Genomic DNA, 72,089 nt, shown 5'->3' on the forward strand with positions numbered 1-72,089 from the left:
GTTAATACCAAGTTGTAATTGTTATCAATTCCAAACTTAAACCAATAACAGATAATAAATTGGACAAAATTACTTGTGTTTGAAGTATAAACTCTAACAAGAAAGTCCCATGGTGTAAATAAACAATGCACTGTTAAAAATAATAAATGAGGTATGTCACATTAAGAAGAGAAAGTTTAGGGAGGCTATTGAGATTGAGAAAAGATCAAGTAATTTAAACAGAGAGTTAAATGAGGTATGTCACATTAAGAAGAGAAAGTTTAGGGAGGCTATTGAGATTGAGAAAAGATCAAGTACTTTAAACAAAGAGGATGGGTGGAAAATGATTTGCGCCCTTTCTTTTTAAGGGTCTTCTTTTTCCTTCCCTCTTCTCCTTGGTTCTTCTTTTATTCTCCTTTTTTGTTTAGGTTCCTTTTGCTTTATCCTTCCTATTTATTTTGTTCCATTTTTCTCTTATCCTCTTAATTTAAATGGCTGGTCCTTTCTTCTTGTATTATATAACTATTTGTGTATATTAATCCCCTTTTTATTTCTTCTTCTTCCCTTTTTTTATGTTATACATTTTCAAAGTATATGTTCTTTATCTTCTTGCTAATTTATTATTTGTTAGTTTCTAATTTTTATCTTTTTAACTTTGAGTTATTTAATAAGTTTTATTCATTTTCCTTTTTATATTATTATTATTATTATTATATATAATTTAAAATAAATAAAAAGTAAAATTAGAATCTATCTAGTTATCTATCTATCTAAAATTAATAATAAACAAAAAGTCAAATTAGAATATATATATATTCTAATTTGAGTTTTTAGATTTTATGATTAAATTATAACTTTCTTATTTCTTTAATGAATTTTCAAATTTTGATCATCTGTTTTGATATTAATTTATTTTTACAGGCTTATGATATTCTTTTATTTCATTATATATATATATATATGGTTTGACTTTTTATATATATATATATATATAAATTTATTTTATACTTATTTTTTAATTTGATTTCTTAGATTTTATGATTAAATTATAACTTTCTTATTTAATTTCCAAAATTTTGATATGTATTTTGATATTAATTTATTTTTACACATTTATGATATTCTTTATTTGATTTTTTTAGTTTCTAATTTTTATATTTCTTTATCTTTTACATTTTTCTCACAATATTTTTTAATTGTTTCTTAATTAAAACAAAAATAAATAATAATTAACAAAGTATTAGATATAAGAGATGCTCTTTTTGACTTTAATTTACTTGTATTAGTTTTATTCATTTCCTTAAAAAAATTGTTATATATATATATATTTATATATATATATATATATATATCTTTGACTTTTTTACTCAAATAGATTTTATAATTAATTTTCTGTAATTATAATTCTTTTATTTTTTGGAATGAACTTTCAAAAAATTAGATCTTGTTTTTTTTTAATTTTTATATTAAATTTTTTTACATAGTTTTAATGATATTACTTATTTGACTTTTCTTGGTTCTTAATTTTTATATTTTTTAGATCCTTTTCTTTTTTCATGCAATCTCATTTTAATTGGTTTCTTAATTAACAAAATATTAATAATTAACAAAATATGATATTACTTATTTGACTTTTCTTGGTTCTTAATTTTTATATTTTGTAGATCTTTTTCTTTTTTCATGCAATCTCATTTTAATTGGTTTCTTAATTAACAAAATATTAATAATTAAAAAATATTTGACATAAAAGATGCTAGTTTTGACTTTAAATTATTTGTATTAGTTGTATAGATTTCTTTAAAAAAATGTTTTCTTTATTTATATTTATATGTATATTCTGATTTAACTTTTTGTTTATTAATAATTTATAAATATTTTTTCGGAAGAAGTTACATTGAAGATTTTGGTTGATGGGTTTCAAACCAACAGTATGGTTCAGGACACGATGAAGATGAAGCACACTTATTGGTTGGAAATGCGTCAACCAAAATCTTCAATGTAACTTCTTCTGAAAAAATATTTATATGTTATTAATAATTGTTTATATATATATATATATATATATATATATAATTTGATTTTTTACTCTTTAAATAAATTTTATGATTAATTTTCCATAATTACGACTTTTTCATTTCTTTAAATGAATTATCATTTGTTTTTTTTGATGATGATGATGATGTTTAACGTCCACTGAGACCAAACAATGGTCTATCGGACCTAAAGAAACAAATTATTTATTTTGATTTAAGATTTTATTCCTATGCTCAAAAAGCTTGGAGAGAAGCCTCCCGAGCTCACTATAATTTTGACATTGTAAAAGGCTAGGAAGGTCAGTATTGTAACAAAGATTGTGAAACTGAGATCTAATGTGATTGTATGCGGGGCACTCTAAGAGGAAGTGGTTTTCATCCTTGATGTTCCTATTCTCACATATATGGCAGATCCTTTCCATCCATGGCGTTTTAGGAACTGCCCAACGACCTGTTTCACTATGGAGCTCATGAGAATTCGTTCTAATCTTTGCTATATTAATTTTCTTCTTTGAGCTAGTTAAAATAGAGAGATACTTTTGATCTTCTAGGGTAGGGTTGATGACCTTCTTATAATAACTTAATTTTCTTTTAGCCGCTAAATCTTTCTCACACCACATTTTTTCTTTGAACTTAGAAGTAACAATATATTCTTGGCATATATTCTTACTCTATATATTCTTCGTGAAAGAGTTCTGAGGCTCGGTGAAAAGGTTAAAAACATACTCTATATATTCTTCGCATATATTCTTCGGTGAAAGAGTTCTGAGGCTCGGTGAAAAGGTTAAAAGCATACTCTATATATTCTTCGCATATATTTTTTGGTGAAAGAGTTCCGAGGCTCGGTGAAAAGGTTAAACACGTACTCTATATATACTTTGGTGAAAGAGTTAAACACGTACTTTATATATTCTTCACATATATTCTTTGGTGAAAGAGTTTTGAGGTTCGGTGAAAGAGTTTAAAACATAGTCTATATATTCTTCGGTGAAAGAGTTCTGAGGCTCGGTGAAAGAGTTAAAAACATACTCTATATATTCTTGGCATATATTCTTACTCTATATATTCTTCGCATATATTCTTCGGTGAAAGAGTTCTGAGGCTCGGTGAAAGAGTTAAACACGTAATTTATATATTCTTCAATTAAAGAGTTTTGAGGCTCGGTGAAAGAATTAAAAACGTACTCTATATATTCTTCAGTCTACGGGTTGCAGTGGGCACGGGCGATCTGCAGTCAGCTAAGATTACCAAGGGCAGAAGGGCGATTTGCAATCAAGTTTGTTGATATTAGGTGCACACATTCCTTATCTTTTTCTTTTTCTAATACATATTTGCTCATATAATCTCAAGTATGAATATTTCACCACAGTTACCAAAGATTACCAAGGGAAGACCTAGCACAATTACTCTACAAGGCCTGCCTTTATGAGTATATAGACTCTTTAGAGAAACGTAGAGAAGAAAGAGAAGCCAAGCTACAAAAAGAGTTAGAAGCCATGCTAGAAAACAAATTTGCATCTCTTGAAGACACGATCCAAAAACAAATAGAAAATAAAATAGAACTTCTAGAGAATAAAATGGAGTCAATGGAGACTAGATTGTAGGTTATAGAAAAACAAAACCAAGATACTAACCAACCATCCCAACAAGGAGATGTTGATACTTTAGAGAGTCTTAAAATGAATGACATGATTAAAGATCTAGAAGAAAAAGTTAATAGCCGCCTCACCCTAAATAATGTCAAATAGAAAATAAAATAGAACTTCTAGAGAATAAAATGGAGTCAATGGAGACTAGATTGTAGGTTATAGAAAAACAAAACCAAGATACTAACCAACCATCCCAACAAGGAGATGTTGATACTTTAGAGAGTCTTAAAATGAATGACATGATTAAAGATCTAGAAGAAAAAGTTAATAGCCGCCTCACCCTAAATAATGTGGTAGATAAGTTAAATATCAAACCAATTAAAGATGAAATAAAAAAATTAATAGAATTAGACCATGAACGTAACAAAAGGGCCTTGAACCTTATGGAAAGAGCTATCCAGCCATATATTGGGTATTTAATGTCGAAAGAGGAGCACGCAACTTAACGCGATAACACGGGAGCGGGCAATTTCGGCATTAAATAATATTTGCCCGCTCCCGTGTTATCGGGCTAAGTTGCGTGCTCCTCTTTCGGCATTAAATACCCAATATATGGTTGGTTAGCTCTTTCCTGAACCTTATAATCTTTGGTTTAAAAGAGGAAGTAGATGAGGATACTTTAGCCTTAGCCCAGACAGAACTACATAACAGATTACAAATTGAAACAGTGTCTCTCACAGAGGCAACATGGTTGGGGAAATTAACCGAGAATAAAGGAAGACTAATCCGCATAAAGGTGAGCTCCACTGATCATAAGCACGACATACTTAGTAAAACCTCAAGTAAGGAATAGGAATATTCATAAATGAAGATCTCATTCGAGAAGATTAAGCAGAATTAATATAAAAATAAATTATTTTTATATTAATTTATTTTTACACATTTATGATGATATTCCTTGTTTGACTTTTCTTGGTTCCTAATTTTTAATTTTTGATCTCTTTTTTTTTTTTTTTGCAATATTTTCTTTTTTAAAATTGTTTCTTAATTAATTTTTTTTTATTTAATATTTAACAAGTTTCTAGAAGTTATAAGAATTTAATAAATATTGATATTTTATTATTAACTTACGGTTGGGTTTTAACTATTGGATATTAATTATTTGATTTTTTATTTCTTCTCTACAATGTTTATTTGCATGGCTAGATCTGAATTTTTATCTCAATCCTGATGATGAACCACAATCGAAAGTTCAAAACTGGTTGAGGAAGTTCTTTTGTATATGCTCTTACCAAAAATCTTTCTTGAAAAAATATTTAAAATGTTAAAAGTCAACTCCATATTAAAAATTAAAAGAAATACAAATCTTTTTAATAAAAATCATTTCCTTTAGCATTTTATATTACAATGCTAATACATGTTGTAATTATATTTGTAAGAGAAAACATAAGAAGTTCTTTTGTATATGATCTTACCAAAAATATTTCATGAAAAATTATTTAAAATATTAAAAGTCAACTCCATATTAAAAATTAAATGAATTACAAATCTTTTAAATAAAAATAAAATTGCTTAGCATTTTATATTAAAATACTAATACATGTCCTAATTATATTTGGAATCGAAAACATATATTAATAAGATTCTATATATACAATTATTCATGATTCATATTTCATACATTTAAATATTAATACATGCCAAACCATATTTAATATATAATTAAAATATTGATACATATTTCAATTATATTTAATATATAATCTCATGAGACAGTTTTATATTTATATTTAATTTCTACAATTCTAACTCATCCCTATTTATATTTTCACTTTACTAATTCTCTTCACCATCTCATTTCATTTCTGCTTTATTTCTTTATTTCTGCCTATCTTATTTCTGCTTTATTTCTTAAAAAAAAATTAAGTAGATATCAATGGCTGCTTCCAAGCTCATATTAGTGTTGGGTATTTGCATGTTCACCCTCTTCCTGCTATCTCATGTGACAGCTACTATAAACAATGATGGTAAAATACCAACTCACTTATAGCTCTTTTGCTTTTCTCAAACTGCAACATGCCAAGTAGAGTCTCTTGATTAAGCGAGGTTCAAAAGCTTGGAATTGCTTAATTATGACAATAGTGTTGTGTAATCTTAATTTCCTCTTAATCATTTTTTAACTATTCATTATTTTATGTTATATAACACATAAATTATATTATAGAATAATCTTAATATCTTTTAAGCGTTGTTGGGAATATTACTTAATCATGTGTAGCTTTTTTGTTTTTCTAAAAAATTCACTCATATATAATTAATAGAACTTGGAAAATGGTTAGTTTAATAGTTTTTTACTGATTGTAAAATGGTTTGATGTGTGGGTATCGTACATGTCCCAAGGACGTACATGCCCGGTAGGTTATCAACAGTGCTGCTATTTTGATCATGGAGTATGCATCGGATGCTGCCCCGGAAAACGCTAGTTATATGTCAGGTTGTAGGGTTTCAGCCATAAGACCTGCAATAATGCTACAGCGCTTTAATCATGACCTGCCTCCCTTGGCTCGGCTACATTGATGACTGATTTGTTAAATGTTTTAATGTTTATTTTTATGTGTTTATAGAAAGTCTAGACCACTTTGATGACTGGTTTATGAAACGTTTTGTGTTTAAAATAAATTTTGGTTATTTTAATGATGAGTTTGTTAATTGTTTGAATGTTTAATTTGTGATTTATTAATTATTTGAATGTTTATTTGTGTGTTTTTTACACAATTTCGCATAATTCACGCTTATTTAGATTTAGGGGTATTTAGTGCAAGAATGCCAAGCGAGATTAAAAAATGGTATAAATTCTTATTATAAAAGAGATATAGATGTCATGATTTCAAAAATCCTTTATTTTTGGTTTGCAGGATATTGAAACATTTGTTATATTTTTCATACAATTATATTTGTTTGAAATATTTGTTCAGTGGCCTTAATTTTGACATGCTTTGCTTACTTTGATCACAGGATTGTTAAATGTTTTAATATTTAATTTTATGTCATTATGTCAAGCCTAGGTCATTTTGATGACTAGTTTATTAAATGTTTCAACGTGTTTGTGTATTTGTGTTCTCTCCCAATAATTCTAAATACTTTATTCTAGTTATCGTTACCTTGGAAAGAATATCAAGTGATATTAAAAAATGGTATAAATTCTCATTATAAAAGATAGAGATATATAATTCATAATTTGAAAATTCTTCTTTTTTATTTGCAATTATTTTGTTGATATATATATATATATATATATATATACTTGTACAATATATAAAGAATTAGAAAGTAATATTATTTTGTTATAAAAGATATATAATTGATATAAAATTATTTTATTTAGGATAAACATTGAATATTTTATTTAGTGTCAACATTGAAATATTTTATTTTTATATTTAAAGATATATATGAAGTCATATTGAAATTTCTTAAATAACATAAGTATTCAAATCTTTTATTTAAAGTCGATATTGAAATATTTTTAAACAATAAAAAAGTATATATTTGTCTTATAATAAAAAATGAAAATATAAGAATTTTTTTACTTCCAATTGATATAAAATTATGTTACTATGGACACTAAAATAATTTATTTATGGCTAACACTTTTTGTTTATTAATATTTCTTTTTAAATATTACATGTCAACTCTATGTTTAGCATGGAATGAATTACACATTTCCTTCATATTATTGTGTAAGATTGAGCATGTCAACTGTATATTGAGTAGTGGAGGAATTACACATCTCCCTCATACTAAAAAGGAGGGAAAAGGAGGAGGAAATTAGAACTCTAAATTACTTTATGTTTATTTATAAATATGATGTAAACTTAAGGCTGGCATTGAAGCTCCCTAGATGGGGTGGTGGAAAGGGCATAATGCCACCACCTCAACATGCATTAATAGATGGGACGTGGCATTATGCCCCACCAATATTATTTAACATGATCCAACCTTACTATGAGTAGGTGTTGGAGATAGCACACAACAATTTCATTTCAAGGTATTGGGTTAAATGCTTGTTTCGTGGAGGTAAGGCTCATCCATGGCCTATAATATTCAGGATCCATGGTTATTGAATGGCCCTATTATCATTGCATAGTGAATGATCTAATTTCACTTCAGACGATGAATAGGAGAAATTTGGTTTCATGATCTCACATGACACCATAAAGGCGATCTCCTAACAATCAATACTTCTTGCTTGACCGCATTATCATTCTTGATGGTGCAAGAGTTCTCTAAAAAGAATGACTATGAACAGGTATTTTCTCCCATTGTATATTTAGTGTGGTTTCTCAATTTTTTCACTCACCTATTGTTTGTCTTAGCATGGAGGCTTTGTATTAGTAGATTTATCTTTGGTTCTCCTCCTCAAATGGTTTTGTCTCTCCTAGCCTTTTCTTCTTATGTTCCTTTTTTTTCTTCTTACTAATTTAAATATTATAGATGTGTATGCAGATTCCCTCATTTTCTCAATTTTCCACTCTCACCCCTACATATCATTTGCCATCATTTATTGTTCGTCCATCACTTTTCCATAATTATTATCACATCAAATTTCCATAATGTTTGGCATCTAGCTTACCTCAACTAGGGAACTTCCATCATCAGTATAACCCATGGGTGTTGATCATCAATTGCCTCCACCATCTTTGAGATTCCATCCACCTACAAAGGCTGCATCCATATACCATTAGGTAGCCCCCTCCCCACCCCCCACAACCTTTTTGACTACCATTGTTCCATCTCAAGTGGTTTATCCAGATAGCCCCCATGTAATCCCTTGATCATCAACCTACAATGGTAGCTTAGTGGATGCAACAATAGATGTTTCCTTTGAGAAAGTTGTGTAGTGAACTACTCCACTCATCAATGAATCCCCATCATTGGGTGAGACATTCAAGATGAGATCATCCATTGATGATTTCTTTTCTTTATGATGAATTGAAGTGATTCTAGGCATTTTTTTTTTAATTATATGCTCTAAGTCTTGTAACTATTGAAGAGTGGTATAGTAGAGTGATTAAGGGCATGGAGGAGGGAAACACCCTCATGATTGATTAGAGCATCTTCGATAAGTTTTATGGGCTTGAATTATAATGTATTAATTTGTAAGTGTGTAATTTATTGTGGAAAAATTCTAATGATATTGTCGATTCTTTGTGCAGTCATGAGAAAGAAGAAGCATGCCCCAAAAGAAGAAAAAAAGGTTGAGATCCTTCTTCTAGTAAAAGGAAAAAGGTTGGCTTCTAATATGCAAATGATGGTGGTGACGGTGGAAGTGGTCAAGAGACCCATTTTGTATATGCAACATCATATACGAAATGACCATGTTTGGGCATGAGATTTTGTTCATATATTATAATAATTTTCTATATAGGTCACCACATGCCATAATTCCATGTTTAGCATGAGGTGTTGTTTTGCATATTGAACACATTATGTCATTTCATTAAATATGTACATTTGAGACAATTTTGAGTGTGTGTGTGTGTGTGTATATATGTATATGTTTATTTATATATGTATGAATTGAAGTGTTTTTTTTACTTGATATTGAAGTTTAATATTGTTTGGTTGAATTTGCATCTATGTCATGATGATGTGATATTACTTATTGTGAATTGAACACTCTGATATAATGTATTGTTAACGGTGTTTGGATTGGGTTTTTAACGACATGATAGTTAGGCATATTCCTAGTGATATAGTAGTTGATGATCCCAAACAAATTGCAGCAAGTTTTATCACTTATGGCATACTTATCCAAGCGCATACCAAATCTAAAAATCACTTTATTACAATAATTTATGTAATAGAAATATATTTTTTATCTTCAATTTCTATATTAAATCACTTAAAAATTTCAACCCTATGTTATATCAAATCAACATGAATGATAAATCTTGAAAATTACTTAATCATGAAGATAATGCAAGAAGAAAAATCAAATTTGAAATCACACAATTTTGGATAGCAAGATACTTTATACATATAAAAGAAATTAAATACATGTGAGCAAATTTATCACAAAATTTCTACAACATCTATCTCTCCAAACCATAGCATGGTAAAATCAAGGAAATGCCAGCCACCACAAAAGAACCACAACAAGCTAGCATCAACAACAAAAAGTCCTCCCTTGGCTTCAACAAGCTTTTATCACATTTTTTCTTCACACTAACATTATTTTCTTCCTTAGGGTTTATGAACCCTACTCATGTTGCATCACATAAAGTGCATGGAAAGATAGATATATTCCTAAGGCTCCATTTATACCTTCCCATCCTATGGTTTGTGTACTCAAATCCTTGGCCTTAAACTCTTACATTGACATAAACAACAACACTTACATGGAACATACTGAAAGATATAGTAGCCAACTTGTCTTCTAAGAAAGGAATCACACCATGCTCAAGAGTCAACAATTTCATCTCATGATGAGTTTTTCCTAATTTCACATCCCATAAGAACGGGGTTTTATAATCATTCAAGGTGTTAGCTCCATTGTCCATGTCTTCTACTAGGTAAGGAAAAATAGTAGTACAACAAGATCCACCTTAGTCATCATCATGGATCACATCAACTCCATGTTATTCTCTAGGGTCTATGCATAGCATAAATTCTAGCATGAAATTAGAAAATCTAAAATTCATAAAAAGAAAATCTCTCCATGAAACATACAAAACATCTCACTCTCCAATTTTCTTATTCTAGGGAACTTTTTTCATGCACCTTAAGGTCATGCTACTATGGCTTCCCCATGAGCCTACTCTCTTTCTTCCTATAAGCTCTAAGACAATACAATGAATATAATACAATGGTGACAAAAGATACAATAGTTCTATTTCCCTTATATAAATAAGTGAGGGAGGCTAACATAATAAGGACATAATTCGACACAAGTGAAACATCGTCCAACCATCATTATTCCGAAGCTTAATCTTCCATGTTTTACTATCAAAGTTTCCTCATGAACTATGATTATCCTCTAACTATGTGCCACATGTCCCAAATATTATGTTGATTTGAATAATAGACTTAGAACCACACTTTGGGCACAATAAGAAGACCCCCATTGTATTGGGCAGCTAAGTTATTTTACTAGATGCTTATATTTTCACATTACATTGTCATCCAAATCATAAAAATCTATTTTCATGCATTAGCTATATTTGTCAATAGTTACCCAAATAAATGTAAAATAAATACTTAGTGTCAGGGATGGGGAGGTTTACACTAGTCATCTCTCCCATCTAATAGTGGATTTCTTATTATTCTTTCTCAAATATGATCATTAATGTACCACCATAAATCATGTAATAAGAAGTTACAAAAAAATACACCATTTTATGCATTTGAAAAAAGGATCCTATTATTGTTATCTTATGTGTGTAATAAATTTCCAACTATTTATTAATGGTATTTATACCATATAAGACTTGCACTTGGGTACTCACATATTCATACCTATGCAAGGTATCTTCTACAATTCACCCCTATGTCATGTTAATATATGACCCATCTAATGATGATACCATATAACTCAAATACTATAGTAATGTCATCGAGTATCTCCCTCGAGCAACTTTCACTTTAACCTAGATTTGGGACCTCACTTGGATGTCTAGTACTTTGGTGGATTCCTTAGGCACTGTCTCCCACTAGTCTCTAGTCCTTGGCACTTTTTGTTCTTTTATGGCCAATTGCATCTCACTTTCTTGATACATTCAAACACATAATGTGAATTTTTTCATTGGGTATAGTAACCAAACCAAGTAGCAAAATTGAGTTCCCTAAGTTATGGAAATTTTGTTTTTCCAAACCCATGCAAGAACACTACTCACAATTTCTTGAGTGAGTGTTTTGTAAAATCCACCCCTTCGTGAAAAAATTATATTGGCCTTTACTAAACAAAGTAATAGCTTCAAATATCCTCAATAAATCATTTTATGGCCTATGAAATCCTAGGAGATGGGTGCCCCTCGCTATAACCTTGTGTCAAGATTCCAACAAAATCGAGGGCTTTCCCATCTAAGTCTCGACTTGTATTTTATATCCAGTTGCATCTCACTTGCTAGAGTCATTTAGGGATATATTGTGAATTTTTTCTATGTGTATAAAAGCAAGCTACAAAAATGACTTCTATAAGTTTTGTAAATGTGTTTATCAAAGGCCCATGTGAGCACACTACCCACAACACTCTAGAGCATTTTTCAAAATCCAACCCCTTATGCAAAATTTGCATTGATCATTACTGGAAAAAATGATAGCTCTAAATTTCCTCAAATAAATCAATTTTTGACCTATGGATTCATAATAGGGGGATTTCCCTAGTTGTAACTCGATGCTAGGAATCCAAGGAACCAACAGTTGCCCCATACGAATCTTGGTTTGGATTTTATGGCGAGTTACAAATTTCTTCCAAGAGCCATTTAAGGACATGCAAATTTTATCCATGGGCATAAATATCAAACCAAGAAGTAGAAACAACTTTCATAAGCTTAATAATTTGTGTTTGGTCAAGGCCCATGCAAGCACAGTAGCCATGATTGCTAAAGAAATTATTTTTCAAATTCCATCCCCTTGTGCAAATTTTGCATTAATCTTTACTGGACAAAACCCTATGACTAAAGATCCTCAAATAAATCAATTTTCAGCCTATGGTTTCATTGCGGTGTCTATAGTTGTAACTTGGTTCCACGAGTATAATGAAGCTAGCGATTTTCCCATTTGAGTCTCAGTTTGAATTCTATGGTAAGTTGCAACTCTCTTCCAAGAGCCATTTAGGAACATATTATGATTTTTTTCTAGGGGTATAAAAACCTATCCAAGCAACATAAACAATTTTTGTAAGCTCAAGTATTTGTGTTTGGTTGAGGCCCATGCAAGAAAACTACCCATGATTTCTCAAGAAAGAATTTTGAAAATTCCAACCCCTTATTAAAATTTTTCATTGATCTTTACTAAAAAAACCATAGATCTAAAGATCCTCAAAAAAATCAAATTTTTGATCCAAGCAGTCATGGGGGGAGGGGTCTTGATAGTTGTAACTCAATGCTAAGAGTCCAACGAAACCAATAGTTTTCCATCTAAGTTGCAGTTTGAATTTTATGGCAAGTTAAAGCCTACTTCCAAGAGTCGTTTAGGTACATATTATGAATTTTATTTGGGGGTATAAAAACCAAACTAAGTAGGAAAAATGAGTTTCATAAGTTCAAGCATTTGTGTTCGGATAAGGCCCATTAAAGTACACTACTCATGATTGTTTGAGTAAGAATTTTTAAAACTATAACTGATCCAAATTGGATCAATATATTATTTTTCATCATTCTTGTTGCTTTTACAGTGGAAATATTGGAGGAAACTACTTGCAAGGTCATTTTTAGTGGCAGTCTATGTTTGGAAAATTTTGGGTGAAAAAGTTTAGGAGCCATTTTGAGGCCTTAAATAACAACTTTTATGGTACATATCATACTATGGATGTAGATTCCATAATTTATACATTGATACCTCATAAAGGGTGAAACAATCGCCTTAATCAATTTTTTTATGAGAAAGTTACTCCTCCTGGAAGTTGACATATCAAAATTGAAAACCATAATTCGAGAGGATGCCACATCTACCCTTGTTACTCATGGAAAATGGGATAGCCAAATGGGAACTATGAAGAATACTGTAGAAGGTTCAACTCGTATTGAGGGTTGAATGGGTCAAATTTAAATCCTTGTTGGGTATTGGGCTATTTTATAATCGAGCCACTAGGAGGAAAACATGTTTCATTCTATTCGAGTGCATTTTGTTCCATGGAAGAGAAGAGAAGTTGAGAGTAGATAAACAGAGATCAAACATAGAGGGTTTGTGAATTTTAGTATACAATGGGCCATAAGTCTCACTTCTTTTTACTTGCATCCATTTACATTCAAAGAAAGAGAGAGCAGATCAACCCCACCTTCCAAATGGGTTTTTTCCCGTAAGGGTTTCCAAAATCAAATATTATGTCATTATGGTTGTGAATGATTTTATTTGTGTATGTTCTCTATTTCTCTATTACATATATTTCATGCATAAGCATAAAACAATAATTAAAAAATCCATAAATCTAAGGAAAACTTAACCCTCATAGTGTAGATTTTATATTTTTACATATATTTTAGTAGATTTGTTGTGATGAACTGTCTAGTGGAATGTCCACACTAGGTTATGGATCATGTTAGTAACATAACATGTTTATTTGGGTATATTATGGGGAGTTTCAAGGGATCTATATATGTTAATTTGAAAGTCATAAAACCCCAACCATGACCAATGAATATATTAATAACGCTCAAGGTCTTACAGAGGAGAGGTTTGTGTGGCTAGAAGCATAAGTTTTAGATATAAACCATAATGTGAGCCTCCTAATGGTGACCATAACTAATAAAATTGGGATATTTATAGAAAATGGAGGTTCTAGTGCAAATTTCAAATAAGAGGGGAGATCAAGAGACTAGGAAGAACTAGAGAGGAAGTCTAAGAAAGAACCTAAAAAAGATAAACCTAGTTCAGGTGTCGTGAACCACTCAAAGACTTTGTTCAAGATAGAAATAAAGGTTTACATCAAGGCATATCAAGGTGAAATTTATTCTTTGAAGTTAACTCACTAGTTGTTATATTTAGAGGTTTATTTTAATGTTCAGCATATAGAGGAAGAGAAAAAAAAAATTGGTTGCTCAGTTGATATTAGAGGGTCATGTCCCAACCTGGTGGGAAAGACACACAAAAACCCTGAGGTTGGAGGGAGATGTCTTAGTGACTAAGGGGAAGGATTTCAAAGCTATTATAAAGTCATAATTTTACCATATCATTTATGTGGACGACTACTAGATCTGGGGGGATTACTTTAGGAAGAAGTAGGAGAAAAATACATAATACACTACATAATTTAGAAAATAGCGATAATGTTGGGTATTTCCCCATAGAACCCAAACGTACTCCTCAAGTATCTATGGGGTCTACATAGACAACTATAGAAGTAAGTGATGTTGTTCAAACCCATTATGTGGATGAGGATTGTGTACAAGCACAATACCTGGAGGACATAGGCTAGAAGAAAATTAAATCAAGTGGGTCAAAGAAAAAGGAGCACCAAGAAGCTTCCAAGGAGGGGAAGAAGAAGTGAAAAGGGGAAACATAAAAATAAAATACCCACAACACACCAATGCAAAGATCACGACAATCACTACAACATTGATGGTCGTACAAGGGAGAAGTGCTCAAAGTTGCATCCAAAGCTCAACCTAAAGAACAAAAATAAAAATACTAAGGAAAAAATATCATGGCCATTGATTCAAGTATTCAGGTGAAAATCAACCAAGATGTGGATGAGAATATGTTTTATGCATTAGTGAAGAAGGGGTTGTAGTTGAGTATCCTTCAATCACATGAAGAGAAGGAAATGAATAGACTCTTCCATATAAAGATAAAGGTCAAAAAGATAAAAAATGATGCTCCTTTCAACTGAGAATCATAGGTGAATCTCATAGCAACATATGTGGTCAAGGAACTAGAGACTCATAAAAATCCTAGCCCATATCCATTGGGATGGTTCAACAAGGAGGTAGATATGAAGGTTAAAAATAGTACAAAATCAATAGTGTTGTTGGCTATTGACAATAGTGTTGTGTAATCTTAATGTCCTCTAATCGTTTTCTAACTATTTATTATTTTCTGTTATATAACACATAAATTATGTTATAGAATAATCTTAATATCATTTAAGTGTTTTTGGGAAATATTACTTAATCATTTGTAGCTCTTTTTTTCTAACAAAATACACTCACTAAAAAAAATAAAAATTTAATAGAACTTGTAAAATGGTTAGTGTAATAGTTTGTTACTAATTGTAAAATGGTTTGATGTGTGGGTATAGTACATGTCCCAAAGGCGTATATGCCTCGTAGGTTTTCAACAGTGCTGCTAATTTGATCATGGACTGTGCATCCGGAAGACGCTAGTTATATGTCAAGTTGCAGGGTTACAACCATAAGACATGGAATAACGTTGCATGGCTTTAATTATGACTTGTATGCTTTAGCCACATTGCAGGGCTTTAATCATGACTGGTCTCCCTTGGCTACATTGTTGACTGATTTATTAAATGCTTCAATGTCTATTTTTATGTGTTTATAGAAAGCCTTGGCCACTTTGATGACTAGTTTATCAAATGTTTTTGTGTTTAAAATAAGACGTGGCCACTTTAATGATTGGTTTATTAATTGTTTGAATGTTTAAGTTGTGATTTATTAATTATTTGATGTTTATTTGTGTGTTTTCCACACAACTTTGCATAATTAGTTTTCATTTAGATTCAAGGGTATCTAGTGGAAGAATGCCAAGTGAGATTAAAAAATGGTATAAATTCTTATTATGAAGGAGAGGTATAGAGGTCATGATTTCAAACATCTTATTTTTGGTTTGCAATTGTTTGATATTGAAATATTTTATATATTTGGTACTGAATTATATTTGTTTGAAATATTTGTTTTATGGCCTTAATTTTGATATGCCTTGCTTAATTTTATGAAAGGATTGTTAAATGTTTTAGTATTTAATTTTATGTCATTATCTCAAGCTTTTGCCATTTTGATGACTAATGTGTTTGTGTGTGTGTGTTTTCTCCAAATAATTCTAAATATTTTATTCTAGTTATGGTTACTTGTATCCAGTGGAAAGGATGTCAAGTGATATTAAAAATGGTATGAATTCTCATTATAAAGGAGAGATATATAACTCATAATTTGAAAATTCTTATTTTTAATTTTCAAACATTTGATGTTGAAAAAAAAAATTATATATATATATATATATATATATTACTTAATATTTTTTAAATGCCATATATCAATTCTATATTAAGAACTAAATAAATTATACTTGTACAACATATTAAGAATTAGAAAGTAATATCTTGTTCTCTATATAAGATATATAATTGATATAAAATTATTTTATTTAAAATAAACATTGAATATTTCATTTAGGGCCAACATTGAAATATTTTATATTTATATTTAAATATATATATGAAGTTGATATTGAAATTTCTTAAATAACATAAGTATTCAAATATTTATTTAAAGTTGATATTGAAATATTTTTAAACAATGGAGCCATCTACAGAGGCGGAGGAATTGCCCGGATGGCCAAAAGTGGTCGGAATCCAGGGAAAAAAATTTCAAAAAATCTTGTAGATGCAATGTTTTAATCATGTTTTTGATGGTCGAAATCGATTTAGCACCATCAAAAACCTTTAGGGCACCTAAAATTATGAAGTTTAACAACTTTTACTTGGATTTACAAAACTCCTTGCCAAATTTTTTCAAATATGGCCGGAATTTCCATAACTTTCAGGAGAAAAAAGAATAATCGTTAGACTATGGATTAAACAATAAAGAAATTATGTATTTGTCTTATAATAAAAAAATGAAAATATAAGAATTTTTTTATTTTCAATTGCTTTATTTTCAGTTGATATAAAATTATGTTACTATGGACATTGAAATAAATTTTTTATGGCTAACACTTTTTTGTTATTAATATCAACTCTATATTTAGCATGGAGTGAATTACACATTTACTTCATACTATGGTGTAAGATTGTGCATGCCAACTCAAGACACCACATGCCCAAAAGGGTCTTCCATACATGACAATGACTCAATTGACTTGTTGACTCAATGAAAGCCCTAGAAGCACTCAATGGGTGCTTGAACTATAAATAAATTTACCTTGAGCATGAAATCCATGCATCAAGAATGATAATAATAAATTTATTTTTCTCTTTACATCATATACATAAAATCCTTATTACATATGTCATTATGAAGACCAGACATAGTTACACATTTCAACACTCCCTCTTAACTAGGGAGGTATTCATAATCTATACAAGGTACTTGGACATTCTCATACTGAAGAATTCTCATAAGAAGAGTCAAATTGGTAAGTCATCTCATAAGTTATTGTTTCATCTTATCTCATTGAATCTCACCATATCAACCTACATTGTCACATATCAAGGCCTTGACTAACAACTCTATCTCTCCACAAGATTAGAACACAATGTTGGTGAGACAATGACTGATAGACACCATCATCAGTATCTCTTAAGGCACATACCCCACCTGGATGTTCACAAGGTATGTCCTTCTTGGATAATTCTTGTCTTGGAATAACAGATCCTTGAGGAATTTCATCTTCGACTACTCTTACCTATTGGATGCCCTACCACATCCTCAAAGAGTATTAGAAACTATATGCTTACCCAATCCTCCATTCTTTCTTGATAACATGAAGACAAGAATAATGTGTTTGTATCTCCCTCTCAACTAGATAGGATCAACTCATTCCTATTAAAGGAGTATACCCAGGCTCCCTTTTAACAAGGGACTTTCCCAAGCTCCTTCTCAACTAGGGAATTATTTCCAACAACAGCTCTCTGCTCTTTGGTGGAGATCACGGTACTATCAACTGCTCATAGAGATCGCCTTTCTGCATCATGTCATGAACTTCATCTTCTTCATTATGGAGCCTTATTCATCCTAACTTCTTCATAGGGCATAGACCATCTTCTACATCACTTTATTTTCAACGATACCAATAGTCATGTCATTCTTCTCTTCATAGAAAAGTGATCTTCTAGTCCACAATTGGTTATCCTTCATACAACTACTTCTAAGTCATGTTTCTCTTAGGATCTTCCATTCAATATCATGATTACTCATTGTAGGTGAATTCTACAACCCTCTTTCATTAGCCCTAAATTAACCTAACTAGAAGTTAAAAAAAATAAATCAAAATGAACATTAAAAAAAGTTACCTTTTTATGATGGTCTTTCATCATGACATCATCTTCTTGCAACATCAACATCCTGCACATGTATGAACCCATCTCCAAGACATTCATTACCAAGATTATTCTTTTGTAGTATACATATTAGGGTCTTCATACCTTCTTCTTCCATAGAGATGTCATAGCTAATTCTTCTAGTTATCATATGTTGATCACTTATCTTATCTTACATTACTATAGTTGCATCTTTCAAGAACTCTTCTTCCTTTTTTCACATATTGCTTCCTTGGAAACTTTTATGCATAGTTCCTTCGTTATAAGAAACATAATTGTCAACCACCTCATCTTCCATGTGAGGTCATATTATGTTGATTTCATCTTAAAATAATTCAAGGCACATTGTTTACATGCCTTCATGTATCATTGTAATGGAAGAGATCCTTTGATCCGAACTTAGATAGGAACGCAACAACTTACAGCTATAATCATAAATATAGAGATGCAGCAGAAAAACACTTCATTTCATTAATAGAAAAATATTGAATTATGCTTACAAACAGAATGGAAATAAGATAGCTCAAGTGATGTTAGCTTATCTCTAAGAAGAGATGTGGCGGCTACATGCCTTTGAACTATGTTACAATGAGACTCAAAGGCCTATTTATTATTGAGAAACTATGGAAAACCCTAAACATCCAAAAATCTAACCCTAGGAGATGAAGCACCAAAACTCTAGGCCCCGTTTGGGTAAATTGGTACATCAACTTCTCAGGGTCATAACTTTGGCATACGATCTCTGTTTGGCTATCATAATACCTCCTTTCTAAGATCTCAAAGAGAAGGCCGAAAAAAAACTTGAATGCTAGGTTGGGATGTTTTTAGTTTCACCGTTTTCCCAAAAACTGTCATTTAAGGCCTCAACAGGTCCAAAAGTTCAGAACCCGAAGTTCAAGACCTCAAAATAGTAAATTGTGCTACAATTAAGGAAACCAAAAAAATGAAAGAGACAGTGTTGGGGGTCCAAGTGGAATAGGCGGGTGGCCACCAATATCCACCTAGATCATTCCTCCCCCCTTAGGAAGCAATGGCCCCCATTGCGTTGAGTGCCTCCATGAGATGGGGAAACTTCTGTTGAACTTGGTCCCTGGTGAGCTACTTGCCTTGGTGAACGAGTTGGCCAGCTTTTAAAACCCGATATAGTTGGATCGTCTACTGGTGAGTTTTCTTCATCTATGTTTCCATGATCTGATCAGTGGTGGCATGTTCCATGAAGTCTGGGTTTAGCTTTGTTGATGTGAGTTGTTCTACAACGTCGGATGTGTCCAACAATGGTGGAAAGTATGGCTGAAGGAGGTCTACATTGAATAGTGGGTGCAGACCAAGGAATGGTGGAATTCTAAGATCAAAGGCATTATCCCCTACAGCCTTAGTGTTGGTGTATGGCCCATATCTGAGCGGGTGAAGCTTGCACTGGGGTCCAGCAAGGTTCTCCTTCTGCAAATGTAGCCAAATTTTGTCGCCCACCTAGAACTTGTGTAGCACCCAATGCTGATCATGGCGCTACTTGTGTACTTACCATTGGATTTTTCCAATATATCATGGACCTACTGCCATGTGTATTTAATGTGCTCAATGAAGTTGTTAGCCCTGTCAGCTTCGGACTGGACATGATCCGAATCTGCCTAAGTAGCTGCAAATGGTATGGCCACATCAATGGACCATAATGGATGAAATCCCAACCCTACCTGAAAGGGGTTGTGGCCCATTGAGTTGTGGAGAGCTTTTTTGTAGTTGTGTTGGACATAGGGTAGGATTTCGTCCCATGTGCGTGGATTCTTCGAGTTGTACATGCGTAGAATATGTGCGATCATATTGTTGACAACCTATGTATGGCCATAAGTTTGGGGATGTAAAGCCATGGACTTAGTAATTTTTGTATCCAACATCGACTAGATACTTGACCAAAATACACTTAGGAATCTATTGTCCCGATCTGAGACAATGGACCGCAAGATCCCAAAGTGTACCCACACTCGCTTAAGGGAGAGCTTATCAGTGGCCTATGTTGTGATACTCTTCTTGTGGGCCACCATGATGGTCATCTTAGAGAATCTGTCGACGACCACAAAAACACAATTGTTTTCGTGATTAGTAGAAGGAAGGCCCAACATGTACTCCATGGAGACAGATTCCCAAGGCAGACTAGGAGTAAGTAGAGGAGTATATAGGCCTTGCTTCTTTATGGTTGGTTTGGAAATGGTGTAGGCGGTGCAAGATCTAATGTACTTCCCAACATCTTGACGAATTTTCAGCCAATAAAAATACTTCTGCAATATTGGCACTATTTTCTCCACTCTGAAATGTCAAGCGACCCGACTATAGTGCGCCTCCCAAATCATTTTGGCACGCTCGCTTGAAGGAACACAAATGTGTCCCAAGTGGCATAACAGTGCATCTTAAATGTGAAAATTTGGAACTTGCTTCCCTTCCAGGAGTGCCTAGTATGTGTTGCCGAATTCTGGATCATTCTTGTAAAGATGTGGCCACCCCGATGTCTCGTGCCCACAGGAGTTGAGCAGAGTGATTAGCACCATGACCGGTGATCGGCTAAGGCAATCGGCCAATAAAAATACTTCTGCAATATTGGCACTATTTTCTCCACTCTGAAATGTCAAGCGACCCGACTATAGTGCGCCTCCCAAATCATTTTGGCACGCTCGCTTGAAGGAACACAAATGTGTCCCAAGTGGCATAACAGTGCATCCTAAATGTGAAAATTTGGAACTTGCTTCCCTTCCAGGAGTGCCTAGTATGTGTTGCCGAATTCTGGATCGTTCTTGTAAAGATGTGGCCACCCCGATGTCTCGTGCCCACAGGATTTGAGCATAGTGATCAGCACCATGACCGGTGATCGGCTAAGGCAATCAGCGAAATTATTGGTTATTCCCTTCTTATACTTAATGTTCAAATGGAGCTGTTGTAGGTAGGTGGACCATTTCTGATGGAAATTGTTCTGTAAATTCCCTTGTGTCTATATGAACTGTAGAGGTTAGTGGTCTTGACGACAAACCTACACAATGGAATACATTTCTTTGTCATAAGTGGGGTTCTTTCGGACTGTGTCTAAAAGTGTCTCACTGTGGTAAGCCACTAGATGTCCATGTTGAGTAAGAACTGCACCAATAGCATAGTCGGAGGCATCTATCTCAATATCAAATGGTTGTTGCAGGTCTGGTAATGTGATCACTGGTGCAGAACAAAGGCAATTCTTCTACTCAGAGAACACTTGTTGTTTGGTTTCAGACCAAAAAAACTTTTCTTTTGCTCTGCCCTTGGTGACTTGACTTAAAGGCCAAGCGATATGAGAGAACCCCAACACGAACCTACGATAGAAGTTGGCAAGACCCAAAATGTTTCGGAGCTCTGTTAGAGTGGTTGGGGCGAGCTAATCCCAAATGACTTGTATCTTGGATGGGTCCACATGTACACCTTGATCATCAATTATGTACCCCAGATATTGAACCTAGGTTAGGCCAAAGCTACATTTCTCCAAGTTAGCACACAACTTGTGTTTTCGCAGGGTTTGAAGGACCTGTCGAATATGGTGGAGGTGTTCATCCCAAATTTGGTTGAAGATCAAGATTTCATCTAAATATACCATCATGAATGCATTGGTGAAGGGTCACAAGGTGTCATCCATAAGTATCATGAAGGTTGCAGGGGCATTCTTCAATCCGAACAGCATGACCAACCATTCAAAAATTCCCTCCTTGGATTTGAAAGAAGTCTTCCACACATTAGAGGGTTTGATAGGCACCTGGTGATAACCTGACTTCAAGACTTACTGAAATATTTGGCCCCCTTGAGTTGGTCAAGAAGGTAATCAATCCACGGGATTGGGTGCCTATTCCAAATAGTGATCTTATTCACTTCTTGGTAGTCAATACATAGCCTCTAGGTCCCATCCTTCTTCTATACTAATACAATCAGTCTCCCATATGGTGATGAGCTTGGCATAATGTGCCCTTTCTGCAATATTGCTTGAATCTGCCTCACAATCTCATCTTTCTCTAGAACAGAGCACCGATATATCGTCCCATTGGGCAGCATGTGCGTAGGGTCAAATCGATGGAGTGCTTGACCTAACAGTGTAGAGGTACCCCTGTAGGTGAGGAAAAAATATCCTTGTACTCCATAACCTTGTCCATATGTTGTTGTTGTTCAGAGGAGCCCTGCCTAGAAGCCATGGCCACAACCTTTTCTTTCCTTGAGGGCAAATCATAAGGAAAAAAAATTCTTGGTCTGGGAAATGATCTTACTGCATTGCTTTATAGTAAGAGATGGTAGTAGGAGGGGCTACCTCTAGTATCATGTACAGCTTGTTGGCCAAGGTAATAATCATAGAGCGAGGTCTAGACTGATATACATCATGTCGCTTCCACAAGTATGGTTGTCCTAACAATACATCACAAACTTCAAGAGGAGTGACATCACACAGTACCTCATCCGTGAAGAGCTTGATGTTGTAGGGAAGGCAACATTGTTGGCTAGTGCGAAGATATCGTCCTTGGTGAAGCCACCTGATGGTGTACGACTCTGGATTTGTTGTAGTCTTTAGGCTCAACCACTTCAGGACCTCTGCTAAAATGAGGTTCTTTTGGCTCCCACTGCTGACAATGAACTACATCAGAGAATCCTTCACCCACATCTGTGAGTGGAAGAAGAATTCCAACTCCTCTGGATCTTCAGGCTCAATCTTCTGGATATTGGTGGTGGCCATGGTGGAATTGGGCTCTGCATCAATGATCTGCTTCCCTTTTTCAGTTCCCTTATTAGGTTCTAATTCAGAGTTGAAACATGCATCTAATTCAGAAGCCTTTAGCTCATCCACCAGTCACTGCTTGGCCTGACACTCACTCATATAGTGAGTGGAGCTCTTATGGAACTCACACCATTTTCCCGTGTCCTTCTTTGTCTTCGTGGTGTTGTTATTTTCTTGCGGCTTCGGCAAGTTGTCCTAGGTATCCCACCTTAGCTTGGTCCTTTTTTCTATGGTTTGGGGCGCATTTTCCTTGCTTTAGATTCGCAGATCCAAATTCCTACTTATTCTATTTAAATTTTTGGCTCAATCTTGACAGCATACCAGTATGTCGTGCCAAGCAAGGAAATGTCCAGGAACTCCATCTCATCCTGGATTTACTTGTGTAGACAAACGCAGTACTTAAGCACCAAATTCCGCTCAGTATCCTTGATACTCAGCTTCGTTCGAAGGGTATGGAAAATATTTGTGAACTCCGGCACATCTTGCTCCCTTCCCTGTCGTAGTGTGGTCCACTTTATGTATTTGTCTTCATAGCTCCTGAGAGGGTAATATTGTTCCTTGATGGCATCTCAAAAAGAATCCCAATTGGGTGCAACTGAAAACAGCAAGGGTTCACTCTCATCCTTTTGTTCACAGTAGGTTTCCCACCAGTCCTTGACATGTGGGGTGGCTTTGAGAAGTGAAAAAGTAATCTTTTCCCGATTGGAAAAGTCATGAAATAAATAATATCCTTCCAAAAGATTTAACCATTTGTCTACGACTTCTACATCTATCAGGCCTTCAAATATGGGAATATCGAAGTTAACTTGTACCTTCAAAGGAGTGGCACCTCCAGAGTGGTTGTTGGATGAAGTTGCATCACATGTGGGTAGTCTCGAAGGATCTAGGCAAGGTTATTCATCATTGTGTCCCTCTGTCGCTCGAGGGCTTCCTCAAGCAACATTTTGAAAGGATCTCCTACCCCCTCATCTTTCTTTTCTTCTGCCATTGGAGGTCTTCAGGTTTTGCGAGGTTAATCTTGCAACAGTTCAACCAGATTGAGCCCTAACTCCTTATACCCCGACCTCGTTAGGGACATGCAAAGAAAAACAGAGAAATAGCATACTGCTTTGATACAACTGATTCAAACTTAAACAGGAACGCAACAACTTATAGATATAATCATAAATACAGATATGCAATAGAAAAACACTTCATTTCAGTAATAGAAAAATATAGAAATATGCTTACAAATAGAATGGAAATAAGATAGCTTGGGCGATGGTAGCTTATCTCTAAGAAAAGAGATGTGGTGGCTACATGCCTATGAATTGTTTTACAATGAGGCTCAAAGGCCTATTTATTATTGAGAAACAATGGAAAACACTAAACATCCAAGAACCTAACCTAAGGAGATGAAGCGCCAAAATTGTGGACCCCGTTTGGGTAAATTGGTACACCAACTTCCCAGGGTTGTAACTTTGGCGTACGATCTCTGTTTTGCTATCATAATACTTCATTTCGAAGATCTCGAAGAAAAGGCCAAAAAAAAGCTTGCAAGCTACTTTGTAATGATTTTGGTCTCTTCGTTTTCCCTAAAAGCGTCGTTTAAGGCCTCAAAAAAGCTTCGGAAGTTCGGGACCCGAAAAACTACCAAAATTAGTAAATTGTGCTATAATTGAGGAAACAAAAAAAATGAAATAGACAGTGTTGGGGATCCAAGTGGAATAGGCAAGTGGCCACCAATATCCACCTGGATCATCCTTCTTCTTTGATCGTGCTCATGAGATAAAGCATTCAACCATGTTATCTGCAACTATATGATGACATGACTTTATCTATCAAATATATACATACATTTTCCTTCTTTTGGTCATCTAGACTTCCTTTGAGAGGATTTCTTTCTTTGTTCGAAGATGAAAGTACTTCAACCAACTCAACATCTTGCTAATATTTGTCATCATACTTTACTAGCGGATCCCACACAAGGTGGAATGTGGACTATCTGCGAGACACTTGCTTCTTCTTAGTAGAGGTGAACCTTCTAGTGAAGATTCCAATGGAGGATCATGATGATCCTTATTCTGAAAATTCTCCTTCCCAATGATGATGATTTACGATGATTTATTTATCTTCTATCTTTATAGATGACTTTCCTCCAAACATATATATTGCTACTTAGGTTGTCCTTATATGCTTGCAATGGAGATGTCATTTCTATCATGATGCCTACTATAACCATGTAGACTTTCTACTTCCCATACTTCTATGATGATTTCATCTCTATCTTTCTATAATGCATCCTATCATATTTGTGATTCTTCCTATCATCTTCTATAACTGAAAAGAACTAAATCAAGGAGATTATCTTAGTCATAGTAGAGATCTTTCACTTCCTCCTTTGACTTCTTCTTTTCTGATTCTTCCACTTTTTCAATAACGTGGGATTCATTTATTTCCTTGATCTTCTTGTTGTCCTTTTTTAGTTTGGGATAATTCCTTTTAAAGTTCCCATATTGATTACACTCATAGCATTGTATCTTTCACATATAGATCTTCTTTTTTCAAGGACCAAGCTTTCCAAACTTTCCTTTTATCTTGGTCATGGCAGTGTATGCTTGAACTTGTTCATTTGATTTAGCACCACTCTTTGCCTTCATCCTATTTTCTTCAATATTACATAATTACCAAATTTCACTAAATGGAGTGGTTTCCTTCCTTCCATAGATACTTGATACAAAATTTCCCCATTCATCAAGTAGTCCATTGAGGACAACTGTGGTCATTTATTTATCAAACATTATTTCTCTTAGTTCTTGAATTTGATCTCTTATTTGTGACACCCTCATAAGGTATGAGGCTATCCCTTCTTCCTTTGATATCTTCATTTTGTATAATTTGGTTCTCAATGATATAAATTCTCTTGTAGTGCTTATGGGAAAAAGTTCTACCAACTTTTTAGATATCTTTTGATTTCTCCAATTTTTCTATGTAAAGGATGAGGGGATCCTTGATTGATTCTGTGAGGATTCTTTGAGCCCTTATTCCCCTTTCATATATTATAATAGTTCTTGAGCTTTCTCTTTAGATGGTTTGGAGATTTAACCCTTTACATATTCAATAACTTCAGTCTCTATGAGGATCAAGTCTATCCTCTTCTTCCATGCAAGGAAATTTGATGACCCAACCAGTTTGTTGCTTTTCTTGTAGAATGAAGTCATTTTTATAGTAGATTCATACATAAATATAAAATACTTACTTGTTAAGTAAATATGCTTCTAGATGATGATATATTCAACTTGATACCTTCTTGATGATGTTACTTCCTTGATGATATTCTTTAAGGATGTTTGAGATGTGATATTTGATATTTACTTCAATGTGAGGGAGTGTTACACAACATTTTGTTACTTTCCATGTACTCCCCATTCCTTGATCCTAGAGGACCTCTAAAGCGAACCCTGTATGCTTTGCCTTCATGGAGAAACTCCCATTATGTCCCTCTTCATGAGCAGATCATTTCCATTTTGCACCATTTCCCCTGAAACTTCTGTTTTTCCCAGCTTACAATGCTAGCGCTAATGACCTTTGTCTGCCTCGCGCTGATGTGCAAAGATTAGCACTATTCCCTGGGTTGACCGGTGTGACTGAGCTGTGTTCTAGTCGAGTAAGTCCTGTTATGGAAATTTTTTTAAATTAGAGTTCAATCTTCTAGATGTAGAAGCTCCATAACGAAAGTTTGGTAAATGGTTTGGCTAGATGGGGTTGAGGATGACAGTTTGGGCTCCTTTCCCCGATAATAATGGAACTACCTCAAGGGATAAGTATTTCTCCCATTAGAAGAGGATCCATCTCCCATCCATATGTCCTATATAAACCTACCTTCTTCCCAAGCACAAGCTAGTTAGAGTTTTGGCTGAGTGTGAGTATACTATTTTGATTAGACAAGCAAGTTATTACTAGTTGTAGCCATCTAGTTGTGTGAAGGAGAAGTGTGTTTAGTTTGGAGCGAAACCTAAAGGGAAGAGCCTTTAAACTATTGTTGTTTGAAGCCATCATGGAGTGCTAGCAGAAGTGTGTGGGAACCTGGTCTTGTTAAAGGAAGACTACAATGTTAAGATGAATCGTTGTAATCTCCCTTTGAAATTAATATATTCAACTATCGATTGATTTCCTACATGTTTTGTAATATTACATATTCATGTCTTAATGCTTCTTGACTCATTAAGTAGGTTGAATTGCAATTTCTCCATTATTATGTTTGTGTGTTGTTGTTGTTTACTTGTTTCAGAAGCTTGAAGAAGGAAGCGAGAGATTGCTGGAGCAATCAAGCAAGGACATCATTAAGCAGGATAAGAGACCAATAGGTAGGCCCTCTTGATTGATTCTAACCTAAGGAAATCTTCCATATAATGTATATGTTATGGCTAGACCCATTATCGGGCTAGAGGAATTCGTTCATGTCCACACTTATAATTTTACTTCATCACAAATTGGCGACTCCGCTAGGGAGATCCCATCTTTTGTTTGTTTTGGATTTCATGATTTCATGAGAACTTTTCTAGTTCCACATTTTCCCTTTAGTTCGGTTCCTTTTCTCCTAATTACTGGCCTAAGTATAAAATTCATAGTAGCAGATCTAGTCCCTATTTTGAATTTTTTATTTTTATTTTTCCTTAGTTACCTTGGCCAACGCGCTTAATCCACTAACAGTCGCACCGACCAGCGCGAATTGTTGAGGAACAATCACGCCAGCCAACCTCTGGCGCTTGTTTTCAGTTAGGCAGTCGCGCCGATGCCTGTAAGTAAAGATTAGGGCTTAACCCCAATCTTGGACAGTGTGTTCTGCTCTTATGATTTTGACCCTGTAAGCCTTTTAGACCGTTTTCTCCCTGACATGAGGGCTTCATTTATCTTAGTTTGTGTGCTTGCTTGGTTTAGCCCACCCTCTGATGTGTTAAGTCTAGCCCTGTGTGAGGTTATTTTTTATTTTTTCTTTGAATCCCTCGATTAGCATTAGTTGTTAGTTAGGTAGTCGCGCTGATCATACCATCAGCGCTAGTTGTAGTATTGGTCAGTCATGCCGGTCGTGCCTATCAGTGCTAGTTTTCAGTTAGGCAGTCACGCCAGTCTCAGGGGTAAGAAAAATCATAATTTCTCCCATTCCAGTGCCAGTGTGTCTTGACCCTCAGACTCTCTTCTTCCGCCAGAGGTGACCGGGATGCTTTGTTTGCTTCATTTTCAATTGAATGAGTGAAAGAGTCTCGTTTGTTCTCTTATTTCGAGTGCCTCTTTTCTCTTTCCAAACATAGATTACATTGTTTGGTTTGTCAATTGAAGCATTCATGTGTTTGGTTTGTTCAATTCAAAGAAAAAGTTTCTTTTAGTTTCATTTATCATGCTTTGGATTTGATTGATGCTTGTTTGTTAAGAATTGTGAAAATTTTCATTAAAGTGCTTTATGTGAAAGATTCATTTTTCATTTTATGAAAAGAAGAGCATCATTCTAGTTTACTTAAGCGAAAATATTGCATTAGTAGCATCATTGAGAAGCTATAATTGCTTCATCATAAGCATTAGAAATGAAATGAAACTTCTTTTGTTGTTAAGGGAAGATTAAGTGCATTTAGGAGATTTATTAGTGAAAGATTTCATTCTTCGATTGTTGCATTAATTTTGTGTTCTCTATCTCTCAATTAGTGATAACTTTCATCGAAGACAAAGATCTCTTTTCTCATATAGCTGCATGTAGGAGTTTTGTCAAATGACGATGGTAAGGCCTTGTAATTGAAACCTAATTCAAGATCATCCGTTAAAATTTATTGAATTAACCTAAGGAATCATTGAAACTTAATGCTTACATTTAGTGGTCGAGGCTAGAGACGTGTTCCGGTGTCTTTAAACCTAGCAGTTGTCGTTCGCTTCGGCATTAGACAATGCTAGTACAGACTTGTGCTCTCTATACCATCATGTATATAAAGGGAGACCCCACTAAGTTGCAATCATTTATCTATAGGAAGATGAGTCCGCTGCCTTGCAAACGTGATACACCGAACACAACATTCGGGGATATTTCTTGCTCGTACTTCTCGGTTCGCCAAGAGGTACTCTGCAGTTCACGGTCACCTGGTAATCCTTTTACCTAGATCATCCTGAGTAGTCATTTGATATTTTTGACTCTTTAAACTTAAAAGATCACCCGAGCACTTGTCCTTTCAAGCTCATTTCAAATCGAAAGTGATAGAGTCACCTTTCATCCTTTTCTCGACTCTTAAAATATGAAAAGGAAAAGTTTTGTTTCAGTGTCTTAAAATTAACTGCCCACGAAATTTTCATGGTTAAAGTTATCTTCCTTAGTGATTCTTTAGGGTCGATTACAATGGCAACATTCTCAGAGTCCACCAGTCAATGGTTCCCCTCGGATGGGAATCCTGGTCCTTTTCCTTCTTTTGGAAATGTTGGTGCTCCTTATATGGCGATGTTATCTCTTCCTGGGTTAACCATTGGTTTAACTATCTGGTTTTTTCGACCTCGGTGGTCTTGAGCATCGCGACTCCTATCTAAACATCTCCTTCATTTGAATCACATCACAATGATTCTAAGGTTGACCTCTCACCTTCTTCCCCTGTTTCTTCATCTTCCCCTTCTACTTCGCTTGGTGAAAGTTTGAAATCCAGTAACCAAGAGGCTAAGAAGAAGAAGATGATGATGATGATGATGAAGATAGAGAAGCGAGAGGCTAACCATGCAGTTATTACTCCAAATGCATCTCCCATAGACAAGCCTTTTGATCCTCCACAGAAGGTCAAATTCCCTTGCAAGTTGTGTAAGGGTGACCATCTCCTTCGATACTGTCCTGGCGTTCCCAGAGTCTTAGACGTATGGTCTCAAAATCTAGATCGACCATCCACATCGACCTCTGGAGATCATGTCAATGTTGCATCCTCGGTTAGTGATGGTAAGAAGAAAGGGAATATTAGATTCCCCTATAGGTCATGTGAAGGAGAGAATCTTATTCACCTTTGTCCTCTTATGGATAAAGCTTCCAATCTCTTGGAAAATCTTACAACTCCTCAATCCCAACTTCCTGTTGGTTATCAGAGGCTTTCTTCTAACCCTCTCCCGATTGGTAAAGAGATTGAATTGGATTCATCTCTTGCCCATCCTCCTCTTCCCGAGAGAGACCCTTTTGTGTCTGTTCCCAACCAACCATTTGTCGAAAAGAGTGTCGACTTGGCTTTGCCACCAGTTTCTCACTTTGTTCCAGAAGAGCGTAGTGATCATACTGCTCATGTTCTTCTCATCTCCTTAGATTCTCATGAATCGAAGAGTGACCCTCCCATCCCAGTTGTTTAGGAGATTCCTTATTCTACTCCTACAGAGCATGGGGGAAATCATATGATACCCCCACCAAGTAGTCTTGTCATCTCTTTCGATTGGGGTCCATTGACTGCTTTCCACCTCCCATCTTATGTGCCTTTCTAGATCACAATACAAGCCTATAATATGGTAGTACCTGGCACTGTATTAGATGAAGGAGTGTTGGTTAGCATCATGTCTTCTACTTCTTGGCAAGCTTTGGGCTCCCCACAGCTTGTTCCTGTCACCTATAATCTGTTGGCTTTCAACGAAGGAACAAGTCAATCCTTGGCAATCCTTCCGAAGTTCCCTATTACTTTGGGAGGATGTTATGAAACCAGCTCACAAAAAGATAGAAAATATAGATCAACACTTTAGAATTCAACCTCTTCGAGGGGGCAACCTCCTTTACATTACACAAATGAATGATTCTTTGATGATTCAAATGACAAAACCTCCTTTCTATATATAGGAGTCTAAGGAATCACAATATAACCCAACCGACCTAACAATAATAATATAAAGGCACAAAAATAACAATAGAGGGATTCTAAGGGGCACAGTAATAACAATATGGGGGCAATAGGGGCACAACAATATTAATAAGGGATACAACTACAATAGTAATGGGGTAATCACTAGTATTAGAGGGACCTAACATGCCCCTCTCCTTCAAAAAAAGTGTTGTCCTCAACGCTTGAGTAGTTCTGGATGCTTCTACGTAAAATTCTCATCCTTCCATCTGGAATCTTCAGCGGATAAGTTCTTCCACTTGATGAGATACTCCAAAATTGATCGATTTCGTAGCTTTCGAGTTCTTGTTTCTGTGACTGCGTCCGGTTCCAATATAAATTTTCCTTCCTCATCAAGTTTTGGAAATATTGTTTGAACTGGGAGCTTGTCGCCTATAACCTTCTTTAAACATGAAACATGGAAAACTGGGTGCACTCGAGAAGCTGCAAGAAGCTCCAATTTGTATGCCATAGTACCAATCTTTTGCAACACCTTGTACAGATCATAATACTTTGGTGATAATTTATTATCCTTCTTAGCTTGCTTGAGGGACATTTTTTTATGTGGTTATAGCCATAGGAATACCCAATCACCTACATCAAAACTTCTTTCGCTACAATGTTGATCTGCCTGTTGTTTCATTCTATTCTGCGCCAACACGATGTTATCCTTTAAGAGTTGGAGGACTTTTTGTTGATGCTAGATGTGATATTCCACTGCTTGAACCTTAGAATTTTCTCTTAAATATGATGTGATGGATGGTGGTTGATATCCATAAAGTTCCATAAATGTGGTCATTTTTTTTGTTGTATGGAAGGAAGTGTTATACTACCATTCAGCCAGAGGCAACCATTTGACCCATTGTGTTTGTTTATCAGATACAAAGCAACGAAGATATCCTTCCAAACATTTGTTTACTATCTCAGTTTTCCCATCAGATTGAGGATGATAAGATGAGCTATGAGCTAACTAAGTACCGGGACAAGAAAATAATTATGTCCAAAAATTTCCAGTGAAAATGGGATCCCTGTCACTTACAATAATCTTAGGATTTCCATGTAGCTTTTGAATTGTTTCCATAAATGCAATAGAAACTGTGCTGGCTTTAAATGGATGTGATAATGCATATAAGTGTGCATACTTGGTAAGTCTGTCAACTACCACTATGATGACACTCTTTCCCTCAGACTTGGGTAAACCTGTGATAAAATCCATTGAAACCTCCTCCCAACGTTGGTTTGGAATGGATAAAGGTTGTAATAGACCCAGGGTCTTAATTGTTTCAACTTTATTTTGTTGGCAAACCAAACATTCCGCCACAAACTTTTGAATATCCAATTTAAGGCCATCCCAAAAAAAACCTTCTTAACCCTGTGGTAAGTTTTTAAAAATCCCAAGTGCCCTCCTAAGGGAGAAGTGTGCAATTCCATAAGAATCTTTTGTTTGAGTTGGGAATTCTTACAGAGGTATAAGTGATCTTTGTACCATAACGAATAATTTTGCCAGCTAAATGTATCAGATGTACTGGAATCTTGTTGTAACTTTCAAATAAGTGCCCACACTTCTTCATCATTCTTCCATTCCTCCTTGCTTCATTTATCCAATTTGGTTGGATAATAGAAATGGCGCACAACAATGCTTCCACATCCTCATCCTTTCTTGAGAGTGCATCTGCCACCACATTTTTCTTCCCTTTCTTGTAGATGATTTCAAAGTCATAACCAAACATCTTTGTGACCCACTTTTGTTGCTCTTCAGAGGATAATCTTTGTTCTAAAAAGTATTTAAGGCTATCATGATCTGTTTTTACCTTGAAGTGTCTTCCCATTAGGTAGGGTCGCCATTTCTTAAGTGCATGTAATATTGCCAACATTTCCTTCTCATAAATAGCTTTGTGTAAAAACTTTCCCTTGATTGGATGACTTTCAAAAGCAATGGGTCTTTCATCTTGCATTAAAATAGCACCAATTCCATTTCCTGAAGCATCACATTCCACAATAAAGGTTTTTGTGAAGTCCAGTGTAGCTAAGACCAGTGCTTGGCACATTGCCTCTTTAAGATGTTCAAAGGCCTTTGTTGCTTCTGGAGTCCATGAAAATGCATCTTTCTTCAATAATGTTGTTAGAGGTGCTGCTATTCTCCCATAATTCTTAACAAAATTTTGATAATACCCTATCAACCAGAGAAATCCTCACAGATGCTTTATGGATGTGGGGATTTTCCATTCCCTAATGGCTTTAATTTTGCTAGGGTATACCTTAACTCCTTCATGAGATACAATATGACCCAAATATTCCACCTCTTGTACTCCAAAGAAACATTTGGATCTTTTTGCATATAGTTATTTATCCTCCAATAGTTGTAGCACCCTGTCAACATGTTCAACATGATCCTTCCAAGACTTGTTGTAGATTAGTATATCATCAAAAAATACTAACACAAATTTTGTAAGGAAGGGTTTGAAAATGGAATTCATCAAACCTTGAAATGTAGAAGGTGCATTGGTAAGGCCAAAAGGCATGACCAAAAATTCATAATGACCCTCATGAGTTCTAAATATTGTTTTCAGAATGTCTTCAGTCTTCATTCTGATTTGATGATATCCTGAACGTAGATCCAACTTGGTGAAGTAAATTGATCCATGCAATTCATCTAGTAATTCATCAATGACAGGAATGGGAAACTTATCTTTAATAGTGAGCTTGTTGAGCTCCCTATAATCCAAACACATGCGCCATGATCCATCCTTCATGTGCACCAATACTACTAGAGCAGAGAAAGAACTTTGACTAGGTTGAATTATACCAGCCTCTAGAATTTCTGCAACCATACGTTCAATTTCACTCTTTTGGGCATAGGGATATCTATATGGCCTGATGTTTGGAGGAACACTTCCTGGAATCAGATGAATAGCATGATCATGATCCCGAATAGGTGGGAGACCTTTGGGAGTCTCAAATACCTTGGAATGATTGTCCAAGACTTTTTGGAGATCCAGAGAAATAGATGATTTCGATGTGGAAACATCTAGTGAACATAATTGTGAAATTACACCTCTTTGTTCCTTTTTTAGAAGCTTTGTCATACCGTTAGAGTTGATTATCTTTCCCAGTTTCCCTACAATACCCCTTAATTCAACTTCCTTTCCTTCCGCATAAAATTTCATGAAAAGTTCTTGAAAATTAAAATCTATTGTACCCAAGGATTGTAGCCATTGGACTCCTAGTACAACATCAGCACCTCCCATTGGAATGGAAAGCATTGGGCTAGTCAATACATATTCTCCCATGGATAGCTTGATATTATGGCACTTTCCAGAGCAATTTATTGTTCCTCCATTTGCAACCATCACTTGACACTCTGGTGCTGGATATAGGAAGAAATTCAATTCTTTTGCTACCTTACAATGAATAAAATTGTGGGTATTTCCTGAATCAATCAACACTATTACCTTTTTCTTCTTAATTTGTCCTTCTATCTTGATGGTTTGAGGAGTGGTAATTCCAGCCAATACATTACAAGATATGGTCGGATTCATTTCTTTTTTATCTAGGATTTGTTCCTGGAGTATGTCCTCTTCTTTTGACCTTTCTTGCTCCTTTTCTTCTTCCTCTTCATAATCTATGCATAATAATTTCTTCTCAGCACACTTATGACCTTTAGTGTATTTGCTATCACAACTGTAACAAAGCCCTTTTTCTCTTTTTCCTTCCAATTGTTGTGGTGTCAACGTTATAGGTTGTGGAATACTAGGGGCAACAATACTTCCATCTTTATAGTTGTGAGTGGTATGCTTCCTGATTGCCATAATTTTGCTTTCCATTTTTCTTGCTAACCTGAATGCCTTCTCTAATGAATCAGGTTCCCAAAGGCAAACATCATGTTGGATATTATCCTTTAAAGTCCCTATGAACACATCAATCCTATGCTCCTCTGGAATATTTTTTACCCTTATGTTCAATTTTTGGAACTCCTCAATGTGCTCCATTATTGAACCCTTTTGTTTGAGACTTATCAATTGGATGAAAAAAGTGTTGCTTTTTGTATCCTCATAATGTGCTATCAATTCTTCCGTAAAAATTGCCCAAGTGATAATTTGTTTACGAGAGCAAAGCCAATGATACTATACAAATTGATTTGGTTCCAAATATAAAGTTGCAATACGTACCTTTTGTGTGTTTTTCACATTATTAAGATCGAAAAATTGCTCCATCTATAATATCCATGTTGCGGGATCATTGAGATCAAACTTTCTCATATCAATTTTTGGAATATGGTGGGTCTTCAATCCAACATTAGTGTCTATGAAATCATGATTAACATTTCTTTTGTTCGCATCATGAGTTTCCTTTACTACCCTTTCACCATTAGTAAGTATTTCTTGTAGAAAATTTGTCAAATCTATCTTCAAATTGTCAATCTTAGCTTCCACGCCATTCATCTTAGCTTCCACGCCTTTTATCTTAGATTCCATGCCATCTATCTTAGCTTCTGTTAGCTTTTGTGACAGTGCAATTTGTTGCACTTGGTCTTGTAATTTTGATATATCATGTAGCATTTCTTCATCTTCTTCATGAGTCATGCTAGAGATTTTAGGTTGCTTACTAGGTGTTTGCATTTTCTTTCCTCGGGGCATCAATTACCGATAATAATTCTCTGCTATGCCCTTTGAATTCCTTCAAAATAATTTTTCAAACCAAGCTTAAGCAAAAATTTAAAAAAAAATCTACACACAATTTTTCACTTTGTAGGAGCTCGATATTGCCTCTGATGTATCTCTGTAATTTCAGATCATCCAGTTCTGAAATTGCGACCTGCAGTAGCCCTCTATGTCATCTTTCCAATGCCACCAGTCTGACCCCAATTGGATTCTCCAAGGAAGAGTTATGCCAAATCTCCCATAGTGACCTAATTATAGACTAGTTCAGTAGAGCGAACTTGTACGATGTGCCACGTGTCCCTATTTCGACCATTGGCTCTGAAAAATATATACAGGAAACTACAGTCCGTTCTCTTTCTGTATCTTCTTATTAAATTTGAATCCAATACTCAGAGAGAAAGTTATGACTATTTTCCCCAGGTCACCTGTTTGGAATGTAATTCAGGAGTCTACAAAAAGACCAACTTCCTCAGATCATATCTCCGCAAATATAGCACGAAAAGATCTTAAATTCAAACACAAGCTTCAGTGCGATTTCATCTCAAATGGGTTTTTTTTTTGCTTCTGAAATGTCGCAGAAAAAAAGTTATAGTGAAAATTCCACGATGACCTATTTGGAGCAGCAAAACCCTAGAATCCAAATCTCTGATACCAAATGTTATGAAACCAGCTCACAAAAAGATAGAAAAGATGGATCAACGCCTTAGAATTCAGCCTCTTCAAGGGGGCAACCTCCTTTACATTACACAAATGAATGATTCTTTGATGATTCAAATGACAAAACCTCCTTTCTATATATAGGAGTCTAAGGAGTCACAATATAACCCAACCAACCTAACAATAATAATATAAAGGCACAAAAATAATAATAGAGGGATTCTAAGGGGCACAATAATAACACTATGGGGGCAATAGGGGTACAACAATATTAATAATGGATACAACTACAATAGTAATGGGGTAATCACTAGTATTATAGGGACCTAACAGAGGAAAGATCGTCTATATAGACGTGATGGTGGTCCAAGGTTCGTTAGATTTCAATCTCCTCCTCGAACGTGACTATGTTTATGTCATGGTCTTGTTTCTTCACTTTTCCGTGTGGTTTGTTTTCCGAATGAAGGGAGAATAATGACCATTGATCAATTTTCGTTCATTGGTCACTAAGCGCCTCCTTTGCAACCACATTCCATATCGGCTCTTGTTTGCAAGCAGTACCTTCCCTGCCACAGGTCAATTATGTGACTACCCATTCCGTCTCCACATCTACTAATGATCATACAGATGGTATAGTACATTGTGTACTCGGGGCATTGGAACCCAATCTGTCTATTGTACCAATTGACACGTATTCCTCCCAAAGCATGGTTCTTCCATCGAGTGAAGACCTCTTGGGAGCCATGTTCTCATATGGTCCATGATCAGGGTCACAAGGATAGTTATTTTTCTGTGTCAACCTCATTAAAAAATGAAACAGTGTATGAGGATAGTTCCTGGTCTTGTGTCAACCTCGTTAAAAAAATGAAACAAAAGGTTATGGGGATAGTTCTTTTTCTTGTGTCATTCTCATTAAAAAATGAAACAATGTGCGAGGATAGTTTGTTCCTATGTCAACCTCGTTAAAAAATGAAACAAGGAGTTATGAGCATAGTTCCTTGTCTTATGTCAAGCTCGTTAAAAAATGAAACAAGGCTCATGAGCATAGTTCCTTGTCTTGTGTCAAGCTCGTTAAAAAATGAATCAAGGAGTCTGAGGATACTTTCTTCCTATATCAACCTCGTTAAAAAATGAAACATATGTCCAAGGATAGTTCTTTTACTGTGTCAACCTCGTTAAAAAATGAAACACCTTCCTTTTCCAAATCGAGTCTTTGATTAAGATCTCGTAAAATCCCAGTCGAGTCTTTCCAAGATCTTGAAAGTGAATCTTCATTCCATCCACCTAGTTGAATGAAATGAAGCTTGGGGGGCATGTACCTTGTTTCAGTCATTATGCTGGGGGCATGAAAACTTAAGCATAGTTTGTTTTTGTTTCAAGCTTGTGTAAAAATGAAACCAAACTCAAGCATAGTTCTCCATGGTTCAAGCTTGTGTACAAATGAACCCATGCCCAATTTACATCTCGTGATTGTCATTTTCATTAGCTAATTTCTGCTATATGAGCCTTGGTTTTTTCATTCCATTGCCACCATCTCTTAGACTGATCATATACTTTCACTTGGGTTGTTTTTCCTTTCCTGAGGGACCGCAACAATGAGTGGTTTTATTAGCCAGCCTCTTGACCATTACATGTTTTGAGTATTTTATCCATTGTTGGAACCAGTTTCTACCCTTTATACCACTCATTCCTCCAAGACAAGTCATGTTTAAATTCTTTTCTCGACTTGTAAAACTCATATGAAAATATTTCCGAGTATTTTTCCCTTTTGACTTATAAAAGAGAATAAAATGGGGGGTCCGCTTTCAAGCTCTTTTCCAACCCTTTAAAAGCGAAAAGATGGTCGAGCCCTTGTTGTTTCGAACTCGTTAATGGATTTGAAATGTCGTGCGCCCAGTATAAGTTTATCCCTTTTTCGAGCTGGGATGCACTATTTACGAAAAAGGTACCCCTTGACTAAAATGGTCAAGCGGTTCTCTCAAGTATTATTTTCTACCTTTTCGGGCTCGAGAGACACAAATGTACGAAAAGGGACCATGTGGAGTTTTCTTTTATTTGTCTTTTTCAAACTCTCTAAACATGAAAAAGATATTGAGTTACACCTTTTTCAGACTCATCAAACTATTAAACGACATCGGATTCGTCACCATGACGAACACGAGCTTCTCCTTCCTAAGGCTCATTAAACTTACTAGGTCAGATTCGTCCGAAGGATAAACTTACAATGCAAGCATATGTTATCCCCTTCAAGCTTGCAATTAAAAAATAATTGGGGTACTCGCCAAAAATGGTGGGGGGAAATTTGGAAATCTATCAGTTGTGTCAGCATCTCACTCTTGAACATGACACTCTTTGCTTCGTGTCAGGTTGGGACATCCTCCTTTGTATCATTGACCTTCCTGGGTTTGGGCCGTTCATTTTCCCTTCCATCTGATCTCTACCACGTCATCATGACCACCGATCTTATGGATCCAAATGCTACCAAACTTCCAGTTGTGTCATCGATATGTTCAAGAGTTGTCCTTCTATAGTTACACTTACGTTTGATTCTCTGTATCATCCAAAATCATTTTGCATCCTCTCGTCTCGCGTTAATGATGTGGGATTCATTATGGCCCTCATTCAACACAGTTGCATTCCGTCGACTTCAACTCATTATCCGGGAAGTTGATCGAGAGACTCCCTTCCAGTACCTTATAACTTTCATGCCTCAATGGCAAGTTCTTTGCACTTGACGACAAGTTCACATCATTGGCTTCCGATCAAGTGATTTTTTGGATGTTCAACTTCAGTTCCTATATTCACATCCCGTGAATTGTGTTGATATTACCTTGAGGGCCATTGCCATTATTGCTGGTTTCTCTCATGCTTGTTAATAGTCTACATCATTGACTAGTCATCAAGCAACTGTCTAGCATGTTCGACGTCAAAACATCTATTCGCATGCTAGGATCTATACTTTAATCGGGTCGTGTTGGAGCACAAGACCCTGGAATCATATCACAAAATCCATGTTGCGAAGTGGTGTGACATGGTTTATGATGATATGCATGTCTCTATTGCAGATGGTTGGTTGTGACCAAACCATGAGCTATCATATGTGATCCTTCTCATTATTGGATGGCTATGATCATATCCTGGTTTCATTATGATCCCCTTTGACGAATGGTTGCACCCATACCTGGATCCATTTACATGATCATTCTCTGGATGGCTGCGTCCATGCCACAATTCATGTATCATTTGATAGAGATATCAGCTTATGTATGTATTTGTACTTGCTTGCAAGTTTTTTGACGACAAGTTGGTTCCCTGCACTGATTTATAAAGCATTTCATCCCTCGCTTCGGCTCGACCTTCATGCTTTAGGGGGAATATATTACACAAAATTTTGTTGTTGTCCCTATACTCCTCGTTCCTTGATCCTAGAGGATCTCTATAGTGAACCCCGCATGCTTTTCCTTCATGTAGAAACTCCCATTATGTCCCTCTTCATGAGCAGATCGTTTCCTTTTTGCACAATTTCCCCTGAAACTTATGTTTTGCCTAGTTTACAAGGCAGGCACTAATGACCTTTATCTCCCCCGTGTATATGTGCAGAGATTAGCACTATTCCCTGCGCTGACCGATGCGACTGAGATGTGTTCCAGTCGCGCCAGTCCTGTTATGGAAATTTTTTTTAAATTAGAGCCGAAGCTTCCATCTCTAGAAGCTCCGTAACAGAAGTTTGGTAAATGGTTTAACTAGATGGGGTCGAGGATGACAGTTTGGACTCCTTTCCCCTATAATGATGGAACTACGTCAAGGGATAAGTCCTTCTCCCATGAGAAGAGGATCCATCTCCCATCCATATTTCCTATATAAACCTCCCTTCTTCCCAAGCAGAAGCTAGTTAGAGTTTTGGCTGAGTGTGAGTATACTATTTGATTAGACAAGCAAGCTATTACTAGTTGTAGCCATCTAGTTGTGTGAGGGAGAAGTTTGTTTGGTTTGGATTGAAACCTAAAGGGAAGATCCTTTAAACTATTGTTGTTTGAAGCCATCATGGAGTGCTAGCAGAAGTGTGTGGGAACCCGGTCTTGTCAGAGGAAGACTGCGATGTCAAGACGAATGGTTGTAATCTCTCTTTCATATTAATATATGCAACTATCGATTGATTTCCTACATGTTTTGTAATATTACATATTCATGTCTTAATGATTCTTGACTCATTAAGTAGGTTGAATTGCAATTTTTCTATTATTATGTTTGTTTGTTGTTGTTGTTTACTTGTTTTAGGAGCTTGAAGAAGGAAGCGAGAGATTGCTGGAGCGAACAAGCAAGGACATCATCAATCAGGATAAGCAACCAAAGGTAGGCCCTCTTGATTGATTCTAACCTAAGTAAATCTTCCATAGAATGTATATGCTATGGCTAGACCCATTGTCGGGCTAGAGGAATTCGCTCGTGTCCGCACTTATAATTTTACTTCACCACAAGGAGATCAACTTGATTTCATTGATGATGATGGCAATGTTTCTTTTGCTTCCTTTGGATGTAGTAATGTAGAAAATTGATGCTTCAAGATGCTTCAAATGTTTATTCCTTCTTTCTTTTAGTGGAGGTAAGGTCCTTGAGGTCTTCTTCTCCTTGTGATGATGTGATCTTTGAGATGAGTACTCCTCCTTGGTGCTTCTTAGTCCTCCTTGATAGTTTCCTTGTGTGTATCTCTTATGTATCCCTTTTCAATAATGTGATCTTCAAGCTACCTCTTCTTGATTTATCACCTTACTAATACCATGTTGAGAAATATAGGGGCACTTATATCAGGTGATTTATCTTACTTTGATAACTTTTTGTGGTGTATTTTTACTTATCTTGATTAGCTTATTCTTTCACTAGATTATTATTAGTGTTCTCTATCATCAAACAACTACCAAACAATTAGGCAATTAGAAAAGAGGAGACAAGATATAGGCTATGAGCCAAGGCCAAAACCTCTCCTCTTGAGAGGAAAACCCATAAAAATTATTCTCTTCTTATAGAACTTCAAATGACGAATTCCAAGACCTAAGACCCTTGTCAAAGACCCCTCCAAGACCAAATCAATCCTTCCTCCTTGATGATCTTTCCTTCCAACAACTTCGACCCAAGCATTTTCTCTAGCAACTTCAATGCCAGCAAATTCAACCCAAGCATTTTCTCTAGCAACTTCAATGCCAGCAAATTCAACCCAAGCATTTTCTCTAGCAACTTCAATCCCAGCAACTTTTCCATCAAATTTTCCAACAACTTCAACCCTAGTAGTTTCTCCAGCAACTTCGATCCCAACAACTTCTCCAACAACTTCTTGACTACAACTCGGCCTTACTATAGAAACCCTAGATTGGCACATGTGGGTATAATATGGTTAAACATATCATTTTATTCCTTCTCTTGAGGAGTTTCTTCTTCCTTTGGAACTTGTCTTGCAATGTGATCCCTTTTCTTCTTGATTTCAACCCTCTAGTATGACTATAAATTTTAGCGTTGCTGAAATAATGGTTACCATAGTCCTTTAACATGTGTGGGAAATATCATCCTAAAATAGTCCCTTTCAAATTTGGTTTTTGCTTCCTTTCATCTCTTTCTTTCTTTGCTTGGTACGAGGCTTCTATTATGCTTCAACGAACTTGATGAGTGTCCCTTTGGTGAGGTTGATTTCTTCTCATACATAGGCTTCACAAGGTGTTAGAATAGCCCTTCATGAGGTTGACTTTCTCTTTCATGTAGGCTGGCTTGTTTTTACTTGTTTGACAAGATCTTGGAGGGTCTTAGACACTTTTGAATATACAATAATTTTCTTTACAAGATACGATATGCCCAAAAGGGTTTTCCATACATGACAATGACTCAATTAACTTTTTGACTCAATGAAAATCCTTAGAAGAACTCAATGGGTTCTTGAACTATAAATAAATTTACCTTGAGCATGAAACCCATGCATCAAGAATGACAATAATAAATTTATTTTTCTCTTTACATCAAATACATAAACTCGTGATTATATATGCCATTATGAATACCAAACCTAGTTACATATTTCAACATGTACCTAGCCTGAGGCTAAATCCTTTCAACTCCCATCTTCCTTGACGAGTGGTGAATGGCTATCATTCACCTCCAACTAGTCAACTACTTGTTGTAGCTTACATGGCACTTCCTATCCTCAAAAAATTGTCTAGCCATCTCCCTTTAGGCCAACAATCACTCTTTCTCTAGTTGATTCTCCTTTAGCAACCTTCAAGCATCTTAGGACTACTCTTTGGTTACTTTGCATCTCTCTTGGCATGTTCTGATGACACAATAGTCCACCTTGGAAACCTTCTTTTCTTTGCTTTCCATCTTGTCCAAACTTGGGTCTTCCCTCTTAGAGGCCCTAGAAAAATCCACAACTATCACTAGTTGTTGCTCCTGTACACCCTGGAAACATTTTACTTCTTGTTGAAACCCTTAACCAATCTACTGAATACTATGTCTTTCCCTAACAACACCCTATCCTAGCCCTCAGTCAACTTCCTAGGAAACTATCTAGCCCTTGGTTACAATGCTAGGTCTGTGGTCTCAATGTTGTAGCAAAGGTTTGGCCAACTAAAGTGTGAAGGATTTCTCAAGAAAATTTCAACGCCGGACTCCTTTTACTAGATATTGTAGATCAAGATCTTGTTCACTTATCATGTGATAAGATCAAGATTGTTCTCTTAATGAAGTGGAGTTCATGCAAAGGCAGACATATCTTTTGAGCCAACAAATAGTTTTTTTTTAAGATCTAGTAGCCAATTTGTTGGAGTCCAATATTCCTAATTTTCCAAAGAGTACATATTTTGGCATACCACTAGTATGTGTATGTAAGTTTGATCCTATAAAGGCATTTTTTTGGCCTATGTCATGTTCTTTGTGGATTTTTTTAATCAACTACATAAAAGAGCAACAACCAAAGGTTTTGTGTTTTCCTTTCCTAACCTAACAAGTGTTTCGAGTATCATGGCACATTAGTTTCTTACAAGAATATGAAGCATTCATATCTTAAAGGGAAATTGTGGAAGTAAGGCCCTTTATGCTCTTTGATGTCCTTGCATTGATGTATATTATCATAGAAATAGGTATTAGCTGATGAGCCTCATAAATGGGTAATTATATGGGCTCATTTTACCTCCTAACCTAGTCAAATCAACCATTCTCTTAGCTTATTGTATGATTTTCTGATTATATTTATGCTTATAGGGTGAGTTGAGTTAGTTATTATGCCATGTGGTCTAACTTGTATTTAATGCAGATTATTGATGGATTTCGAGGTCAAAGTCAAGGATCTAGTGGTCAAACTACAACAATAACTCAAAGTAGACAGAAGAAAGGACTTATAGGAGGGAATCCCCCTCATTTATTACTCCTCACTTTGAATTCCCCCTCATTCAGCTCGAAGTACAAGCAGTCGAATCATGCACTAGAAGGCAGTCGAGCAAGTGGAAGATGATTGATAATTATCTCGAGTTTTGGGAGCCAAGCCTCCCTGATTTTAAAGTTGTTGGTAGCTTTAGATGTATAAGTAGAGAGGCCTAGGGCCTCACTAGGGTTGATTTTTTTCTTATGTAAACTCTGCTCAAATTTCAAGCTTACTATTTAATGACAATTTTATGTAATCTTGCTATTTTTTTATAATGAAGATGGAATCCTTTTTGAGCTAGCACTAAGTTACCTCAGAGGGCTAAAGCTCTTGGGTTAAGGCCCAATCCAAGTGGCCAAGCTTCTCTTTACTTGTATTTGTATGCTTTACTTCAGTTTGTAGATTAGTTTGTTGTTAGATGTATTTCTCTTATGGTTAAGAATAGGTTTCTTTTGATGATTTAGTAGCTTGCTTCCATTTGTGCTTTCTATAGCAGTTTAAGCAGTGATCAGAGAAGATTCAAAAGGCTAGAAAAATTTCCTTGGCCTCTCTTCCTGCCTCTGGGACCATGATTTGAGGCAAAGATTCTCTTGCTGCCCCAAAAACACAAATTTTCCTCATTCCTAGGACTTCTAGTGTTTGCAGCTCTCTAGTAGGTCAATAGTCCAATTTTGCTTTGCTTTAGATCTTCTTTATCATGTCCACTTCCTAATTTTCAATATTCCTTTCGCATTCTTTCCTTTATTACAACATTTCCTAGCATTTCCTTCTATACATCATAGTTTAGGCCATTTTAATGCAAAACTTTGTTTTTCCTAGGATGCACTCATTCCATTGGTTGCTTGATTTTCTTGGTTGACTGTCAGTTTCTATGCAACATATCTCTTCCAGCAGTAGGCTAGCTTACCAGCAATCACACCCTCCATCTGATCCATGCCCTATAGGTCTCCCAAACCTCACCTCAATTCTGCCCTAGTTTCCTTCATTTTTCATAGAACTTCTTCCTCTCTCGTTCAACAAACCCAATCATCTTTCTCTCTCCTGATGATTCATGATAGACCTTAGGCACCCTAACACCTCACTCCAACCTTCATCTACCTTTTCCACCCACTCTCACACCCTCAAAACAGCAAAAATTTCTCTCGGCCTCCTCCTGTAGGCCTCCTGTAGTTTCCCTGTTTTCCTCCTGTAGTTTTCCTGTGTCCTCCTGTAGTTTTTCCTGTAGACTTTCTTTTGAAGTCCGAGTGTGGGAAAAGCCTCCATAAGTCCATATAAGACCTCCTAGGACCCATCCACACCATCCTACATCCTCCCAAGCTCCAAAACCGCCCTCTAACGCCACCTGTTCGCTACCATACTCACAATCAATAAATTAGATGCATGTTAAATTCACATAAAAACACATAAAAATCCAAAAATATGTTTTTTGCTTATTTAATTCTAGAAATAGCATGGTTAGATGTTGTTTACTTCCTTAAGTAGGTAATGGAATTTCTTTCATGGTTTTCATAGTGTTTTTGGCAAAAGTAGAATTAGCTTGTTAATTAGGGTTTACTAGGTTTTGCTTCGCATTCCAATCTTTCTCCTTTCTAAAATTAGAATAGCATCTGTAGAGTAATATTTCTTTCCTTTCATCACACATAGAGATTCTTCTGAAATCTATAAAATTTGGCTTGAGCTTCTAATGATCTCACGCCAGCTAACCAAGTGACAACCTGTAGTGAGAACTAGTACCTGTGCATATAGCATCGATGCTCCCAAGTTTGTTACGAACTACCAGGTTGATAAAGGTAAAGTTGGTAGCCCAGGAGTTGTAGCATTCTTGCTGCAATACTGGCTCTCACCACTTTTGGCGTCGTTTCTGGGGAGGCGTCATAGTATTCTGTGACTACTGCTTTCTTCTATTTCCTATTGCAACATTCTGCTAATAGTTTATTTCGGCAAAAATAGACTAGTCATTTATTTTCTTTCAGTTCTGCATTTCCTTGCTTTCCTTTTCAATTTTGCAAATTTCCATTCAGCAAGTTCATTTCAGCTAGTTGCAATTTGTTTTGTTCAATCACAATTTCAGTTTCTACAGGTACTTTTAGTGTGGGGAAAAAGAAACAAAAAAACCAACCAAAAATATTTCCTTTCATGCCTCGTAGGAGTAGAGATAACTTAGGAAAAATTTTGCCCAACACCCCCACTGCTTCACACAGCCAACCTTCTCTCTTCTTCAGTGGCTACAATCAAGAAGAATCCTTAGGTAAACATCCAAACATATTTGAAGAACCTATAGGGAAAGAAGAAGAAGAAAACATTCCTCTTGAGCCAATGGCTGAAAACAGAAATGCTAAGGGGAATGGAGAGAGAATAGAGGGTACCTTCCCCATTCAGGAGACCAATGGGGACACCAAAATGAAGAATATAAGTCCTTCAGCCCTACCTCACTTCCATGGTCTAACTACAGAAGATCCTGACACCTTCTTGTTCGAGTTTGTTGTTATCTGTCAAACTTATGACTATGCAGAAGACGAGCAAAAGTTGAAAATGTTCCCTTCTAATCTCAAGGACGCAACACTGCGTTGGTTCATGGGATTACCTGGAAATAGCATCACAACTTGGGCTCAGATGCAGCAAGCCTTTAACAACAAGTATCAAGACTATTGTAGGTCAAAAGATACTAAAAAATAAATCTTCCAAATGACCGTAGGAAGTGATGAGTCCCTAGAAGACTATGAAGAGAGGTTCTAGCTCAGTTACAAAAGGGCCAGGTGTACACTTGACCCTGAGGCTCTGAAGGTTGTCCTACTCAGGGGAATTCGGGAAGACCTTTTAGACACCCTCCATCTATTGGTCGGGGGAGACATCTACCAACTATCCCATGAGGACATAAAGACTATTTTTAGAAACCATTCTAGAGCAGCTAGAAAGAAAGGTAGGGGGATTCAACCCATAGCTAGTACCTCTTTTTCTAATTCATCCATTAAAGGTGAAATTGGAAACATGCTGGAAGACTTCAAGAGTGAGATGCTGCAGAATCTTGCCATGCAAATGGATACCTTACATATCAAAATAAAACAAGAGGAAGCAGAGAGGGATTTGGTCATTTTTTTCCCTAAATGCACCAGGAGGCATCCTAGGAATGAATGCCCATTGAACTCTATAGAGGTTTGTTCAGTCCGTGAAGAAGATCATTCTACAGATAAGTGCCCTTCCTTGCCCAGACTTAAAATTGTATACCAAGCGGCTGAAGGAGTCACTGAACAGATCTATTACATAAACTAAAGTAGGCCGCATGGACCTAGACCATACCAGCAGAGGATGCAAGTGACATCTAAGGCATACTACAACCCCAACCAAGTCACCTCCGTACCTTCTTGGGGGCCCCCTTCTCATCCTTCCTGGTCGACGCCTCCTCCTTGGTCCTTCACATCTCAATATCATGCCCAACCAGCCACCCATTCATTTCAATCCTATGCTCAGCCGCAACCTCTATGGAATGCATCTCATCAGGGGTGGAGGCCCCAATACAACTCTCCTCCCGCTCTTCTGCCTCCACCACCTGCCCAACCACAACCATTACCTTCTGATCCACCAAGGCAACCCCAAATTCCTGCCCAACCAAATCCAAACCTGAACAACAGACAGACTCAGCAAGTGTATAGTGGGGAACCATCATACCCAACTTATGATGTTGAGATTCAAGAAATTAACTTGCGATCCGGGAAAGTTCTCCCAGATAGCTAGCCTCCACCCAGGGAGGTTAAGGAATATAAAGAGGAAAGCGAACCTAAATAAAATCCACCCTTTCCTGAGAGACTATCCATGACAATCCAGCCTACCCCAGAAGAGATTGAACTCCTATGAGAATTGAAACATTTATGTGTGAAGATACCACTTCTCCAAGAGATAAAAGATTTGCCTATCTACAATAGGTGATCAAAGATAAGTGCTTTAGGCATCCAGGAAGGCGCAAGAGAGATTCCCCAACCATCAATGTCATAGGACAACTGTCCGACCTGATGTTGGGGCAGATAATCTGTCCAAAATATCTGGACCCTGGAAGCCCAGTAGTTGATGTCCACATCAATGGAACAATGGTCCCACATACCTTGATTGATCTGGGAGCTTCCATTAATGTGATGACAAAGGACACAATGCTCAAACTTAACCTCCAAGGCTCCTTGAGGAAGACCACGACAGTGCTGTAGCTAGCAAACCGCTCCACAGTGACCCCTGAGGGGATTGTGGAAGATGTGATGGTCTCCATTGATTCTTGGGAGTACCCTGCTAATTTCTTAGTTCTCCAGCCAAAGGCAAAGCTCACTGGGTATCCTCTCATTCTGGGAAGACCCTGATTACAGTTGATGCCTACATCAGTTTCCGAGCTGGGAACATGACCATAAAGAACGAGCACATGTCCAAGCAGTTAATCCTATATCCTCCTGCCGAACCCTTGCTAGAACATGAGCTACCTCTCTAGTTGGAAGAGGAGGATGAGGATGAAGTTTATTTTGCACCACTTTGTACATTAGAAATTACCATGGGGGGAACCGCAAGATGAGGATGATATGATTGAAAATTTTATTCAAAATCCACCTCCCAGTGTATCACCATTAGAAGACATGGTAAGAGAAACCCAAAACAACCCCTCAACTAATCTTTGTGTGGCCAACACCACTTCTCTCTGTATTAAAAATATAGAGTTCAGCCTAGAAAGAACATTGAAAATCAATCCATCCCTATCTACTTCCTAGGAGAAGGAGCTATGCAGCATACTGAGAAAAAATCTAGATGCTTTCGCCTAGAGTTACAAGGAGATGAAGGGACTGCACCCTTCAGTATGTACTCATCATATATACATCAAGGAAGATTGCAAGCTAGTCAGGCATCCTCAAAGGAGGATGAACCCAACACTTAAAGATATTGTTAAGGAAGAACTGCAGAAATTGCTTGATGCAGGATTCATCTATCCCATCTCTGACAGTGAATGGGTCTCTCCTTTGGTGCTAGTGCCAAGGAAAAATGGTAAGTGGAGAATCTATGTCAACTATCGAGAATTTAACAAAGCCACTAAAAATGACCATTTTCCTTTACCTTTCATAGATCAAGTGTTAGATGGTCTGGCAGGGAAAAAGTTTTTCTCCTTCCTAGATGGGTTTAGCGGGTACAATCAGATTCAAATCAGCTCGGAAGACCAAGATAAGACCACTTTCACTTGTCCTTGGGGTACCTTTTCATACCGAGTCCTTCCTTTTGGTTTGTGCAACGCTCTAGCCACTTTCCAAAGAGTGGTATTGAGTATATTTTCTGAACTAGTTGATGACGCAGTAGAAATATACATGGATGATTTTACTCCTTATGGCTCTGACTTTTAGGAAGCTTTATCTAACCTAGGAAAATTTCTAGATAAGTGTATTGAGATGAACCTGTCCCTCAATCCAGAAAAATGTGAATTCTTGATGACTGAAGGGACCATGCTAGGTCATGCAATATCCCAATAAGGACTGCAGGTGGACCCAACAAAATTGCCATCATCCAAAGGGTCCCACCTCCTCAAAAGGTGAGAGATGTCAGAAGTTTCCTAGGCTTAGATGGATATTATAGGAGATTCATTAAAGACTTCAGCAAGCTAGCCTCTCCTTTGTTTGGCCTCCTAGGCAAAGATGTTGAGTTCATATGGTCAGAAAACTGTCAAGAAGCTCTAAATACCTTGAAGAGAAAGCTAGTGACTGCCCCAATTCTCAGAGGCCCAAACTGGGGCCTACCCTTTCACATTCACACAGATGCCTCGAACAAATCAATAGGAGCAGCCTTAAGACAAATTGATGAAAAGTTACCTTATGCCATATGCTTTATAAGCAAAAAAATTTCAAAGACAGAGTTAAACTATACAATGACCGAGAAGGAACTCCTAGTTGTTGTGCATTCCTTAAACAAATTCATACATTATATCATAGGCTATCAAACCTTTGTGCACATCGATCATGCTGCAATTAGATATTTAATGAACAAATCAGATGTAAATTCTCGCATTATTATATGGTTTCTTTTATTGTAGCAGTTTGATCTGACCATTATTGATAAGCCTGGTAAAGAGAATGTTGTTGTTGACTTTTTTTCTAGAGTAAATTTGCCTATAGGTGAAGAAGGAATCATGGATGACCAAATTCCAGATGAACACCTATTTGCTATATCAGTACTCTCTCCATGGTTTGCTAATATAGCAAACTACTTGGTTTCAACATAGTTCCCACCACACCTATCCTCAAAAGAGCAGAGTAAGATAGTAAGGAAAAGCACCCCTTTCACCTGGATTGGAGGCAATCTCTTCAAACTTGGCCCAGATCAGATCTCAAGAAGATGTGTCAAGGAAGAGGAAGGCTTTGACATCCTCCTAACATATCATGACAGGCCTTGTGGAGGTCATTTTGCAGCATAAGTAACCGGCTTCAAGATATTGCAAGCAGGCTACTACTGGCCCCTCTTCATCAGGACGTGTGGAGATACACAAGCCAGTGTGATCGGTGTCAGAGGATGGGGAAACCCACTCCAAAGGATGAAATTCCCATGCAACCTCAAGTGACCATTGAGCCATTTGAGAAGTGAGGCATGGAATTTGTGGGGCCTATCAACCCCCCTTCAAAGCAGAAGCAGTACATCATTGTGTGCACCAACTACCTGACAAAGTGGGCGGAAGCAGTGACAGAGGAAAAATTAGCTGAGTTTTTTAGGGAAAACATATTCTACAAGTTCGGGTATCTGAGAGAGTTGATCACAGACCAAGGTAGTCAGTTCACTTCCAACCTGATTGAAGACCTGCTCACACATCATACGATCAAGCACTGGACTTCCACCCCTTGCCATACACAAGCCAATGGGAAAGTGGAGGTCACTAATGGGCGATGGAGTCATTATTTCGGCAAACGACACAAGGCTTTGACTCATTTATTGACTGAAACCTGACTGAAACTTAACTAGAACTTGACTCAAACCGACTCGATGGCAAACTGAAATAACTTGAAAAAACTCACTCAATAGACCAAACACAAATGACTCATGACTGACTTAACTAAAACAAGAGAAGGGCAGCAGTCCATCAAGATGTGAAATCATGATGACAACCACCGGTGTTTCTTACAAGACTATATACATCAAACTATATCAAAATTCCAATGCAACCAATCAAGCAGATGCCTTCTTGATTGATTCTCCTGATTAGATCTTCTGGTCAATAATACAAACCTATCATTGGGCATCCAAAAACATAGTTGACCATATTCTCCTTCATCACTGAATACTGTAATAAACACTATCACTGCTGGCTGCAACAAATCTGCCATTGGATCCTGGAAAACATGAAGACTTGACATTGCCACCTCCTGCTGAAAGAACAAGGTATCCTTTGCTTCAAATTCTGATATGCCTTCATCATGTGCTTCGGAAAGAGTATGTTCTTGGTCCTCAAAAAATTCTGAACAAGTAGATGAGCAGATCTCCTCTTGAAATAACATTTCAAAACATGAGACATATGAGGAAGAATCTGAAATGGAATCCTGAATGATCTGATCTTTTGTAGTTTGAATACATGGTAAGTCATCCTCATATGATATGATAGCCAGAGTATCATCTTTGTGAAGGAAAACATTATCTATTTGCTGATCTACAAGACAGTCATCTTTTTCAACAGAGGAAGAAGTTTTCCCAACACTTTCCTGACTATGTGTGCACGGCAAATCTGCTGTAGCTTGGGTTGTAACAAGACCTTTCAAGAGCTGATCTATCTCCTCTTCAGACAAAGGAGATAATTCCTTTTGTTTTCTTCTGCTTAAACAGTAATTATCTTCATACAATAGGGCACTCAAACTATCATTTATTACTGAGCTATTGAAAGGAGATTCATCACTTACTTGCACAAAGATCTCACCTTGTTGTTCATGAACATCTGAATCTAAAACTCTGTCTATGATCTCAACAGCAGAGCTCTCTTTGATGGGTTGCATGTTGCTGTCTTCTATGGGCAGATCTGAAATGTCATTCTCCCTTTCATCATTTTCAGCCATATGACCATCTTCAGCCTGCTGATCTTGATTCTTCTGCAAATTCTGATTGTCCTGATCATTTTGACAAGTATGCTGAAATGGATTTTCATACAGAGCCTCCATGATCTCTTCATCCATGAAATTATCATCTTCATAAAACTTCTCAAGGCTTTCAATAAAACTATAAGCATGCTTGCAACAGTCATGAACCAAATTTAATGATGGATAAGATGCTTGATATCTTTCAATGAACATAGCATGAAAATCCTTTAAACAGTAAATACAAGCAGGCGGCAAACTTTCATACCATGATTGAGTTGTACCTTCCAGAGTGGCCAAGAATATCTTCATCAAGCAATCTTCAGGAAAATCTACCTTCAACTTGCGAATATGCATATGAAATCTAACTAGATGTAAAGCAGCATCCTTCTTACCATCATCATTAAATGTAGGCAAATTCCTTGACCAATCTACCTTCGGAATTTTATTCGGAAAACCAGGGATGTGATCTCGGCTTAAGGGAGCGTATCTTCTTGCAATCTGATCCATCTTGAAAAGCTCAAAGCTACTGATCTCTCTGCAGTGAAGTCACCATGAAGCACTGATCGCTGGATTCTTCAGTGAAAGGAGTCGCCAAGTGAATGATTTCAGCCTTTCAAGTGTCTGATCGTTGTCCACTATAAACAATCAGATTTGAACTTGATACATGTACTGGGGTAAAATGCAATCGAAGTGACCGTATTCACAAGCTCACGGAGATTGACTGAAGCAGCGTTTATCTACTAACGCTGATGTAAAACAAGAGCGTTTTCGAAGGCTACCTGGCGTAACTTCAGGCTCCGTCTAAGACTCATGAAACAAACACATCAATCCACAAACACTTTTGTTCTCCCCAGTATGGTCGCCAATATGTTAGCTCTTGAAATTTCACCTAGGCTGAGATAGACAAATCTCAAGGCTACATCAAACCATTCAGCCTCGTAGCTAGCCCTACGAGGCAGGAGAAGGCTCTCTCCGGTCAAACTCGGTGGATTTTTCAATAGGATGAGCTGACCAATTAGAAACACTAATATTAGGCTAGTAAACTGATAAGTAGGGTTGATTTAAAGTTTTTGGGGTTTTTGGTGGCAATTGGAGGGAGTGCAATTCAGGGTGCGGGGATTGAGCTCAGTTTTTGCAGGCGGGTCTTTGGGGCAAGGTAGGAGTTTGTGCTGATGCCTTTAGCTGAGATGGATGATCAAGGAAGAAAAAAGAGAAGCTAAAGAGGGCAAACAATGACTTTGAATCCTCTCTAGACAGTGGAAAACATAAACATTAAACAAATTTGAAAGCTGAGCATGGCAAGCATGAATTCAAACTTTATCACTTCATTTGTTTAATAAGCTGCAGTAAAGAAAGAGATGGAACACATAAACACACTTACAATTACAATAAGAGAACACACCATCAACACAAGAGTCCACAAGAATCCCAATGATGTTTGCAAAACCCTGGTCTTCCTTTTCCTCAAATTGCAGAGATACAAGTAAAATATACAATAGGAGTTTCTCCCTCAAGAGTCCAACCACGAAAATGAGCAAGAGAAGGCATAATATAGATGATCTAACCTCTTCCCCCACCTCTAGGGGTCGATCTCATCCTTCTAGGAGCTGTTTGAACCACTTCTAAACTAAGCACTACAAAATAGGCAGTCAAAACAACTTGCCTCTAAAAACTTGGAAACCAGTTCATACAGTCAAATTTACTCTTTTACATGAGAGAAACTTCTAGAAGAGTAAAACAAGAGTAAAAGTACCCAAAAAGTGCCACAAGTACAGTCAAAAGGATCATCATCGACCTCAGCAAGTCAAACTGGTGCTAATCTGCAAATTCTGGGCTGAACTGGTCAAATCTGGCCAAATCTGCTCAACGGGTCGCGCACATCCTGCTCAACGGGTCGCGCACTTTGGAGCCCTGTTTGGAGGCCTTCCCGGTGTTTGAATCAGGTGCAGGATAGCTCGTTGGAAAGGTCTCTGAGTCTACTTTCCAAACCAACCAGAATTTTGGGATTTGGAGGTCATTTTCCCAGTCAAAAGTCAATTCTCCCAAGACTACTTTTGCAGCTCAAAAAAGGGGCAGAAAGTAAAAATTTGACTGTATTTTGACCTTTTGGAGGCCCAAAACTCCATGAAAACTCAAGGTAATGGATGGGCATATGTAAATTTTCATGAAAAATCCACCAATGCTGACTTTCCGCAAAACGGAGCTACGATGACAAAGGGTCTCACCGGGGGTGAGACCCGTTGAGAAGCCAAAACCTGTAAATTGCCCAAAAATGCCAAAAATGAGCCAAAACTTCCAAAATTTTTTGTGCTTGGTGCTGTGGAGAGGCTAGTGAGTGTCATTATCCTTGAGAGAAGCCTCAGCCAAGATACGGAGGGGATTGGTCTTCTTTTTCCGTTTTTGTGCCTTGGCCAAACTCCTTGGATCCGGCGATTGTAATTTTGGCATTTCTCTAAAACCATGACACCTGTGCAAAAAGTGAAGGAGGTTTTTCTTCTTTGGCATGTTATGGACAAAAACCTCTCTCATATTTCCAAAATTCATCTTTTATTGCTCTGAAACATCATTTGAGTGCAACTTGTCCCGATGTGTGAAACAAGGGATTTTGTCGAAATGAAGCGAAATGAAGGGGATAGGGGGCTTCTAAATTCTTGGGGAAATTTTTGGGAGTGGGGAGGGATGTTAGGAAGTAGGGGAAAGTGGAATCTCAGAGATTGAGTGAGGGGAAGGGGTCGAAAAGGGCAAAACACAGGCCAAACCTAGAAAATTGCCAGGTTGTAGCTAGAAACTAGGGTTTGTGCAAAAATGAGGAATTTGGCGGATCTAAGGGATGGGAAGTGTTTGATAAGATACTTTAAGGATAGGGGAAGGTGTATGAACATCTGGATACAAGTTTTGCTGATGATTTGACCATCCAAGAGAAATTGGCTTCAAAACCCTAGGAGAGGGAAATGAACTTTGTCTAGGCACAACTGAAGCATGAACAAGATGTAAAATGACTCATTCGACACTGACATGATAATGAAAACCCTCTGAATGATGATAGGCTTAGCTGAATGATGACATGGACTGACATTTGGGAAAACCCTAGACCTAATGCCTAGTGACCAAATTTTGCTTGAAGACTCACTGAAATGACAAAATTTGACCTTGACACTCTGAGAACACTTTGTAAGAGCATATTTGATCACTGTAGGAAGGCTGTAAAGACTGACACTAACAGCACCTACAGGAAATCTGCAGGAGGGACAATGGGCTTCTATAGGAGGGGCAGTGAGTCATTTTGAAGGGAGAAAACGTGGTTTTTGGCATGAATTTCAGTCTGAAGAGGTAGGGTTCATGAATTCCCTTTGTTGAATATCAAAATTTGAAAGAGTTGGTCTCAAATTGAAGAAAAAATGAGTCTTTAAGAGGGTAGAAATACATTAAAAAAAAAACACAGTCCCCTCTATTTTTCTATTTCACTCAAAATTCTTTGTATCCACCTCCATTTTTGGTTTTTCAAAAGAAGTACAGGTAGTATGATAGGGGGGTTTATGAGAAAAGAGCCAACTAACTCCACTAGACTCCATGCACATCCTCAAGTGGTGGAAATATTTACAAGGGCAAACTGGATGAATTTCTTTGAGAAGTTTAGAGGGTTTGATGATGAAATTGCCCATGAATTTTCTCTCTATGGTCCCTCACACAAGAACTCATGCTAATGTAACCATTAGAGGCCTCTCCATTGAAATAACCCCTGAATTCATCAGTAGGGTCACTACCCTTCCTCTTGGGCTGCCTTGGAGTAAAGATGAGGAACCAATTGGCCAAGCTACCAAGAGGAAATGTTTCCAAGATAATGAAACCCTTGTTCAAGAAAAAAATGGAATTGGGAGACCTAGTATACCATATCCCTGGGATGAGGTTAGATACCAAGTGATCAAATATATTTCTTGTGAGGGGAGGCACAGCATTGTTTATGGATATCATTTCAGAATCCTCCAAGAATTGAGATATGGCATGAATACCCCAGCACATCAAAAGCTCATTATCCCTTACTTTCTCCTTCAGTCCCTCATTGACTCCAGCACCAAGGTACAAGCAGGAAATTCACAGTAGCTAACTCACCATGGCCTAATCAAGATCCTAGTAGAATAAGCCCTCCATACCCTTACAATCCCTATAGCATGGGAAGTTTTCATAAATATGATAACTAAGGATGACATTAAGGAATTAACTTATGATGTCAGTCCAATTGTCAGTGAGGAGGGAGAATAGGAGGAGAAGGTTAAGCCAGTGGTGACAAAGCAGAGCAAGAGAGGAAGGAGGAAAGAAAATAAATAGAGGAGGAGAGAGTTGAAGAGGCAGAGAAGGAGGAGGAAAAAGAGACAGAAGAGGGAGAAAAGGAGGCAGAGAGGGCAGAGCAAAGAGAAGAGTCCCCTGAAACTTGGGAAAGAGAAGCAGCATCTGCCCTCACTACCCTCAACACACCAATCAAGCAGAAGTAGAAGAGGAAAAGAAAAACCTCCATGTATTTCAGGGCAACGAAGAGTACCAGAATTAAAACAAGCAAACCTCAGCCCTCATCAAAGACTCCCTTTAACATTGAAGATTCACCATCTGCCAAGGTGAAAGAATCTCCTTCCTAGACACCCATAACCTATGAAAGGAGGACTCCAAGATCTTCTACATGGAAGGGAAAGGCAATTCTATAGGACCCCAAACTAGACCTACAGGGGGCTAAAATAGTCCTATATGAGACACTGTCCAAACTAAAGGAGACACAAAAACTTGAGGAAAATATAGGAGGACAGCCAGAGGTGATAGAGGAAGCACAAGAGCTACAAGAACTTGACCCCCAGCCTAATCTTGACTCCTATTACTGACTACTTGAGGGAGGAAAGATAATCCCACAAAAATTTTCAATTCCACTATTTTTTGAATTGGAAAAAGAGAGAGTGAGAATGCATAGGTGGATGCAGATAGCCAAGTCCAAAGGAGTTGAGGATATTGGCCACATGGAAAACAAACTCAGGGAAATGAGCAGGGAATTGAGTGCTCTCAAAGACAGAGAAGCCATTACAAGAAGCCACCTTGAGAAGGAGAATGAATTACTAAGGGGACAGTTGCAGGAGAAAGAGACTCATTTGGCATACATGGCCAGCTTATCCATAGAATCATTATAATGCAGAACACCAGCCAAATCCTATGGCCTCTATCTGAAGGACCAATGGCTTCAATTCCAAATAAAAACTTTGGCACAAAGAGGCACAATGCCTTTCCAAGACTAGAGGCAGTTCATGGATTTGTGTGGCCAAAGCACCTCCGATGACAAAGCAAATATGGAAGAGTTCTATCTACACAACATGGCCCTCACAGACCTGAATGTGTGGGATCCCAATGCCAAGCTAGGGGTTCTGCAATTAATAGTCATGGCATCATGGATGAACCATGAAGAATTGAGGGTAGCAGAAATGAAAAGATTGTTAATAAAAGCGAAGAACGAACCATTGATGATAAGAGCTGAGCCATTAGATCTTATGGCACTCATCAACACACATAACCTGCTTGCCAATGACCCTCATATTTCCCCTAAATATCTAGCCAAGCAGGAACAAGCCATTGCACACTTTGAAGATATGTTTAGGCTACTTGGGGAGGACTGTGTGCATGCATGCATGAGAATATGGAACACCCTACCCCACAACTTGCAGATCAGGGAATACCATTCCCCCATGAGGCCAAATGAGGCATTGAAAAGAGTGCCAATGTACAAGCGCTCCATGAAAAGGCTGAAGGTCAACTGGATTGGCCTCAAACTGAGTCCTCCACTCATATTAAGCATTCTAGAAGGTAGAAGAGAAGAAGTAGTGGAAGGACATAGACAAAAAGGCAGGATTCTATGGAGAACATGAGCAGACCACATCAGAAGCCTGGAATTCTAGGGAGGCCACTAGGGCCATAAAAGACGAAGAGATTGACTAGGTTGCTCAAAGGATGAACAACACCTTCAGTAGGGCTCATTTTACCTCCTAACCTAGTCAAATCAACCATTCTCTTAGCTTATTGTATGATTTTCTGATTATATTTATGCTTATAGGGTGAGTTGAGTTAGTTATTATGCCATGTGGTCTAACATGTATTTAATGCAGATTATTGATGGATTTCGAGGTCAAAGTCAAGGATCTAGTGGTCAAACTGCAGAAATAACTTGAAGTAGATAGAGGAGAGGACTTATAGGAGGGAATCCCTCTCATTTCCTCACTTCGAATTCCCCCTCATTCAGCTCGAAGTACAAGCAGTCGAATAATGCACTAGAAGGCAGTGGAGCAAGTGGAAGATGATTGATAGTTATCTCAAGTTTTGGGAGCCAAGCCTCCTTGATTTTAAGGAATTTGTTGGTAGCTTCAGATGTATAAGTAGAGAGGCCTAAGGCCTCACTAGGGTCGACTTTTTGCTTGTGTAAACTCTGCTCAAATTTCGAGCTTACTATTTTATGACAATTTTATGTAATCTTGATATTTTTTTATAATGAAGATGGAATCCTTTTTGAGCTAGCATTGAGTTACCTCAGAGAGCTGAAGCTCTTGGGTTAGGGTCGAATCCAAGCAGCCAAGCTTCTCTTTACTTTTATTTGTATGCTTTACTTCAATTTGTAAATTAGTTTGATGTTAGATGTATTTCTCTTATGGTAAAGAATAGGTTGCTTTTGATGATTTAGTAGCTTGCTTCCATTTGTGCTTTCTGTAGTAGGTTAAGGAGTGATCAGAGAAGATTCAAAAGGCTAGCAACAATGCCTTGGCCGCTCTTCCTCCCCCTGGGACCATGAATTGAGGCAAAGACTCTCTTGTTGCCCCAAAAACACAGATTTTCCTCATTCCTAGGACTTCTAGTGTTTGCATCTCTCTAGTAGGTTGATAGTCCAGTTTTGCTTTGCTTTAGTCCACTTCTTGATTTTCAATAGTACTTTTGCATGCTTTTGTTTCTTACAGAATTTCCCAGCATTTCCTTCTATACATCATAGTTTAGGCCATTTTAATGCAAAACTCTATTTTTCCTAAGATGCACTCATTCCATTGGTTGCTTGATTTTCTTGGTTGACTGTCAGTTTCTATGCAGTAGATCTCTTCCAGTAGTAGGCCAGCTTACTAGAAATCACACCCTCCATCTAATCCATGCCCTATAGGTCTCCCAAACCTCACCTTAATTTTGCCCTAGTTTCCTTCATTTTTCATACAACTTCTTCCTCTCTCCTTGAGAAAACCCAATGAACTTTTTCTCTCCTGGTGATTCATGATAGACCTTAGGCACCCTAACACTTAATTCCAACCTTGATCCACCTTTTCCACCGACTCTCACACCCTAAAAACTGCGAAAATTTCTCTCGGCCTCCTCCTGTAGGCATCCTGTAGTTTCCCTGTTTTCCTCCCGTAGTTTTCCTGTGTCCTCCAGTAGTTTTTCTTGTAGGCTTTCTTTTGAAGGATGAGTGTGGTAAAAGCCTCCAAAAGGACACCTAAGACCTCCTAGGACCCATCCACACCATCCTACATCCTCCCAAGCTCCAAAACTACCCTCTAACGCCACATGTTCGCTGCCACACTCACACACAATAAATTAGATGCATGTTAAATTCACATAAAAACACATAAAAATCCAAAAATATGTTTTTTTGCTTATTTCCTTCCAGAAATATCATGGTTAGATGTTGTTTACTTCATTAAGTAGGTAATGGCATTTCTTTCATGGTTTTCATAATGTTTTTGGCAAAAGTAGAATTAGCTGGTTAATTAGGGTTTACTAGGTTTTGCTTCACATTCCAGTCTTTCTCATTTCTACAGTTAGAATAGCATCTGTAGAGTAATATTTCTTTCCTTTCATCACACATAGAGCTTCTTCTGAAATCTATAGAAGTTGGCTTGAGCTCCTAGTGATCTCGCGCCGGCTGACCAAGTGACAACCTACAGTGAGAACTAGTACTTGTGCATATAGCACCGACACTTCCAAGTTTGTTACGAACTACCGGGTTGATAAAAGTAAAGTTGGTAGCCCAGGAGTTGCAGCATTCTTGCTACAATACTGGCGCTCACCATTAGCAAGTGCTACAAATTCCATGGACTTTGTGCATTTGAAAGAATCAAAGGGAAAAAGGGTATACCATAGTTCCCTCTTGTGAAATAAAATACAAAGAATATGGTAAGAAACATGGTTTTCCATTATTATTTCAAATATCTTTAAGACTCATTAATTTCTTGAAGCCCCACATGTTTGGCAAAGAGATAAGGTCTTTATTAGGTCACTATAAAGAATGTGAAAGGTGGCAAAGAGATCAAGATGAAGAACAATAGATTCTCAACCATTTAATATTTCTGAGTGATGCTTGTCCTTCCTGGGCAAAACCACTTGTACTTGGTAAATCGCACTTTCCAACTTAAAGTACATAATTTTTTCCAGTAGGGCTAACAAAAATATGTACATCAAATTTGTAGTGTTTGTGGAAAGGATTGTTTTGGCCCTTGGTAAGGATAAATTTATTTTTGGTTCACTGATTAAGTCCTCAGATATCACAATGTAGAACATGATCAATCCAATTCACAATGAAGTTTATTCTTGTAGAATCTTATTGGAAATAGAGGTTTTTTGGATATGAAAGTGGTGAGGAGGAAGTGCAGTGGAATATCTTACCATTCTTATGTGAATGTGCAGCAAAAATTATCCAACTCATCTTCAAAAAATTACAGTGAATTCTATCATTAATATATTACTTACATGGATAGCACATCAAACATGTTAACAATCAGCTTCCTTTATGGCACAAGCAAGCAACTTCATCTAGAGAATGAAGAACGTCATAGCAAAGAGAGTGGAAGTGGGGGTGGGAATCCATCATGATATAGTTTTTTTGAATTAAAAGTGAAACACAAAACCAAATTAAAGGATTTGGCACTAGCTATTAATAGGTAGGAAATGGAAATAATTGAAAACAACACAATACATAAAAGTAAATACATAGGGGATTGAGCTGGGTAAAAATACCAAAAGATTCAAATTCTCTGGAAATGGGAAAGGGGGATTGTAGAGACATAATGCCAAAGGTGAATCTTGCAATTTCATCAATTAATAAGTTGAAATTGGATTGGCATCAAGCATTCGGCCTTGTCTTCCTAGAACTGAGGGGAAAAGTAATGTTTTTAATGCTAAGATAGTTTTGATGCAAACCTTGCATTGTCAAAGAATTAACCAACCATCCATTGGATGTCTCCTTGATATAGAGGCTCCTTTCTTGACCAGTTGTCAACCTCTAGTCAAATTTCGTGTTCATTCCCAGATAGTAAATTTCAAATTCAAATTTTGAATAAGAGGATATAAAATTCAAAAACTGCTACATGGGTTTTTCTCAGAGCAATCCCAAATGACTTCTCAATGGGCAGATTCAAAAAATTGCAAACCATTTGATATATTTCACTTGTTCTTCCAAGGGGTGATATAGAAGCCTGATGATGTTGGTAATTAAGTTGGGATGCCATCTATAATAAGCAGCTATGATATTTTAGTTTCAATAGTAGCAGATAATTTTGGTTGGAATGTAGTACAGCAAATGCAAGCCAGATGCCAAATGCCAATTTCTATGGAATTTCACTAGTGTTAGCTTTGTTAAATTGATTATAGATTGGTTATATATATATATATATATATATATATATATATATATATATATATATATATATATATATATATATATATATATATATATATATATATATATCCAAATTCACCTATATATATAGAGATCCAGACTGAGCATGGTTCTTGCCCTTTTCAAACCCTATATTACCTATGGTTTTGTGCATGGGATTCGCACATGGTTTTGGGTGAAATGGTTTTCGATCCATGGTATTATGTAGATCCGGTCAAGGGAACTACGACTATGTTCTAATCTAGGGTAATGGATTAGGGTTTATGGATGCTTCGGCATGTATATATATGTATTGTAACATTGAAAGGAACATAATGAAAAATCAATCTGGTAGTCCCTATTTTGGGATCCGAGGGAAAATCTCTGTGTATATTTTCTTTATGTGTTATGCTCTCACCATTGTTTATTTTATGTTTTTGAGAATTCGTATGCAGGTAATTTATGTACGGGGTTAAAAGCTACATTTATTATCAGAGGTGTTTTGGCTTCGATGGGATGCCTTTGTTACTAAGGGGTTTTTCTCGGGCCTGTGGTAGACCCTATTCAGTGGGAGATCTACTAGATTGATTCTTGTGGTGAAAGAAGATGGTGAGCAATGGAAAGATATAGATCGAGAAATTTAATGGTCAGAGTTTTGAGTTTTGGAAACTTGAGATGGAGGATATGCTAATGGACAAAGATCGGTGGATCACAGTAGATCTAGGTACTAAACCAATGGGAGTGTCTGATGAAGAATGGAAGAATTTGGATTGGAAGGAAAAGATCACAATACGATTGTGTCTCCGATTCAGTATTGTTGAATGTATCATGGAAAGCTATGACGAGGGATTTGTGGGACAAGTTAGGGACTTTGTACCAATAAAAGTCTCTGGTGAATAAATTGTTCCTACGAAAAAAGTTGTATAACCTAAGGATGAAAGATGGATACTCGGTGACAGAGCATCTGAACGCATTTAATACTGTGGTAATCCAATTATTATCTTTTGATATTAAAATTTCATATGAAGATAAGTGCATCAATTTGTTGTGTTCTCTACCAAATTTTTGGGATAGTCTGGTTATTGCAATAGGCAGCAATGTAACTACTTTGCAATTTGATGAAATAATCTCATCATTGCTGACGGAGGAGATGAGATGGAAAAATTTGGAGAACCAGAATGGTGATGCCTTGTCTGTATGAGGACGATCCTAGAACAGAAACAAAAATAAGTCATTGAGTGGGAGATCTAAATCTAGATGGAGATATAAACCTCCAGGAAAATTTGTAAAGGTGTGCTGGAAATATGGAAAGGAAGGTCACTACAAAAGGGACTGTAAATCTAAAGCTCTTGAAAAAGGAAAGGGATATGATGATGCTCCTTTTGCAAAGGTGAAAACCACCTCAGATGAAGGTGGGGATGTGTACTTGGATTCTTCTTCATGTACACATGTAGATCATGAGGCATGGTTGATTGACTTAGGTGCATCCTTTCACTTCACTCCCCATAGAGAGTTGTTCTGCGAGTATGAGAAATATGATGGTGGTGATGTCTTCTTAGGGGATGACAAGAAGACTAGAATCATTGGTCATGGGAAAGTCAAGTTGAAGGTGGAAGGATTAGAACACTTCCGAGTGTTCTGGATATTCTTGCATTAGCCAGAAAGTTGATTTCTATGAGCAATTTGGATGATGCAGGTGTAAAAATAGTGTTCGAGAAAGATACCTGCAAGATGGTTCGGGGGCCAGTGGTATTGATGCGGGGAGTTCAAATTGGAACTCTATACAAGCTGAAAGGTAGCACTATTATTGATGGGTGCAACAGTTTTGTGGTTCATAAAAGTGGAGGAGAAAATTTAGTGGTCTCTGGAGAAAAGACCATTCTATGGCATCAAAGGCTTGGACATATTGGAGAGAAGGGCCTTGGAATACTTCATGGTAAAGGTATGGTAGAAGGTATGTCTAATAGCTCTCTAGATTTTGATTTCTGTGAAAATTGTGTATATGGGAAGCAGAATCGGGTGAGTTTCTCCTTTGGTGGTAAAAGAGTGAAACATATATTAGAGCTTGTGCACAATGAAGTGTTTGGACCTGTTAAGGTTCCCTCACTGGTAAGTCTGTGTACTATGTATCACTTATAGATGACTTCTCAAGGAATACATGGATATATTATCTCAAGAAAAAATCTGAAGTCTTTGACAAGTTTAAAGAATTTAAGGCTCTGGTGGAAAACCAAACAGAGAAGAAGATAAAGGTGTCAAGGACAGAAAACAGTGGATAGTTTTGCAAGAAGGAATTTGAAGAGTTCTGTAAGAAGTGTGGTATAGCACGACACAAGACTACTCCATACACACCTCAACAAAATGGAGTTGCAGAAAGAATGAACAAGACATTGACAGAAAGGGAAAGAAGAATGCTCAGTGGTGCCGGGTTAGGACACGAATTCTGGGCAGAGGTGATGGAGATTGCATGTTACATGGTCAATAGAACACCTTCATCAGCATTGGAGGATAAGACTCCACAAGTGGTATGGACTGGTAAGAAACCTTCTCTTTCACATCTGAGGGTATTTGGATGTGATGCATATGTACATGTTCCAAAGGAGAAAAGAACAAAGTTGGATAGTAAATCTGAAAATTGCATCTTTATTGGGTATAAGGATGGTTTAAAGGGTTATAAGCTTTGGAACCCAGTAACAAGGAAGGTTGTGTATAGCTAAGATGTGGTGTTCAAAGAGGTGAAAGATGTTATTAAACATGAAGTCCAACCAAAGGAACCTGAGAAGATAGAGTTTGAGCTTAAGGAGGAAGAATTAGACTCTACAGCAGAAGAGGAATCAGAAGATGAAGAGCCACAATCTCTGGTTGTGAGAATATTAATTCAAGAAAGAAGATAGGCAGAAAGGTATAGTCCATCTGGTTTTTGTTCAAATTTTTCTTTATCTATTATTGATGATGATCCCAGAACTGTGAAGGAAGCAGTAGATTTAGAGGATGGAAAACTCTGGAAAGAGGCCATGGTTGATGAAATGGCATCTTTGCACAAAAATGAGGCTTGGGATCTGGTGGAGTTGTCGGCTAGAAGGAAACCCATTGGTAGAAAATGGGTGTTCAAGAAGAAGATAAATGTAGAAGGAAAGGTGGAGAAATACAAAGCTCAGTTGGTAGTAAAAGGTTATTCCCAAGTGTAGGGAATTGATTTTGGTGATATTTTTTCTGTTGTTGCAAAGGTTGCTTCTATAAGATTACTTTTATCTAATGATGTTGCTTTTGATTTTGAGGTAGAACAGATGGATGTGAAGACAACATTTCTTCATGGGGATCTAGAAGAAGAGATCTACATGAGGCAACCTGAAGGCTTTGCGATGAAGAGTAAGAAAGAATTGGTATGCAAGTTAAAAAAGTCTCTGTATGGGTTAAAACAGCCACCAGGGATGTGGTATTAGAAATTTGATATGTTTATATGGGGACTTGGCTTCACCAGAAGCAAGGTAGATCACTGTGTGTATTTTAAATTAATTTGTGACCGTGTTATTGATCTGATCTTGTATGTGGATGATATGTTGCTAGTTGGAAATGACAAAGAAATTATCTAGGATTTGAAGACCTAATTTTCCTCCAAATTCGACATGAAAGATCTTGGTGTTGCAAACTATATTTTTGGCATGGAAATTAAAAGAGATAGGGCAAAAAGTAAGCTCTAGTTAACCAGAGGAAGTATGTCAAGACAATACTGTAGAGGTTTAATATTCAGGATAGTAAATCGGTGAAGGTTCCTATTCCTGTAGGTGTAAAGTTATATGTTGAACAGTGTCCCAAGAAACAAGAAGAGGAAGAGGAAATGTCCCATGTTCCATATGCAAGTGCAGTCAGTAGCTTGATGTATGCGATGGTATGTACTAGACCATACATTGCACATGCAGTGGGAGTATTGAGAAGGTTTATGTCAAAACCAAGGAAGGAGCATTGGACATCAGTGAAGCGTGTTTCCAAGTATTTGTGTGGCACTAGTGATTATGGTTTGTGCTACAAAGGAAGACCAAGATTGGATGGAGTTTTGGATATCCGTTTCTTTGTTGATGCAGACTGGGCTGGAGATATGAATCAGAGAATATCTACAAGTGGGTATGTGTTTAACCTATTTGGAGGTGTAGTCAGTTGGATGAGTAAGAAACAATCTATAGTGGAACTATCAACTACAGAGGTAGAATACATGGCAGACACTCATGCAAGCAAGGAAGCAGTTTGGTTGCAGATATTGTGTTCAAGTATGGGGTTAGTATAGGGAGCTATAAGGACAGACTGTGATAGCTAAAGTGCAATTTTCTTGGTAAAGAACCCTGCTTATCATTCAAAGACAAATCACATTAATGTTCTGTATCACTTTGTGAGGGATATGATAAAAGACAAAAAGGTGTTGTTGGTAAAGGTTGACACTTTGAAGAATACCGTAGATTCATTGAAAAAATCTATGAGCTCTGAGAAGTTCTCTTGGTGTAGAGAAACAATTGGCATTGTAGAGCTGGATAAATGACTAAGCTCTCCTGTGGCCCCCTATGGAAAGAAAACAAAAAGTGGGAGAATGTTGGATTGTGTTATATTCTTTCATGACTAGTGGAGGGGTCATAGGGATTTCGCACATGGTTTTGGGCGCGATGCTTTTTAGTCCATGGTATTATGTAGATCTGGTCAAGGGAACTACGGTTATGTTCTAATCTAGGGTTTATGGATGCTTCGGCATGTATATATATGTATTGTAACAGTGAAAGGAACATAATGAAAAATCAATCTGGTAGTCTCGGTTTTGGGATCCAGGGGAAAATATTTGTGTATATTATATTTATGTGTTATGCTCTCGCCATTGTTTATTTTTTGTTTTTTAGAATTCGTATGTAGGTAATTTATGTATGGGGTTAAAACCTACAGGTTGCTAGTGGAAGATGTTGAAGCATCTTACTACTATTGCTAGGTCAATCAAATCAAGGACATCTCCAATTCTCCCAAGGTAAATGAGTTGAGGCAACAACTAAGTATGAGAGTCTCATATCTATGTTAAAAAGCATTGGTTGATTGTATGTCTCTTGTTTGCAGACAAAGAGAAGAGTAATTTTCTTAGACTAATGATCAACAGTTAATATTGGTCAATGCAAAAAGACCTACCATCAAACGACATGCGGGACCTCAAGAATTGTCAGGGTTTAATGAGAGGTTAGGTTTTGTATTGAGCGATTTAAACAAATTTTCCATTCTGATGAATGACTTATGTTCAATGCAACACCAACCCCCCTCTTTTCATTCGAAACTGCCATAGGGGGGTGTCGCGGGGTGTTATCTGGTTTGAATGGTTTCATTAATGTGCACGTGATAGACGATTGGGTCCTGCAAGTACAACAATTATTTTTTTCCTATCAAACTTAGGGCCCGCATGTATGTCAGGCCTTAAAAAAACATATTTATATGTATATGTTTTAAAATTGGTTGAAAACTCAAATAACATATGTTGTATATAGTTTATAAAATGAGTGGGGTTTTATTTTAAGGGAAATATATATATATATATATATATATATATATATATATATATATATATATATATATATATATATATATATATATATATATATATATATATATTATTTTAAGTATTTTAATTTTATCTATAATTCTTTTTAATCTTGGAAAATGCAAAGTGGAAACTATTAATTCCAATTTTCCGCAACCTCAATATTGTCTTGTGAACATAGTTAGTATTATTATTTTATTTTTTTAGATATTTTCATCAAAAAAATATCAAGAATATAAAAAGTAGCAATAGAGGACAAATAAATTAGGCTTTCAGCCAGGGAAAAACCCTTCCAAGGGGAAAACCTAGAAAAACTCTTCTCTTCTTATAGAATCTGCTTCAAATGAGACAACAAAGACCCAAAACCTACACCAAGTCCTCCTCCATGTAATAAGTCAACCCTTCCAAACAATTACTTACTTGATCTAGCACCAACTAGCTTCAAACTACAACTCCGTCCTCCTAGCTTCAATACTACTACTTTGACTTTTAACTTTGACCCTATTGTAGAAACCCTAACACAACATTTCAAGAGGTCTTACTTGATCAAGGCATATCCTTCTAAGGTCAACGAATTCAAAACATAATATCTTTCTCTCCTAGCTACTTGATGTTGCAACTTGTCCTATTGCAACTCATACCTGCAATTTTGGCCTTCTTGGAAGTTGTAAAACCCATAATCCTTTGCATGTGTGAGAGAGATAGAGCCCAAAAACAATATTTTTCCCTTCCTTTATTCTTTTATACCTTCTCTATCTTATTCCCATGCTTCCCATCAAACTTGTGGATGAGTGATTCACAAATGAGGTCAAACTGCTTGTATTTATAGCCTTTTCAAGGGGTCGAATTACCTCCTTTAGGCTAACTTGAAGCTGCCAGGGTTGACTTGTACTTTCGGAGGTTCCAAGACTTTCTACAATCAAAATTAATTATTTTACAACATACATTTCTCCTGGAAGGATATTATAAAAATGATGTTGACTCCTTTGACTCGTGAAAATAAATCATATGACCTAACAAACCCTAGAAGCATGAAGAACATGCTTTTACCTAGAATACAATCAATAATGAGCATGAAATCCATGCTTTAAAATAAAATAAAATAAAATATTTTCTTTTATTTTTTTTACATAGAATATATATTGAAATGATTACAACAACAATTATGAAGACCAACACTAGTTACATTTCCAACATTCCCTCTTAACTAGGGAGGTATTCATAATTATACAACCAGTACAAGATCAGTCTCAAATTGAAGAGTTCTCATAAGAAGAGTTGGATTAATAAGTCAATTGTAAGCATCATCATTATGACCAACATTGTTTCTTAGGCATAACTAGACAAACTCTACTTCATTCAAGAGAATTATGTTGGGAGGCTTTATGTGTGATACCACACTACCTCTACAATGCATATACCCCATCTAAATGTTCACAAGGTATGTCCTTTTAAGACTATTCTTATCTTGGATTCCTAATCTGGAATCCTCAAATAATAATGGTCCTCTTCGATGAATCTTACCTTAGATACATGTCACATCCTCAAAAAGTGTCGGTACCTTTCCTTTCTTAGATTCTTTATCCTAAAGGAAACCACGTATTCTTATCCAAATTTTCACCATTCTCTCTTTATGACCTTTACCTGGTCTCACCAGAAGAGAATGCACATTCGATGTCCAACATTACTCCCTCTCAAACATAGAGGATATACCTATTCTCTTTTTTTATTAGAGAATAGATCCTTTCTCATTTTTAAGGAAATTTCCTTTGCTCCCTCTCAAAACTGGAGGAGATTCTTGACTTATTTCAAATAGGGAATTCAATACTATAAGCCTTAAAGCTTCCCTTTAAAAGAGTACTAGATACTTGTTCTTGTTAGCTACATGGATCATTCTTTCATTTGCATATCTTGTATCAAACTTGCTTCCTTTTGAGGTATCATGGAGCCATCTTCATTCTTCAATATCGTGACAGGATTCAGGTCATCTTTCTTGTTCATCACTTTCATCTTGCCATGAAGGAATTATATTAAGCCTTTTCAAACCTCAAGTTGATCATAGCTTTTGCATGAAAGCTATCTCTTTTGTTGACCTTTAGGTTATCTTCTTGCATTGTTAGCTTTTAATCCCAAGGTGATCATACCTTGACTTCATAGTTTCCAGGTGTCATATATTGAGCTTCCCTCAACATTCGTCATATGTTCCATCCATACAATTGAACGTGTCTCAATTGTCATCATGTATTTCTGCAACATCCTTCGAGATAGAAAAATAATATGTTAACCTAATAGCCAACAATATTTAAAATTAGACTTACCTCATCATGATTAACTTCTCGCTCAATTAACATCCTTCCTGTTAGTATCAGTCTTTCCAGCCTTCCTCCAGTGATCAAATATGCTCTTACAAAGTGGTCTCAGAGTGTCAAGGTCAAATTTTGTCATTTCAGTGAGTCTTCAAGCAAAATTTGGTCACTAGGCATTAGATCTAGGGTTTGCTTTCACTCCTTCTAAAGTTGTCCAAATGTCGGTCCATGTCATCATTCTGCTAAGTCTATCATCATTCATAGGGTTTTCATTATCATTTCAGTGTCTAATGAGTCATTTTACACCTTGTTCATGCTTCAGTTGCCCCTAGGCAAGGTCATTTCCCTCTCCCAGGGTTTTGAAAGCTAATTTCTCTTGGATGGTCAAATAATTAGCAAAACTTATATCCTGATGTTCATACACCTTCCCCTATCCTTAAAGTACCTTATCAAACACTTCCCATCACTGAGATTCCCCAAATTCCTCATTTTTGCACAAACCCTAGTTTCTTGTTACAACTTGGCAATTTTCTAGGTCGGGCCTATGTTTTGCCCTTTTGGACCCCTTCCCCTTACTCGATCTTTGTGATTCCACTTTCCCCTACTTCCTAACATCCCTCCCTACTCCCCAAAATTTCCCAAAGAATTTACAAGCCCCTTATCCCTTCATTTCGCTTCATTTCGACAAAATCCCTTGTTCCGCACATCGGGATAAGTTTCCCTCAAAAGATGTTTTGGAGCAATAAAAGATGAATTTTGGAAAACTGAGAGAGGTTTTTGTTCACCACATGCCAAAAAAGAAAAATATCTTTCACTTTTTACACAGGTGTCATGGTTTTGGAGAAATGTCAAAAATATCGTTGCCTCAGGAGAATCGAATGCACCTCTGAAGTGACCTTGGGAAAATCACGTTTTATCTTAGCTTGGTTGGCCAAATTACTTTCTTGATGAGTCAAATAATAACTAGACACAAAGAGCTTTCCAATGCGCTATCATGAGCTCAATTTGGAGTTGAGGAAGGCATTCAAACGTTGACTGTAATAGCACTCTGCCTTGAGGCAGCCTCATTTGGCACATTTTGACCAGTCTTGGGAGATTTGATTTTTAACAAGGCAAATGAACTCCAAATTGAAACATTCCAGTTGGTTTGGAAAGTAGACTCAAAACCGTTCCAACGATCTATCCTTCGCCCAATTTAGACATCGGAAAGGCCTCCAAAATCCTCCTGTAAAATGCACTATGTAGCTAGGTGCGCGCTACGCATCAGGGAGGGCGCGCTACGCGTCAGGGGCGCGCTACGCATCAGGCTGCCTTTCTCAGAACAAAATTGCTCGTGTGCTACGCATCAGAGGGGCGCTACGCGTTGGTCAAGGCACGCTACACGTTGGGGTTTTCGCCCAACAAACTGTCAGCAAGCTACCAAATCCACTTTTCTCTCAAGCAAATTGCAGGTAGGCCTCTCCTCCATGGTTAGATTTGGTTTTGAAAGATGAATGAGAAATTAATATGTTAAAATGCCATGAAAATGAAAATTCAAAACCCTACTTTGCTGTGGAAGATTTAAAAACTTAATGGTGCTAGGGTTTCAAAATATTTTGTTGTCCAAGGTTGTCCATTTTTTATCCCTCTTTTCCCTCATCTCCATCCACATTCTCCTTCAAATTTTCCCATAAAATTTCGTAATGTTCCTCTCTTAATCCCAAAACCTACTTCACCCCAAAACCCTACAATATCAAGATTTCCATATCCCTTCCCTTCCCTAAATTCCTTGTTTTATTTCCATTATTCCCTAATTCCCTGATATTCTCCCCTTCCTAATATTCCCTTGTTACATTTGTTTTCCCCTTGGTCACAGCATTGTTTAGATCAGAAGAGCAGTTCACATTCAGTTGTATACAGCAGTTTCACATATCAGCATTCATCCAAGGCAGTCGTGCAACAACAGTTATGTCATCCGGTCATTCATCCGATTATGAAGTGGAAACCCAAAGTGACTCACCCTTGGAAGGACATGCACTCATGAGGCTTCATAGAGGTGGCAGAAATATCATTACTTGTCCCGGAACTTGGTGTACAAAGCGAGAATCGGAAGTTTGAAAGCAAAGGTAAAGAGAGCTTCAAGGAGGAAAAAAGTGGATGAAGGACTCTAGATATTGGCTGAGGCATCCTTGGCTCATCATTTCCCTTGATGAAGAACCTACAGTCCAAATTTCAAGAAATTTGGAGAAATTTTTGACATTTTGGAATTTTTGCACTAAAAAACAGGTTTTTGCCCTCAACGCGTAGCGCGCCGCGCGCTACCCTTAAGTTGGGGAGGTCCATTTCACAAAAACTCAGAATTTTTGGATTTTTCATGACAAATTACACTTGCTCAGCCACTACCAAGACATTTCATGGATATTTGAGCCCCAAAAGGTCAAAAAACAAGCAAAAAATGACCTTCTGCCACTTTTTGGACACACAAGAAGCAGTCTTGGGAGATTGCATTTTTGGAGGGGCAAATGGCCACCAAATTGAGGAATTCCACTTGGGCTGGAGAGTAGACATCCCGACCTTTCCAACAAGCCCACTTGTGCCTCATTTGGATGCTGAGAAGTGCCCCAAACGTGGGCTCAAAGGCGCACT

The sequence above is a fragment of the Pinus tabuliformis genome, chromosome 8 (genome assembly GCF_031772625.1).
Source record: "Pinus tabuliformis cultivar Carrire ecotype Pingquan chromosome 8, CPIR1, whole genome shotgun sequence".
Taxonomy (NCBI): Eukaryota; Viridiplantae; Streptophyta; class Pinopsida; order Pinales; family Pinaceae; genus Pinus; species Pinus tabuliformis.